The following is a 72,089-nucleotide window of genomic DNA, read 5'->3' on the forward strand; positions in this document are numbered from 1 at the left end:
TTGGATATTCAACAGAAAAGTACAAAGGCTCTTATGACAATGTACCCTGAAAACCACACTCCTGTTTCCTTGATCTTAGAAATGTGTGATAGGAGGTCTCTGCAGCAAGCATACAGGTTTCAAAACTGTGAAGAGTTCTATATAATCACAATGAGATATGAAGGTGCAGGGAGTGGAGAAAGTTGAAGGCATTGTCCTGATCTCTGTTGTTGGGTTGCATTTTCTGCAGGAGTATCTTTGTGTTCAAGACCACTGCATCCCTAAGGCTGATCCTGTTTTTTCTTTTTTTGTGGAAGAAACTGTTGTTTACAGAGGTTGAGTTCTTATTCATGTGCAGCTCTCGGGAGGGAATCAGGCCCCATACCAGGAAGTACTGAACATCTTGAGAAAGCTGCAGCTGCCTTTTGCAGACTCCAGAGGCACATAAAGTTCAGACTGTGTTTGTGTCTTCAATAAACTGAGCACTACCCAAACTGAAACAAACTTCAGAAGCTGTTGGGGATCCAGGATCATTATGGCAGATGTCTGAAAAAGAGAGATTATCATAAACTAACCTGTGTGTGTGCAATTCTGCACATCTTTGTGCAGATAGACAAACACACAGTTATTCACTGGAGCATGTGGCATTAGCTAATTGTGAAATAGAGCCAGGTGAATTCAATTTTAGTAGGGGACAAAAATGTATTCTCTATTCTACAGCAATTCCGTTGCTGATAGTGATGAATGGAGACCCCTTTAGATTAACTTGACAGTGGCATTATGGCTGCCCTATGGGTATTTTAAAAGACAATCTAACTATGAAAAAAAACAAGCAGTATTACTAAAATGCAGCAAAGTGCTTGGGTGGCTGAGCTTCTCACAATGAAAAAATAACAGTGTCTTAAGGAATCCAAGACATGCAGTTCTGCATCAAGAAAAGTTTCTTAATTTCCAGAGCACCACCCAAATTAATATAATTGCTAATAGAACTTATTGTAAGTCTCATCTTTTCTTATGATCTGGTAATTTTCCAATACTGCACCTTTAAAGTACAGAGGTACAATGTGATAATCCCAGTTGGATCTGAAATCTAATTATTGCAGTGAAGGAACACAAAATAAAACAAAAGCACCAAATTGCTAATCAGAGTGAACAAGAATGGTGCAACTTCAGGTTCACATCAACACAGGGACTCAAAGGGCTAGAAATGTGCTTATAGTGATGTCTGCTATGTAAACTACTTCTATACAGCACTTGTGAGCCTGCACCTAGAGTACTGGGTCCAGTTTTGGTCCCCACAAGTGAAAAAAGATGCAGACAGACAGGAGAGGGTCCACAGGAGGGCCATGAAGATGTTCAAAGGGCTGGACAACATGCGCTATGAGGAAAGACTGAAGGAATTAAGTCTTTTCTGCCTGAAGAAGAGAGGGCTCAGTGGGGAGCTTGTCACAGTACTCCACTTGTTTAAGAATGGCTACAAAGATGACAAAGGCTCTCTGTTCACAGCGGACCATGTGAAGAAGACAAATAGCAGTGGGTAAGAGCTGCACTGGGAAAGGCTTCATCTGAACATAAAAAAAGGTATTTTTTACAATGAAAACAGTCATTTACTAGAACCACTGGTCATGGCAGTCCCCATCACAGGGAAGTTTCCAAGATGTGATTGAACAGGGTGTTAGATAATCTTATCTAGGCTTCCTTTCCCAAAGAATGTTGGACTGGGTTATCTATCAAGGTCCTTTTCAACCTATGGTGTTTTTATGATTGATTCTATAAACACAAGGAAAGGACAGATCTGCTTCTTCTCTTTCTTTATTGTTTTTTCTTAACAGCAAATGATTCATAGCTTTCTACTAGAAGAAAGTAGTCTATTCCTTCAAAAGAATATGCATGGCAAACCCTTTCTGGCAGGAGTGAGGCTTACTCAGATATTTCAGATTTGACTGCAAGACCTATCTTTTTACTACCTGTTTGTATGACATCATGGTAGTCTACAGTTTATTCCCTGTGTGCTATGGATTATGTATACCTTGGATTACGTATCTGAAGGACAGGCTCAAAACTTATTCAGACTGCTCAGAGCTGCTTATTCCAAGGTTCTCAACTCTGCTTTGGAATTGCAGTTGTAGTTTGTCAGAGACATTATTTCTGCATCTGAATGAAGTGTTTATCTTTTTTTTTTTTTTAAATAAACTAATCCCAGAAATGAGCTGCTAAGTATTCAACTGATGAGAAGGTAAATAAGCAAGCTCCAATGTGAGTACCATGGCTCACTCCATTTAGTACATACTTTGGTGTCCAGGTTTGGCTCAAAGAAACATTTTTTCCTACCCTCTATTTTTGCATAATGGCTCTCAGGTGGCAGCAATTTCCAGGGAAGATAGGTTCTCCTTACACAAAATGGTTTAATGCTTCATAGCCCTCTGCTAAGAGAGAGAAACAATTTGATGCTTTGGTCTCTGTTTTAAAGATTGCGCACACGCTTGACTTTAACGGGGAAGATGCTGAAATGGTGTCGGGATGAGAGAATCTCCTGGACTGGTGTCTCGACTTTCCTCCCAGTCTCATGTGGAAACATACATACTTAAGGAGAAAGTTAAATGAGATTTTGGCATGTAAGATATTTTAATATCAAAAAAATTCTCAAAGCTCGTCTGCAGCTGAAGTCCAACCTTGGAAGTGTTTTCTTGCTGTTGCTTACTACTTGCTCATGAGCAGTGATTTTGATAGGCTTGGGCAGTTAGGTTCCCAGCAAATCCATACCTAAATTCCTTTTAAGTGCACATGCTAAATTTTCTTTTTGCTGTCAATGCATGGACACTCCTAAAGTGTATCTGCTGATTTAAAAAAAACATTGAGAAAAGCAAAAAAGCAAAGACATTTCTCTGATTTCCCCTGCTAGCTCAAGTTCATGAAGTCAAACAGAGGGTGCAAGCACAATTTTTATGTATGCCCTGTAGAAGAGAGGTGCTTTTTATATCTGGAGCCTTTCCTAGACTTATGTAATTTTAATTTTAAGATAAATTTCATAATAGATATTCTTTCTAGATATCTGCCCGGTGGTATTTAGAGAACATTCTGGTCTTTCTAAATAGACTGAAAATGACAATGAGGAAGTTACACAATACTTTGTCTTAATTACATAAACTGAGAGATCATTGTTGTAGTCAAAGGTAATAATAGAATTTGAAGTTTCCAGTTTTTACACATTTTTGGTCACTGTATGCAACATTACCTACTAGTTATCCTATGTTATTGACAAATGATAAAAAAAAGAGTTTAAACCATTATAACATGTTTATACTAAAATAAGTATAGAGTACATTATGAAAGGGAGAAGAAATATGTGGATATTTGCTAGAAAAATTACCATGTAGCCAGTTAATAGAAGATTATAGGGAAAACAATGAAAATTATACTTGCTAATTTGTACTGAGCTATTAGAGAAATAACTTTGGAGGATACTTAAGTGATTTTTTTAATGCAAAAAACAGTGAGGCAAGCAAATACATCACTTAATGCTCTTTGCTCATTTTAAATGAAAATACTTTGTTTTGCTTCTTTCCCCATACCTGGGCCACTTGCTCTCCATTTTTCCTCCTTTTTTTTTTTTTTTTCTGTTTCTTTATTTTGTTGGGAGTGTTTTGTTTTTAGGGTTTTTTTTACATTTGCATAGCTGCTCCACAGCACATGGATATTGCTTGAAGGAACTGCAGGCCATGAAGAGCCCATCCTGGACCATGAAGGACTACAGCACATGGGAAGGTCTCACACTGGAGTGGGAGAAAATTGTGTAGAGGAAGGAGCAGCAGAGAGAAGCTATTAGGCTGACTGCAGCCCCTCATTCCTCAATCCCTCTGTGCTACTTGGGAAAGAGGAGGTAGAGGTGTCGGAGATGAGGGAAACTAACCTGTGGAAGGGCAGGCTTTAGTTCTTGTCTGTTTTTTAGTTTTTGTCTGTTTCTCACCATCAACTATAAATTATTTGTCAATGAGTTAATGTTCCCCAGATTGAATCTGTTTTGTCCATGACAGTAACTTGCTAAGTGACTGCCCCATCGTCATCTTGACCCACCAGCTTTTCCATCTTATTTTCTCCCCCTGTCCTGTTGAGGAAAGGGAGTGAGAGAGCAGCTGGGTGTGCATCCGGCAGCCAGCCAAGGTCAAGACACCACAGATTCTTTCATTCTCTGGAGCTTGCAGAAAGACTTGAAATCCAACAGATTTTATCTAGTCAAATAATATACCATGTTTGGAATACTTGTGTCAATGTGAAACTTAACACGTTTCTCTCCTTCAGGTTGAAAGATAGGGTGTGTGGAAATATACTTAAAAATTAGCCTGCCATTTTCTTTAACATGTGTGAAGTCAGATTATATCTATAAACCACTGTCATATATATGCAGTTTCTTAAAAAGAAACATGTTAACATATGTGTATACATTCCTAAACATAATATTTTCTCCTAGTATTGGTAAGAGAAGGTATTTTAGCCCACAGAGCTCAGCTCCTGATGTGTACATGTCACTGAAGCAGAGTGTAAGACCAGTTGTAAGAATGTAAGGTTGCTGAAAGACAACCAAAAAAAATTATTTGAGTAAGAATGAAAAATACAGATTTAAGTAGGACAACAGTGAATAACTGACCTCTGGGTGAAATGATTCATAGGGAGAAAAAAGTATGCCTTTCAAAATACAGTGACAAAGTAATTGCTTCTGATAGTGTCATACTTTGGTCAAGGCAAAGACCACATATGTTCTTCTCCTTCCCAAAGAGTGATACGTAACAGAAAATGAGAAAACTCTCCTAATCCCGACACATCTGTATATGGACATGATTTTTCAAAATATTTAAGAGTAACATGCAAAAGTGGTGACTTTCTGTTGAGAAAAACTTGTCAGTGATCATGCTGCTGCCAGGATGACTTAGGCTTTGGACCCGTCTCTCTTTAATTTCACTTTCAAACTCTTCTGTTTGGAAGTATTAAATGGTCTGGATTCATTAGCCAAGGATGGCAGCTCCTTAGTCAGCTAACCAAACCATCCAAACACTTATTTGTTCATTTATTATTTATTTTACTGAGTGCATTGTGTAGCTCAGCTATTGAATGCACAGGTTTCAACACCATAAGTTCAAAGTGTCCGTTCTTTTCTGTGTGAGTGTCAGAGAGAATTATGTATCTGTTTGTTATTCAGAGGCTTCTCTGAGGATTAACAACTCTATATTGGCTCCAGTTCATGCTCCTCTGCAGCAATATTTCCTGTCCATTTGGCTTCAGAGGAATATTTTCTCTCACTGTTTTGGCCACCGTGCAATAGAGAAATATGCCCAGTTCTGCAGGCCAGATTCAGACACATAAAACTCTGCCCAACAGTATCTTTTTCCCCTGTAAAATATCACATAGAGAAAAGATGTTTCTAAGTAAATTCATCACCATCTAACACTGACTTGTAAAAATTTTAATATTATTTACATTTGGAAAACAATATACAATTTTGAATAGAAACACAAGAGTGACCAAATTTTTCTTATATAAAAGAAGTACCATAAATGAGGAAACTTTAGCTCTGAAGACTTAAATGCCTTTGTGGATAGTAACACCAGAAACAGATAGGTGCAATGATTATATAATTTTAAAAATACAGAGACAATTATATCTGACACTTTTTTGTTTGTTTGTTTTCCAGAAGTGATGGTTGTAAGGACCAAGCTCCTAAGGAAGCTCCTAAGGTAGGTGTCAAACATTCAGGGCCCAGCTATAAACACAAAGACAGCTAATACCTTAACAGAAGGAACTATTTTACCAAAGGTGAAGTAGACAGATAAGGTTTGCCTACTTACCTGACCTGTGTAAGCAAATGACCATTTAGGTGGAAAATATAGACAAACCCAAAAATATTTGTACATTTTGGTACCCCTGGGGTATTGCCATTGAAAATATATAGTCCAAATGATGAATTGAAAGGATAATTTTCAAGCTGAGAAAATGGAAAATATTAAAAGTTATCTTGTTCTTCTGAAAAGGCTTATCAATAGCACTGCAAATATTTTTAGGAAAGGGCATTCAGTATAACAAAATGAGTACATATGATGTTGCATGGCAAAATGTATGAAATGAGACTCAAGACATTGAATCTCAGATGTAAAGTATATATTCTTATGAGTTTTTGTGTGTATTTATGAGGAATGTTGTTATTCATATAAATTTACTGTTTAATAATCTAATATTTTCATTTATTGCCATGTCTGTGAGCGGCAGAGTAAGTTTCTCTTAGATAGATCCTGTTGCTGGTGATCACCTGGGCCATTGGTCTTGTGAAGTCTTGGAATCAATTCTCTTCAAGAAAATTAAAAATCATGATTTCTTAAACAGGTAAATGAATATGTCTATGCTATAAAGAGAATCTGGAGATGTACTAGTTTGAAAACAAACCAGTGGGAGGCACCAAGTCAGAATAACAATTTAATTGGGAAATTAAAATCAAGGCAGAAACCACTGGTTCAAACTGACAGTCAGGATACACCCTGACCCCCTGTCAGTCAGGGTGGCAGTAGCAGTCCCATAAGATGGTGGCTGCCGTCCTCCTGAAGTGGTGGGTGTGGTTCTGTCGAAGCAGTGATCCCACTGAAGGGTCTGCTCTTCCTCAGAAGGTCCAGTGGTGGCTGTGTAGCTCCTGTCCTCTGGGAATCCAGTGGAAAGGTGTCTGTGGTGTTCGTAATCTCAGATTATATCCAGGATGGAATGCTTGGTTCTTCCCTCTGGGTGGAGCATCTCACAATGGGATGATGAATCATGAGGCCAAGCTTTGATGGGCTCATTTACAGAAGATAGTCCGGAGGGAGGAGGCAAGGAAACACTGCCCCACCTGGTTTCAAGAGCTCATGAAGATGGTAATAGAATACACTGCAACCCAGGACAAGGGACAAAGGCTGAACCAAATATTCAGTTTCAGGTATTTGAACTTGCCCTTCATTCAGAAAAAGAATTTGGGATTGGTATAATATACTGCAAGGATTCCATGCTCACTGGTCTTTTCCACATAAGGAATTCCTAGATAAAGTAAATATTTAGGTTTTATTCTTTACACAATTTTATATTTACATTTGCTTTCCAATTGTCCTGTGTGATAGATGAAGGTGAGGTAACTCGATTTTTTTGCAAAGGAATGAAACAACTTGATAACATTATAAAGACTAAGTACTCCATTTCAGTGCTTTATAGACAAGTAGATAAACACATTAGAGTATTATTAGGGATATTAATTATTCTGGCACTTTGACACATAACACAGATCACCTTGTTCTTACATGTATTGATCAAAGTTTTCAGATCATTGCTTTATAGAAGTAATCATTAATTGCAAAGTTCTGTCATCTTTCCTTTCTTTATTTTATCTTATGTTTCTGTAATTATAAATACCCAAAGATAGTTACCATAACAAGATATATGCAAGGAATAAGATTTCACAAACCATTGAGATTAACTTGCCTTCTACAGACCTTTAGATATGACTAAAATCTAAAGCTAAAATCACCTTTAGATAGACTTGGATATGGGTAAGGGCATTTGAAGTAAATACTGTGGCTATTGTGTCTTCAGTGGATATTCTGCATTTCCTTAGAGGGATTTGAACATTAATGCTTCTAGCTTAGCTCTGCTAGAAATGAGAACCAAACATTTCTGCATCAGATTGTCTCTCTGCTTGTTAAGATCCAATTATCATGATTATTAGAGAGATGCCTCTTCCTGAATTAAGGTGCAAACAAGACCATATGCTGAAGTCAATAGTATAGATTTTATTTAGTAGTAAATGTGAGGTAGAGAGAGGTAAAAGGAAATAGGAAAGGAGTGGTAGGGGGCAGGTAGGAGAGAAAAAGAATGAGAGACAGATTAAGTAGAAAGATATCACCACCCGTGGGTCCAGATGGTTTCCCATTGGTCCTTTTCTTCTGGTCTTCTTGGTGGTGGGGGTCCCATAAAACTCAGAGTTCAGTGGGTTAATATATGTTCAGGTGTTTTGGGAATCCCCTCCTGGGGCAGGGGGGGAAGTTTTACACTGTCTTTTTGCAACACTGTGCAGTCCTCTGGTGGAAGGGCCTCAGGAACGGGCTGTGGGCTGTGGCCTCCCCCCGCTGGACCCGGCCAGAGCTGATTTCCAGCACAGCTGTGGACTTGGCTTTCCTGGTGGGCACATTCTTCTCCCCCAGCCTTGTTAACCTCTTCTTAGACCTGAGATAACTGGACAATAGTGCCACCTCTATCTTGTTTCAAGTTCCTCTCAGGTGGCTTAACTCCCAGTCCAAATGCCAAGAATCCAAGGGGCATATTGCAGAGGGTAGGCTTTGGTGGTTGCAGATGAGCAGTTGCTTCCTTGCACAGTTTGCTATAGAGGGCAAAGTCCTCTAGTGATCTCAACACTGTTTGAGGTAATCATGATCTTTAACTCTCTTACACTGTTACCAGCAAGCTACTAACTATTTAGTTATTAACTAATACAAATGTGATTTCTGAAAAGTAAAGAAGATGCTATGAAAAACTGAATTTGGATTTTGTGTTGATTAACTTAATTAAAAAGAAACACACAAAATAGTAGAAAATTAATCTTTTTATTTGGACACACAAAACTAAAAAGAAAATGGAAAGAACAATATAGATTATTGGTATTGATCTTCAAAGATCTGTCATGTTTACAACAAGAAAGGCAGAAGAATATTGAGGAAAGAACTCTAGACCTTACTAGACAGATGACTTCTTCGGTAAGAGAGTGGGAATAAATAGGAAGTCTATAAGGACTGTAAAAAGAGAGATCATCAACTCCATCAGGGAACAACTGTTAGATTTGAAAAGGTTGTTTTAACAAGTAAAACCTACTTCAGTGATATAAAGAGGAAAAGAACAGGGAAAACAAAAGTGGGGTCAATATACAGTGGGGATATGTTGGAGATTAAAAGTGAGCTGGGAACTGCCCTCAAATAAATAAGCATTTTTGTCCCGGTTCTCAGTAGAATATTGGTGTCTGGTAAAGTATGTCCTCTGGAGATCGTCTCCACCGACACAAAAGACTTTCTCTCCTCCACTAAGTAAGAAAAATGAGTTGCTTATAAGTAAGAGAAACACAGTTGCTTATTCAAATTTGTAACTATTTATGGCAACACATTAAGCTAATTTAAAATCAAGCAAATTTAGTTTAACCCATTGTTAATAGCCTGGGATTACAGTTGCTGTTGAGAATTCATATGTCCCCTGGTTCTTTTTTTGATAGTAAGAATCTCCAAATTCACCCCATTTCTTTTGAAAGGATTATTCCTCACTTCTAAATCAGTGAAAGTATTAATCAGGTTTTCCAACTGAATGAGTTTGAATTCCTTTGTTTCTTGGTCCCTTAAAAGTCAAGTTAAAAAAAGACTGAGCAGGCTGCTAAATGGGTGATTTGAAACTTTCTCTTTTCCTCTAGGGAGTGAAAAGATATATGGGAGGACAGATCCTTCTCTTTGTGCTCTGTATGTTCAGCAATATAAAAACAAAACCTCCTGAGAGCTGGAGCCTTCTCTCTCAAGCATACATCTCCTTTTGCAGAAGTTGTACTAACAGAGAACTTTAGTTATTTTTTCAAATTTTACAAGAGTCCTCAGAAAAAAAGAAGCCAAAACAAAACCAAAACAAATCAAACCCCAAAACAAACAAACAAACAAAAAACCCAAAAAAATCCAACCTAAAAAAACCTTAAAGGATCCTAACACAGAAAAGTGACTACAACACAGCAGATAATATGATAAACAAAGACACAAACTTCTTTACAGACAGTGTGCATGTATGCATACATTTTACATACTCTAAAGGCATCTGGATTTAAAAGATTACAGTGGATCTTTGCTGCATTTTTTCAGGTTTCTTTCGAAAGGGGCAGTTTGGGAAATAAGAAGTTGGATATGAAAATTGCCAATCTAATGTTGAAACAGAAGTAAAATAAAAAAAAATATGACTTTCTGAGTACTTTTTCAATGTTTAAGGAGGAATTATTCATCTTGCTTTCTACAGTGAGAAAAAAATTATGTACGAAATCACATGTCCAGGAAGAATCATTTTTTTTTCCTTTCCTCATTTATCAGTGGGGAAAAATGAACCACAGCATTTTTAGCCAACATTCAACAATAAGCAAAACATGAGCATAAATTCTGAAGGAAACCATAACTAAGGAGATGGAAGTAGTGAAAAATGGCATAAAACCAGGGAAAGTCTATTAGTGGTATATTTTACTACAAATTTTACAAAGAAATGGTAATCAATTTTAAGATAGGCTTTACTTGGTCTATGAAAGGAAATAAAAGGAGTTGCCTCTGAGTGCAGGTAGTTGCTCTCGATAACCAAGACTACCCTTTCCATTTCAATCTGTAAAAGACATGACATACTTCAGGTGGGGTTATTGAACCAACTATTCACCACAACCTCCCTTGGGGATTATTTCCCTTGCTTTACCCCAGCAGATCTTCAGTATTGTCTGTATCATTCAGAAGCTGGTGGAGAGAAGCTCAGTAAGGAAATGAAGAAATAAGGTCTGACACCAAGTGAGATCCCTGACTGAGTCAGGTAAACTATTGCCTTTCTTGGTCCATTTTAGGTTTGATAAAGACCCAGCTCCTCTCAGAGTTCACTTCTTCTGAACTGCTGAGTTCTTTGATGACAAACTGACTTTGGTGCAAGTAGAAGTCAATATTTTAAGGGCCGTACAAGAGCAATCCGAGTCTACAGGGCATTGTTTAGTGACATGTATACATGGGTTTATTGAGATGGTCAGACTTTCTAACACCTCATGTCCAAATCCCTGTAAATTCCACCTTGTCTTTACAGCTTTCTGAGCTACATTAAATTCACAGAACACTTTTAAGGTGAAAGCTTTCTAGTAAGACAGACAAATGTCATGACTCTCCTTGTAGAAACTACAGTTTATCCCAGTTTTCTCATACCAAATTTGTTCTAGAAGAGAACAATAGAAGACTCTCTTCTATTTACTGCTGGGCTTTTAAGCCCAAAAGTAAACACATTTTTATAGAGCTGTCTAGATGCAGTATTGTTTGTGAAAGTTCTTTGGAAACTAAGTACGTATTATTTTTGTAGTAGTAGCAGTAGTAGTAATAGTAATGATGATGATGACAAAAGGTATTATTAATGTTGTTGCTGGTTTTATGATTATGATTATTATTAACATTATTATTATGTTTGAGGGATAGGTTGGAAAAAAAGCACATCAAGCATATCCAGCATTCATCCAGGATTCATTTCTCTGCTTAGGAAAGAAGATAAATAGCTAGGTGACATACCATATTATGATATACCCTAGCGATGTGGTATTCCCCTAACAGAGAACAGAAAAGAAGAAAGTCAGGTAAAATCAACCCACAAAAAAGATGACATTTGCTGGTTAGTTTCTACTTTTCAGAAGGAAACAGTGAGGTTGGGAAGTGCCTGCACACCAGGGATGGGAAGAGGCTCAGACTTTTTATGTCCTCAAAGCCTTAGCTCCCACCTCAAGTTTTGACTCCAGTGTAATTCTTGTATTCCCTAGAATTTGAAGTTCTGCAGAAGTAGACTTGGATAAGTATCTGAGGCCTCATTCCCTACCAATCAGTGGAAAGCAGAGCTCTCTCCCTACTGCTCAATGGGGTGGGGAGAGAGGAGCTTCCCTTGACTGCCTCCATGGACAGGTCTTGCCCTGCTTCACTTCACTGCTGAGACAGAGACAGTGTCCATGGCTCCCTCTAAATTGCAATTCCTTCAGTTAAGTGATCATCTATTTTAAAAATAGAAAATATCACTAAGGATTCAGAGCTCCTGGTGTGGAGAAAAATGTGAAGACATAAACTCTGAGAGTTCAGTAAGCAATGCAAATTTTAAAAAGAAAAACAGCACTATTTTTAAATTTCATGGATTTTTGCGGGGGCAGGGCAATGGGGGAAGAGTGCAGAACTGAGAACAAGAAAGATTGATTTTGTATTTTTTAAAACAATCTGGGTTTGGCACTCCTCCACTGTGCTCTAGAAAACCAAGATGTATTCATGAAGCTTCCTATTGCATTTTGTGGCTTCTTATGTATAGGATGGAACTATAAAAGAAAAATTATTTTAACAGCCTGTGTAATGCAAAATAGAGGAACAGCTTTTTCCTCCTGTCTTGCTTGCAGAATCAGAGCCAGGTGAGTAGATTTTTCCCTTATGTATCTAGAAAAATTTCTCTAAAAGACAAGTCAAACCCATAATTTCAGCTGTTCCCTAATGTGCAGTTAATACTTATCTGATAAGGTTGTTTTTTTTCTAATGCTCTTAGTTTGTTTGAACACAGTATTTTGAGAGCCACAGACACTTTTCTCTTTGTTGACTCATTAGCACTAAAATGCCATTTTTAAAAGGCCTCTTACAAAAGCCCAAAAAACCAGAATTAGTTATCTGCAGACAGCAAAAGCAGATAATTAAGAGCGAATATAGATATGTCAAAGCACATATTTGGTGGCTATGATAGATCTTAAAGAAACAAATAGAAACATGGCTAGAGAGGAGGAAATTATTTTGGATAATAAAGAACAAAACTAAAACTGGCAATATCAAAAAATGTTAATTTTGCCTTTTTTTTTGTAGTATAAGAAGAAAATGGACAGAATTGTCTATTTGTATTTCTTATGAAAATTTCCTTAAGGTTTCTTTTAGTCTTTGCATTCCAAGAAACACTAAAAATAACCTGGAAAGCAATCAGACTTTAAAAACACAAACAAAATAGAGGAAGGAATTCAAGACTTTAGGACATCATCCTCTGTAATCCATGTAGGATTGCTGATCCCATGGTTTTCTTGATAAATAAAATAGGAAAAAAATAAATAAAGGTTTCTAATGCATCCGAAGTCCTGTGTGCAGCATGTTTCCAGCTGAGGCTGAATGCTGGACATATATATGATTGCAATGGAATGATTTTTATTTTGGTTATGCAATATCCTCCCTAAAACAATCCTACTTCTGATAATATTTTACATTTGTAAGTGTATTTTTGGAACATTTCTACCAGTCTAACAGATCTGACAATTCCAATCCTTTTAAGGCCAAGGCTTCTGGGGAAAGAAAATAAAAAAGAAGACTTCTAAGAAGATGTCAGAATCTTTTTCAGACACCTAATAGATTTACTGAGTCAAATGCAAACATTTTAGGAAAACAATGTGCCGTTTAGTGTCCTTGGTATATCACTATTCACTGTTCTGAAGGCACAGATTAATATAAAATCTGATCAGTTCTTCAGATAAGCTTTATAAAATAAACTGTTATTTGGAGAGCAAGTCTGAAATGACAGAATGAAATGAATTACTCTGTTTGTTACTTGTCTGTGTTTATACATTTCAGAAGACAGAGTAAAACAGAATATTACAATACATGCCATTTCTTAAAACAAAAAGGGTTGACTATTTCTTTTTCCATTCTTGTGTGGTTAAAGATAGGATAAAGAAGGATAGGAAAGTGACTTTTTGAAAAATACATATATTTAATGTAATGTGCAATGAATCTTGACAATATAATATACTGAACTTTAAAAAGCCCATGCAGTCGCTGGAGCTTTGAGAGCTTTGGATAACTCTATATAGTTATGACAGCATATATGAGTGAGTTTTAATTAAATCAGTAACAGCACTGCCATGGAATCAAAAAACCCAGAACTTTTAAGCCACAATTTTACCTGCAAGTATGATGACATTCAGCCCTCAGAAGGCAAAGAAAACAAGCATCCTCTCAACCCTAAACAAAACATATAATCACTCTAAAACTTTGGCTTTTTGGGATGAAAAAAGAAATACTTTTCTATTGCAATGTAGCTGTGCAAACATTTTCAAAAGTAGGATTTCTACAAGGTAACTTGCCTTTTACACTGAATAATTGATCTACCTGTCAAAGTACAGAAGCAGGTGTGACCTGTATGCCAAACTACTGGGAAATGCGGGTTCTGATTTTATACCTGCCCTATACCAGGTAAAATATCACAGGTGCAGTACATATGACCTAAAGGAATATTCACATGAACCAGTAACTGCACAGTACACAAGTGGTCATGAAAATATTATCCTGTGAAAGCATTCTGCTGGCACTTGCTCCTTTTAAATGAAAATATGGCACAGAATGGCCATTTTATCTCTTGAACTTCTAAAGTTTATAACAATGTAGTTCTCCTGGCTGACAGAGAAAGAAGCTGTGATCAGACACTCAGCAGCACAACCTGAGCCAATAGTATTAAACTTTCTTTGCAGTATTATCTTTCCAATAAAAAGGGACACTTTAGAAATTTAGGATATCCATTCCAGCTGAATGAAAACTTATGTCTCTGAAAAGTCTTTATGAGTTTTCTTTCCTGGGCTTCATAATAATCCATGAACACTGCACATTATAGGCTAAAAAATTCTCTTCCTGTTAAATTAACTAAAAAAATATAGGTCTTTGACCATGGACTTTATCTCAGAAACAGAAATAAGAAATAGAATTAGTTACTTCACTAAGTTCTATATAACGAAATTATATAAGTCTATTTGATTTAAGATTAATAGAAATTTTGAATTTAGAGAAAAAGCCCTCAAAGTTTCATCTCGTTTTGCTGCTATAGGACTATTTGTACAAAATAAATCCTGCAATAAAAAATTAATCTTTCACATGTGAAGTCTATTTGCAAAGATTATCTCTGTTCCTAGCAGAAGTGGTGATTTGTTTGTGCTCACAGTGTTTGTCAGAAAGCATATGTACATGAATATTTTAGAGACCAGCCTGCTCCAGAACATAACCCTGTTTTCCTCTTATTCCAGCCGGAAAACAATGTTGGCTTATAAACTATGATGTTATTGTATTTTTTCTTAAAGTAGAAAAATATTGTAAGAGAAATATTTTATTCTTTCTCAACTTTGCTGAAGGTAGTGGACTTCCTTCCTAGCCCTGTCAGAAAAAGAGAATTTGAGAACAAATTAGATGTTTTGGGGTTATTGTTTAACTAAAACTGTAATTCCTACACAAAACAAACAAACTGACCTGTTCTTTTGTGCTTAAGTTACCATAGCCAATGGTGATGTAAAATCCTACATCCATTAAAGTAAACCTGTATTTTTCCAGCAGCTTTGCACAGAGATCACTCTTACTGTTGCATTGTGTGAGGCAGATGGACTATTAGGTGTCAGAATTATGCTGTAATGAGGATGTCTTGCTTTCTAACTTAACTTCACAGTTACATTGCAGGAGAAATGTAGGATTTAGGCAAAGTGTTAGGACAATATGACAGTTTTAATCTAAATCTCAGAGTACAAGTGCCTTGAATACTTGAATTGTAGGAAACAGGCATTTCCGCTACAACACTTTATTTGTTGTTAGTGTGTCATGATAAATTTTATATCAAGCAATGATCACTCCCTGAGATCCGATCCACAAATGAGATGAGCTTTGAAGATGGATTGAACTCTGGCTTTAATGGTAACCAATTGTTAAGATCCCAAATTGTCTCATTATAAGATGTTTTCTCTCTTTTAATTAATTGTGATGGGCAACATTTAGAACCATAGAAACAGCATTGGATTCAATAAAAGAAGAATCCTGATGTCTCTCTTTTGAACAAAACACAGCACTTTGACAAAATCCACATAATATATTCTTGTAGTATTTTATAGTCTTAAACATTTTGTTAATGCAAAGCATGTCATCAACAGCAGAAAACAGTTACTTGTGTGGAAATACACGCAGTAAGCTAAATGAACTGTGTCTAGGTGTAGAGTTATTCATACATACTGACTAGACAAGGACCTAATGTTCTTGATGCTGGTTTGGACATTGATAGCTATTGTCACCCCAAAATGTGTTTGTGTTTAAGAAGGCATGCAGGTGTGTGATGATCTACTTGAAAACAGAAACAGGCTTTCAGCTCCAGCTCCAACCACATATTGTAATCCTTGTTCCTCATCCTTTGCTGTGCCACTTCCCTCCCCCTTCCTTTCTTTTTAAATGCAAAAACATATATTTTAATTTCTTCTCTTTTGCTTGAGGGTATAAAGAGATTTAGGGAAACACCATCTGCATGAAAACACCAGGAAACTACACCATAGTTTTCTTCCATCACTGTGGAGCAGATACTTGACTATCTCCCATGACAGTTTTCATTAGTGTTTCCAATGCTGTGTCCCTTTCCCTAGCTTCTGGAAAAATTCCTTGCAGCTAGCTGCAGTTGTGGTTATGATAGTACTGACCACATGGCTCCTGTTTCAGACAAGGATACATGACAAAATACTGTAGCCTTTGGCTTGTATGTTCAACTAGCTTAAGACTACCTTCTCAAGAAAACAAGGTCTTATTCAGATTAAGATTTTCAAATTAAGTCTTAAATATTTGCAACAGGGAGATTCTTTTGGGCAACCTATCCCAAATCTCAGTTGTTCTCCTTGTGAAGAACTTGTACACAAACTGAATTTACCCTGAAGAAAATTGTGCTTATTTTCTTTTCTCCTCTTGCCATGCATCCTCATGAAGAGTGTGTCTCCATTTTCTGTTTAACCTCCTTTTAGATATTGGAAAACTGATGTCCACCTGAAATGAAATTCAATTCATAACAAACTTGAATTCTTCAACCTTTCTTTATATATCAAGTTCTTAATCATCTCAGCACCTTGCTGGTCTTGTGCTGGACTCTCTCCAACCTGTCTCTTTTGAACTGGGGAGATCAAAACTGGACACAGTATTCCAGGTGTGGCCTAACAAGTGCCTATATGGTCAACAATAGGTATTTCTTCAGGAACAGGAGTAACTTAACAAGAATATACCTAGTAAAGCATACAGTGAGTAAAAGTTTAATGATCATGTGAGTGTGATTGTATACAGACATTTGTATGTCCACAGAATACACATATAAATGGGGTTATAGGTGACAGATTTGCACCTTGAAAATTTCAAATAGGTGTTTAACTGCTTCTATGCCTGCAGAAATTAGTATGAACATAATAAATATGCATCTAATGATGTAGTTACTGAATTCTTCCTTTTATGTCTTTCTTAATTTTTTTCTGTTTTTTTTCTTTTCTTTGCCTTTGGGACCCATCTTCCACAGCCTACACAATAGAGAAGGAGATCTTACCACAGAAAAATACCGAAAAACAACAGAATTGAATTTTCTCTTTTATACAGGAGCTGTAAAAAAAGACCTTTACTGCAGAAGGTTTGACATAATGATAATTTAAAGGAGCAGAGAAGTGAAATTCATGCTGTTTTAATTAGGGGTACCCTTTCCTAAACTGAACTACTTGATTTTCTTTTTAAATTGGGTAAAGAGAAAAAGAGGAAGCTGAAAAATTAACTCAGACTAAAATTTTTCTAGATATCTTTTGATCATAAAGTGGGCAGAGTGCTTTGTTGTTTTCTCTTCCTTACGAGATTGGCTGCCTTGCTAAATAGAGCTTTCTCTGTCCAAGCTGCAGCGAGAGGGTACTGTGCATGCTCCTATGGTCCTCTCTCCTATATTCACTGGTCTTCCAGCTGCTAGGACTGAGTTCTTAGCAATTTTTTTGTAAAACAGTCTCATCTTACCTAGTGAAAGACTACATCGATGATTTTCTCCTAATGACCTCCAAGAATTTCCTTCAGCCTTCCTGTTTGCAAAGCTGGTATGTTATGTTAAAAGCACCGTTGGTTATCCTGACATTAACAATTTTAGAAAGACATTTTTTACTCAGTGTTCTGGGTTGGATATTCACTTTTGCTTGCAGATCTGTAGAAGGCAGTGAGATTACACTGATGCCAGAGACCAATAAGTATTTCCGATTTGAGGAGTTCTCATATTTCTAGCAGATTAGTCTGCATATTTTGAAATTCAATCTGGAAAGCACTGTGTGGAAAACATGCAAGGGGGACTGCTACCTGCCTTGTAAATGAATAACTCTTATGAATTTAGGCAAGTACTGCAAGTTTTGCAGAACTCTATTACAGAATTTCCCGATAAAAGGGTACATTTGCTGAGTACCAAAGCTTTCTGCTTAAGAGGTCTCTCCTGTAATTTCCTCTATCTGTTACCTAAGTGAAAAGACAGAAAACAGAAAACAACATTCGCTGTTAGTTTATTGCTTTGGCTCAGGGATTCTCATATTAGTGTTAACTGCCACTGAGAACAGCAGGTGGTAATTTCCAATGGAAACGAGCAGCTACTAGACCAGACAACCCTCATTTACTTACACCCTGTGCAATGCTTCTTGGGAATATCGTAAACTGTGGCCTTTTTCCCATTTGTCCTTGTTTTAGCTGACATTGTCATTCATGACTATACTGTGAGTGTAAATGATGATCTAATGTCACTTCTATAATTACTTGGCACCCTGAATAAACTGTAATCCCCCTGGGTCAATAACTGCTCTCAGCTTGACATTCAATAAACAAGGTTTGGAGAATTGCTGTAGTTTCACCTTTTTTTTATTTTTTTTTTTTTTTATCCCTCCTGGTGCTTTCAGTGAATGCAATTCAGGAGTAGTTCAGGACTATTAAGAAAGGAAACAACAGCACGCAGTGTGAGACTGCTGAAGGAATGCCTCTGATTTTTAACTCTTAGTTACAAAGGCCTCTTACCTGTAGGGTCCGATTCATCTCCAATGCAATTTTTAAGAATGACTTCAGGGGGAGTGAGACCCCCCAGCCTGGGAGGCTGCTCTTTGTAGTGTCCTGAATACCAGTTTTAAGGGCACATATTACAGGTATTGTCACTATATTTGCTGTACCCCTCCTTTATGCTTCAAGATTTTTGCCAGAACTTGTTTGTTGCTGTAGCCTTGAATTTGGCTTCACATACTGCAATCCAGGTAGGTTCAACCAAGCCTTTCCATTAGAAAATAAATTGTCTCTGTTATGCACAAGGATGGCATCCAACAAGGACAAATCAAGCATTGTCACAACACTGTCTGTGTTGGTCTCTGCTGCCCTAACAAGTACCCAACAACTTCTGCTCCATTACTACTCAGGGTCTATTTCTGCCCAGACTGCCTAAAGGTCACAGTGATCATGAGTTTCATTCTCAGTTTTCCTATATCCTTCATCTTTTTCATTATGGAAACAATATCTTGTTTAGTTGTACATTATCATGTCCTAACTATGTGCATGTGCCATTGTTTAAGAAAAACAAACCCAACTTGTTCTCCTATTTCTGCCAAACCCAAGAAAGACTTTATTGGGTGGTAGAATTAATCCTAAGGCAATTGCAAACACAGCAGTCATTGCAAGAAATGATTAATATGCTAAGAATATGGTGAAGGTGAGAAGCAAATGATTAATAAACAGCAAAGATAAATAAATAGGCCAAACTTTCCATGAGGTGAGGGCTGAGAAAAGTAAATCTGGAACTGCTTCGAGGGCTTAACCTTTCAAGAGAGACTTGTATGACATAGAAGTTCAAAGTCACCCAGGCTTCTGATCTGTATGTCATGTTTTGAACAAAGAAGAGCAGCTGTAGGAATGTATATAAAGAAGGAGCGAAGGGAGAAAAACTGAAACAGTCCAGCCATTGTGTACAGAATTGAAAGAAATTGCAAAAAAGTGATCATAGGAAAGATGGTGGATTTGATGATGGATGGTGGATGATGCCAGAATTTCTTGCCAGAGAATTGCAAGGGCAGGTAGACTCTGAGGGCTCTTAAAAGAAACATTTCCTTTTTAAAATCTCTCCTATTTATATTTACTCTTTATTATTTTATTTAATATTTAGAGGTATGTTTTGCATACATCTCCAGAAAACTTTGGAGTCACTGTTAAATGTTGATACTGTAAACAGTAATAAGCCAGCTGCATCCCTGCCAGCAAAGCTGTGCCTCACCACTATGAACAAAAACACAAGAGCAAATTCATATTTGCCTAATTGAATAGCTGTGCTTTGATGACCAATCCTGTGCTTCCTCTAAAAAGAAATACATTAAGATAGTGTACTGGTCCCAGATAGACTGTTCATGAACATGCTGAGAAAGAGTTGAAAGTAACATAGTTGGCATAGAGGCAAGGGCAGGAAAAGAGGGCTGCTTTTCTGGCATGTGTTGCTAAGCAGCAGAAACATACCCAAGCCTTATATTACAGAGTCTGTTGGTCTATAGACAAATGTCCTGGGCACTTTTAGTAGATGCTCTCAGTATTTTTAGTAAAAATGCATGTAGATCTTTTTCCCAAGTTACTTTTCAATGCCAACATGCAGTGAAATCCACGGAGATCCTTTCTGTGTGCAATTAGGTAGCAGAGGGACAATAAAAAGTCTTAACACTCTCAGGAATAAAAAATTGCAGCCTTAACCACATTATATGTAATAAGTCCCTCAAATTGTTCCCTATAGCTTTAAACACCATTTCGTGTGGTTGGGAACTAAGATCGCCACATAGGAGAAAATCTCTGCAGCATCACAGCACTTAAAAAGTAAAAGGAAGAAGAATACTTTGATCTTCTACATATCAGTGAGAGAATCTTTATAGGGGACAAAGTATGGAGGGGAAATAGAAGTGTACATGGATTTCATCATTATTTTTTCCCCTTGAACAGTCATGTTACCTTTCTTGATCAGTTTCTTTGTCAGAAACCCTTCACTGCATTCAAAGACTGACTCAGATCAGGGAGTGCAAATGAAAACTGTGAGTGAGCAATGAGGAACAGAGAGGATCCAGCACTGGAGAGGAAACAGAAGGCCTGTGGCAGAAGGAGCAGAGCCTGTAGGAGGCAGAGGTGACAGTGCCCCTGGACACCATGAGTCTTCAAAATGGGGCATATAATTGCATAAATTGGCCCAAAATGCTATCACTTCCAACACACCACTAGCAGTATTCACTCTCTCTGCTGCCATGCAGGTTTTCTAGGACAGTAAACAATACAACCCATGTAACCCATGTCTTTAACAACACATGCTGGACATGTGGAGAACAAAATTAAGTATGGTAAATCCTCCAGGGCTAAAGCTTCCATAAGCCTAGGCATAAAACCCAGGGAGAATGTAGATTCCCTATCCCTGGAAACATTCAAAGTCAGGTTGGATGAAGCTCTGAGTAACCTGATCTAGATGCAGATGTCCCTGCTCAGTGCAAGGGGATTGGACTAACTGATCCTTAATTACCTTTGAAAGGTCCCTTCCAACCCAAACTATTCTGCAATTCTGTGATAAACAGCTTGCACTCTCCTCACACTGGTTTCATTTTTTTAATTCTAGGAAAATATTGTTCAATGTTTTTAAGAATTTTTAACTTATCAACATATCATTTTTAGCACCATGATAAATCCCTTTGTTGCTTTTCAAAGGTCTTCTCGTATGTTAATAAAACATTTTTTAAATATCTCTATTATTAGACTAATAGGTGGCATAGTTCTATATTTGTTTTTCATGGAATGATTGAGTTTAATTTCTTTTACTTTCCTTTTTTGCATGCAATAAGAACGTTAAGGATTCAAAATGCATGCAATGTGTAATGGTATGTGTTAAAGTATTATCCAGGGTTTTGTCTTAGAGAACTGTCAACAATACCACACATATGACTAGTATTTATCCTTCAGGCTGAACAAATAGAAATATTTTTCTTCATAGTACACCACTTAGTGATTTTTTTAAAGCATATCTTAGTCTAACAGCTTGACAGCTGACTGTAATAAATGCTTTTTTTAATGATCACTCCGTCTATGTCCAGCTGTCATCTCCCTGACAAGGCACCCCTCTAAAGACACTGAGGCAGGCAGAAATGCCAAGCATATTGCCCTTCCTGAGATCTGGGCTACCACAAGATCTTTCCCAAAGAAAGCTCTTTCTGCGCAGAAGCCACACTACAGATATACTGAGAACTGTTAGGGACTGTGGACTTAAAACACCCAAACACCTCAGGATCCAGAAAATGCTTTTTTTATTGGAAGCAAGCAAGTAGGAATATGAGCATAATAGTCAGATTTGCACCGTGCACATGTAGAGATATATAAGGTAGAAAGTGCAAGGTAGCAAAACTTGCTGGTGTAGATAAAGACCTAGGCAGTAGACACTGCCTACATGTAATTCTTTGGGACACCTGCAAAAGGAACAGGGGGTTTTGGAGTGGAGACAACGGTGTAAATATCCCTTCTGACAATGCATTTACATCTGATCTACAGCATTGTGTTAGAAGATGCAAAGCACTTCTCCCTGGACTTTTTCTCAGTTCAAGGAGGTTCAATGGGGTTCAGAGAAGCAGAGTCTAATTTCTTGTTTTGTCCCCATACCTAGTCCCTATAGTGTGATCATGACATGTTGCAGATCTGTGTCAGATATCACTGTTTTTAAAAAACTCTGGAATACCCTGGATGACTTTAACAATTAAAATTTTTAAAAATTACTTCTGAGAGTTTTACAATAGCTGTCATTAAGAGAAAGGAGAATGGATGACTGGACAACATCCTTTGAAAGTGAATAGTGAGACAGCTTGCTTCCTGCACTACACTGAAGGACCTGTGCTCCTTACTACCACAGGGTGCAATTTTGATGTGCTTAATCTCTAACTGTGCTAACTACCTTCCTTTCTCATTGTTTTTTTCTAGGAAGATTATTGCTTTCAGAACAACAAAAAATACCCCAAACCAAATCAATCCAAATCAAAAAATAAAACAAAAGCATTTATGCATGACTTTTTTTTTTCTCTAGTTGTGTGGCCATTTCACACCATCCTCTGATTCCTCCATCCTTCTTTGGCACAATCAACTATCTAGGAAAAAGGTTTCTAAGAGCCTGTGTTTCTTATTCCCTAGTGTGTAATCAAAGCTTGAAAAACCAGGGGTTGTGTTGCCAGCTGCATCACTCATTTCTTGCTGTATGCCTGAAACCAAGGCTGCTCCGAATGTCTGCAGTAAATGCTGGACTAGCAATGAGAAGAGGCAGAAAATTGAGGTGGGGAAGTGTCTGTCTGCAGTCATGAAATGGCAGAACTTTTCTGGTTTCACACAATTCACGCAGACACTGGTACCTGTATCGGAATTATGAAATACAGGGGACTGGATATTAAACATCTTTCCACTCGATTGAAAACTCAGACCTAAACCAGATCTGCTTGGCCCAAAATCTGTCATTATTTAGCAGTTATTTAATGATCTGTGTAAAGTGAATTGATAAATTAATTTAGTTTTAGGAGAAATGTGACTTGTTTGTTTAAAGATTTTTCTCTGGTTGTCTGAGAGGAGAGACCAAAGGCTGGGATAAACCAGGCTACATTTAATTTTTTTTTTTTTTAAAGCAATTGGAAACTGGAAAAATGTCCTTAATTTTTGGATATAAATTTCCAACTATTATGATCAATTGAAATTATTAGCACTTTATCTTATTTACCAGATTGTCTGATTTGGATACAAAATCTTCTTTGGAATATTGAAAATAAATGTATTACTTTCCATTGTTATCTTGGCCCATCATTTTCATAGATGGTTAGCTCTGGGTTACACATTGTTGTCTAACAAAAAAAAAAGAAATGCGGAGACAACCAGGAAGCTGAGTAGGGTGCCTGAGATTAGAGATTCTGAGAGTTTGGACAGGATTATATACAGGTCCCTTCCCTTCCCTTCCCTTCCCTTCCCTTCCCTTCCCTTCCCTTCCCTTCCCTTCCCTTCCCTTCCCTTCCCTTCCCTTCCCTTCCCTTCCCTTCCCTTCCCTTCCCTTCCCTTCCCTTCCCTTCCCTTCCCTTCCCTTCCCTTCCCTTCCCTTCCCTTCCCTTCCCTTCCCTTCCCTTCCCTTCCCTTCCCTTCCCTTCCCTTCCCTTCCCTTCCCTTCCCTTCCCTTCCCTTCCCTTCCCTTCCCTTTTTCTTTTTGATTTTATATTTTAAGTTGCAGAATATAAAAAGCTCATGTAACACCCTTGAGAAAAAGACAGTTCTCACTTGCCTTCTTTCACTGAATGTCTTGTGCCACTGGTTCTGTATCTGGGTACAAACATCCTGGTCATAGAGGCACTGACAGATCTCTGTTCAATGGGGAAACTGGTTCTGAAAATAAAATTCAAGGGGGAAGGCTTGTCTTTTCCTTGGTGTCAGTCAAGAAAAGTCACTTCATCTTTTCATTGTAACTTTTATTATATTTTTAAATTTAAGTCTTTGTCCACTTTCTCTTCCTTTTCTTCCCTACTTTTTATTGGAGGTAATGACCAATTTCTGCTCCAACATACAAAAAGCTTTGTACCTTTGATAAACAACAGATTTGTCAAAAGATTGTCATTGCTTTAATGATGTCCCTGTCTTGAGATGCTTCACTTCTGTTTTGCTTGTATAGAGAAAACTTATGCTATGTGCTTGGAAGCACAGTCCTTTTTACATTTCTATACCTAAGAGAGTTTAATGAAACACTTCCACTTTCAGTAATTTCGAGTTCCTCTGTTTAGACCATATGGAACCAGAATACTGTGTCTTTGCAGGAGCCTGTTGCTGATTCTGACTTGAGTACTATCCCTCCATTCTAGAGAGGCAAATACTACAATTTTCTTGCACCATATAATATCAGGTTGCTTATATGACTAAAACTCATATCTTTAAGAAAATAACACCACTGGATATACAGCCTTCTGTAGGAAGAACATCCACAGTTTTTGAAAAACACCAGGCCTTGACAGAGAATAAGTGCAGTTTTTGAGAACTTATGGCAAGTTTTTGTCAGAAAAAAACCCCAACTAAACCAAACCAAACAAGATAGCCACCTGCAATAGCACCATCTGCTGGTCCTCAAAATTTGATACAAATTGTCAGCTTCTGACTGAAAACTATACTGCTTATCATGGGCACAGTTTAAAAGCACTTACTTGTAGGAAACTGTCAGTATAAATGGAAAATTTTGCAGTAAAAAGAAGCTCATTCTAGTCCATAATGATTTTCTTTTTGTAGAGTGGCTAAGAGTTGGCAGGAGTTCTTGTTTCTTTTAATAGTAGTCTGTGATCTTTAAAATAGGAATGACTGCCTCCTGTTTGCATTTTACCTGAAATTAAGATTAAATGTAAAGAGTTTAGGGAATTGTGAGTGATGCATGAAATTTGTCTAGAAGGGCATCTGTACCATGTGACTTGTTTCAAAAGGTTTTTCTTAAAATGGTAGATACATATCATGAAAATAGAGATCAGTTCACATTTTGGTTTTAGTTTCCATTAATTAAATTAAAAATATATTTTCAAGACTGAGTAAAGAATGACAGAATCAGACTAACTGAGAATAAAGCATAACAGAGAAGAAAATTTTACAAATGGAAAGAAAAAGAATTAGGTGAAATCTTAATGTTACCAAACTTCATTATCAGCATCCTTTAAAACACTCAGAGAAGGATGTTGGGTTGTCTTCAGATCAATTGCATTGTTCCTCAAGTGCTGATAAAGTTAAATGAGGCTACCAAATGGAGAAGGTCTACATTTCAATAAGAAAAGATAGTATATAAAGAATTTGTAAAGCAAAATAGTTTGTAAATGCACCTTTGGTTAGCCAATATCAACCACTTCAGTCACCAAGCAGTCTTTCTTCAGGACTCCATTCACTACTTTGCAACAAAGAATCAAAAACTAATATTCAGTTAGCATTGGATCTTCTGCCAATACTCAGTGTTGTTTCTAGAATTTTCTTTTTTTTGAAATCTGACTAAAAAGAGTTTTTCCTGAAGACTTAAATAGTTCCGAGTTTGTGTTAGATCCCCAGAACAGTTTATTGTGTTGTTACTGAATTTTGGACTCCTACACAGAAGCAAATCAGAATGGACTTGAGTGATGTGTTTCAGACAATTATTCACCCGAAATAAGTCTGCAAAAATAGAGGGTTTCAGGAAGTCCCATGTCTGAAGCTGAATTATCCAACAAGATTTACACAAAATGAACAAAGCGTGGCAGAAATGGTGAAGGATTGTTTCAGAGCTTCTGAAGTATTTGTTTTTCACACACTACTAACAAAAGACAAGAAATTTAAGGATTAAATACATCAAATTAGTACCACTGATGACAACATGAACATGAAGTTCAACAAGGCTAAGTGCAAGGTCCTGAACCTGGGCCAGGACAATCCCAAACACAGATAGAGACCGGGGGGTGCCTGGATGTAGAGCAGCCCTGAAGAGAAGGACTTGGGTTGTTGGTTGATGAGAAGCTCAGCATGACCTGGCAATGTGCACTTGAAGCCAACTGTGACCCAGCTGCATCAAAAGAGGCACGGCCAACAAATCAAGGGAGGTGATTCTGCCTTTCTACTCTGCCCTCATGACACCTCACCTGGAGTGCTGTACCCAGTTCTGGGGCCCCCAACATTGAGCTGTGTAAGTGAGTCCAGAGGAGTCCACCAAGATGACCAGAGGGGGATTGAAGCACCTCTCCTGTGAAGACAGGCTGAGAGAGCTGAGGCTGTGAAGCATGGAGAAGGCTCTCTAGCCTTACAGCAGTGTTCCTGTACCTGAAAGGAGGCTATAAGAAAGATGGAGGGAGACATTTTACAAGGGCATACAGTGACAAGACAAAGTGAAATGTTTTTAATCTGAATGACAGTAGGTTTAGATTAGATCTTAGGAAGAAACTCATTACTGTGAGGATGGTGAGGCACTGGTACAGGCTGTACAGAGAAGCTGTGGATGTCCAATCCCTGGAAGTGCTTAAGGCAAAATTGGATGTGGCTTTGAGCAACCTGGTCTACTAGAAGGTGCACATTCCATGGCAGAGGATTTTGGAAATAGATCCCAGAATCATCAAGGTTGGAAGAGACCTTCTAGGACGTGTAGTACAACTGTGGACCCAGATCACCATAATTACCCCTAAACCATATCCCCAAGTGACACATTCAGTGTCTCTTGGACACTTCCAGAGATAGCAACTCCACCACCCCCCTGGGCAACTTATTCCAACCACTCTTTCAGTGAATTTTTTTTTCTAATATCCAATCTGATCTTGTTGTTTCACTTGAGACATGCCAGAAGAGATGATCATTAAGGTCCCTTTGAACCCAAACCTTTCTGTGATTCACAAAGGGTGTGGAAGTGACCTGCAGAAGGTCTCCAAGGAAACCAGAGACAGAACCAGAAACTGACCAGAAGCAACAAGCAGTGTCATACTCCACTTGCTATAAGTTAGGCTATAAAAAAGATCACTGCATTTCTTAAAGTTTTAAATATTTCTTTAATATGGTCTATAAGAAAAATTTGATTCTTATTCATAGATGTCAGACTTGTAAGAAAACCCTAGCAAAAATCATAGATATATACTGACCCATGTACCAACCAGGAACCAGATATTGTTCAAAAAAAGGTTTCCCTTTTTATTGAAAATTATTTGAATTCAGTTACCTATTTCTCAGAAATTAGGACACCCAAATACATGGAGATATTTTCCATGCTTGAAGGTCCTGTAATTTTTGACATCCTTTCATTTGATAGGAACCAGCCTTTATTTGCTATTAGAACATGTTGCATACTTCTAGCACTTCACTAAAATTTTTTAAAGACCAATAACCCAAGAGGAATGTTTCAGTGACCTTGCCAAAACAACTTGAAAATAATGTGTTCTATTAAAAAACATCATACTGGAATTACATCTTTTCCCAGAAGCATGCAGTTTTGTTCAAAATGTAAGTATTTTATTTTATCTTTGCCTTCCTTTTGAACATATTCAGGCAGAACTTTTAGTCAAAATGCAGGAAAGACAAGCTTGAGCACTCAGAATTTTCATCAAGAATGTAATTTGTGAGATACACGTTCAAGTTCATGATGTTACTATTAATCAAATATTTTTCTAGCCCAGACAAAACAGAAGGTCCTGTAAATATGCCCTGTTTCATTTACATCCTATTCTTAACCACTGAATAATAGAGCACTACATGGTCATTCAGAGTGGAACAGCTGCAGTAGTACGAGCTGAAGAGACAAGCTGAAGTCCGATTCTGTAGATAAGCAGGATGCTCAAGTGATTCAAGTAAATCTTTAACACCCCTCTTCTTCTTCATATTTCTTTCCAAAAAGACATAAGGAAAGTTCACTTAAATGGAAATCAGCATAAAGTCAGTGCTACAAAAAAGTATATTTTAGTACACAATTATTTTTTCCCTGCCATCTTGATTTTATGCAGTACTTAGAGTAAAATAGTACTCTCATAAACAGAGGGATGCACATGTAAATTTGGTAACACTTTTTGTTCAGTTTTCTCCATTTCCCTCAACATTTCAAAGAGATCTCTCTCTCCTTTCCTAAGTTGTCTACATGGAGTGGACCTATTGAGGTCCCTAGTCACTGAACACCAGAAATCCTCTCTGACTTTCTTGAAATTCTGAAGTGACCACTGTTTTAAAAAGAAAGATTAATTAAAACGAAGAGGTTAACATGTTTGTCCATGATTCATGCCAGGTAAGTTTTGTAGTATTTTTGTCATAAATGGACCATTTATAGAGAAAATTACTGAAATAAGTGATGATGCATGTAAGTGGAGATATTTGTGTATCACATCAGAAATATACACAGACAGAAATCTTAAGAGCTCTGGCATAATACACATGTAAATTTGCTGACACTTTTTGTTCAGTTTTCTCCATTTCTCTCAACTTTTAGAAAACACATTTCCTGGTCCTTGTAGCTCTTCTTGCAATGCAAAGCACCTTCAAGAAGAAAAAGATGAATAGCTATATGAAAATTACTCATGGCATAGCATATATTTTGGGATATGTTTAGACCAGCTTAGAATAAGCCTTGATAGTTTAAACCATTTAGCTATAACACAACATGCTATTTGCATTGTCAGACAAACAGAAAAGAATGTGTTAAACAACAGATTAGAAAACATTCTTTGGATATTTCTGTCCTACTCAAAAATAAGTCTTCCCATCAGTATAAAGAAACACTTTGCTCCTTTATTCAGTGACACTGTGTGGTTTATTTTTTGTGACAAACATTTCATTTTACGTAAACTAGTTACAACACTGCCTGTGAAAGAAATCAATCTCATCAGTGCAGAGGGGGCAATTTTTTCATCTCAAGTTTGACAGGAAAGGGTACTGCAAAATGAATTACTGGAGGAAAGATGTGAGGATTACTTCTAAGTACTTGCTGACATGTTCCTCCCAGATATCTTTTGGCACAGTTTCACTGGGAACTGACTCAAGCTTTACAGAAAAATGTGTTTACAGCGGACACATGGTTAGTATAATAGATTTTTTCAGAGCAACCTGAACCAAATCTATAGTATTGTTGGTCCTACAATATGCAGTAGTTTAGTCTGCCTGTGGGTGATTCATGAGTAGTGGGGTCAGGAGAGTATAGCACTTTCACAAATGAAGTTATTTAAATATGGGATTTTAATCCCTTTTTGTTTGATTGAAGTGAAAAAAGTTCAGGACTGTTGTTAGGTAGTTATGATGTTGAGATGAGGATGTGGGAGATAGCTACAAGTGCCAATAAGCAATTTTCAGGGTGAAAAAGAGAACTCTGGACTACAGGGGACTCCCAAAATTCCTACAATTCGTACTCTTCATGTGAACTTCATGCCACTCCCTATAATAGGACTATCTTTTTCTGCCCATGCTGCAGTTGAAGAATAGGGTCTTTGGTAATTCCCTTCTGCTATTTTGTACATGATTTCTTCCTCATTATATGGACTGCTTCTATGACTGTGATATAAGAGAGAAAAGCAGTTTCCTTCTTTCATATATGCATGTACATACATGTGCAAACGTACATATGTATTTCTTAGATGATTCATCAAAACCTCTGCATCCTATGTGTATGTGAAATGCTCTATTATAATTGATGAGGGCATTAGGGAAAGTCTTTAAGCTTTATATCATTTAATAGAAATTTTTATATGTTCCGTTTATATTGTTTTATCTAGTCTATTTCACTAACTCATGAGGGAGAGTTCTGTTGTTAAGGTTACTAACACAAAGCATGAGAGAGAAATACCCCTGAGTAAAAACCTTATTAACAGCTATTCAGTGAATTTAATTCTTTCTGGAATAGTGCCACCAATTACTTTTTGGCATGCTGACTTACACAACTTTTGCAGTATCTTATACCAACAGTTGCCATGAGTACACACCATTAAGAATTACCTTAATTGGCTGAGTATTTTGGAAGTTTCAGCCTGGCATGACCTGAGCTCACATGGACTACAGAAATGAGAAGGGAAAACAAAAAAGAAGTAAAGTTTGATGTCAAGGTACACACAGTCTGTCTACCCTTCCTGAACTGTGAAGATTTTGTTTTCCTTATTTCTCTGCCATATTCTAAGCCTAGAGATTCCCATTTACTATGGATAAAATTTAATTTCAAGGAAAACAGAAGGATAGTCATGGAATGTTCTTAATGTTCTTGTATTGAATGATCCAATGACCTGGTTTTGGCCAGGACAGAGTTAATTTTTTCACAGAAGCTGTGAACAGGAGGGGATGGGACCTCTGAATATCTAGATTGTTATTCTATACCACTTCAGGTCATCACTGAAGTGAGAAGAAGGGCGTGGTGGTGTAGGGAAAAATTGTTCATTGTTGCTGGGTCTGCAGTGAGCATTTTTGCATGGGAACTGTCTCTTTTTGTATACTTTTTTATTAATATTGTTACAGTTCATTTTCTTAACTCACTCCTCTTACCAGTAAATTGTTTCTTATCTCAGTCCATGACTATCACCTTTTTGTGCTTCCAGGTTTCAAGTCCATTCCCAAAGTGAGAAGGGGAAGGGGGAAGGGAGAGGGGGGGAGCAAATAAGTGGGATCTGATTTGGGATAGTCTCAGTGGGGCATGGAGCACTAAACTGGGGAGTGCCATTCCTAAACCACAACATGCAGCAAAAGCAACATGCATGTAGGACTGAGAGGCATTTTGTGGACTTTAGACATGAAGTACTCATTTCAGGTGGATAAGGATTTAATTGGACAGTTGCATCCAGAGGGTAGTGGTCAACGGCTCAGAATCCTGATGGATGCCAGTGATGAGTGGTGTCCTTCAGGAGTCTGTACTGAGACCAATGTTATTTATTATCTTAATTAATGACATAGATGAAGGAATCAAGTGCATCCTCAGCAAATTGCAGGTAACACCACGCTGAAGAGTGTGGTTGCCACACTTGAAGGGTGGTATACCATCCAGAGACACCTGGGCAAGCTCAAGTGGGCCCTTGGGAATCTCATAAGGTATAACAAGACCAAGAGAAAGTGCTGCACCTGATTTGGGGCAATGTCCGTATCAATCCAGGCTGGGGGATGAGAAGATCAAGAGTACATCTATGAGAGGAACTTGGGGGTGCTGGTGGATAAGAGGCTGGACATGAGCCAGTAATGTGTACTTGCAGCCCAAAAAGCTGATTGTATCCTGGGCTGAATCATAAGAAGCATGGCCAGCCATTTAAGGGACCCTCTTCCCCTCCACTCTGCCCCTCCACTCTGGCGAGACCCCTCCTGAAGTCCTGCATCCAGCTCTGGGGTCCCCAGCACAGGAACTGTTGGAATGAGTCTAAACTAAAAACACCCAGATGATTAGTGGGATAGAGCACCTCTTCTGTAAGGGATGGCTGATAGAATTGAGATTGTTCAGCCTGGAAAAGAGAAGGCTTTAGTGTGGCCTTAGCATTGCTTTCCAGTACCTGAAGGGAGCCTGAATGAAAGATGAAGAGGGGTTTTTTACAAGGCCATGTAGAGAGGGATTTAAACTAGAAGAGAGTAGGTTTAGATTAGATACAAGGAAGAAATCCTTTACTGTTAGGGTGGTGACATGCCAGAGAAGTTGTGGATGCCCAATCCCTGGAAGCATTCAAGGCCAGGTAGGATAGGCCCCTGAGCAGCCTGGTTTTGTGAAAGATTACCCTGCCTATGGCATGGGGATTGATATTAAATGATCCTTAAGGTCTTTTCCAACCCAAACCATTTCATGATTCTATGATTTTTTACATGAAGCACCCATGAATAGGTATTTTCATGACTGTTAGTTAAATTAAGACCATTTTCATCAGGAGGGGGCCGCTTCTGTAATAATTCTTAGTCCAGGCCAGAAGGGAAACTTTTGAGTCCAGTCATCTGCGTTTTTTTCCTGACAATAACCAATTTCACATAGGGAAAAAGCACTAATGTATGATTGTGGACTGATATGGAGGAAGCTTTTCTTGATTCTACATGTCTAATGACAGTTTATAGCTTTAATTTACATTGACTTTGCAGCTTTTCTATTTTAAGCATAGTTATTCTTGTTGTCCATGAATATATTAGGATGATTTGAATCCTGCTGAGCCTTGACCTAAAAGGTAAGTTGTGGAATAATCATCTCAAGCTAATGATGAATTGTGTATATATTTATTTCCTTTCTATTCATTTGAAAGGGGTTGTCTTTCAGTTCTATAAACTGTTACATCTAGTTATTACAGGAGATGATTTTATTTGCTGCCCCTCAATCATACATTATTTTGAACACTTCTGTACTTTCCTTTTCTTATCATCCTTTCTCTGATCTTATAAATTTTAAACTTTTTCTTTAAAGGCTGCTTTTCTGGGCTGAGTATATATATATATACAAGAATGTATAATGTACACATCCAGGAGTAGATGAAACATTGACCTCCATATGTCAGTTGCATAATATAAAAACAAGAAAATAACTCTAATTAAAGGCAGAACAATTTTCTTTCTCATTAAGATCACTGTCAATTACTTTTATAAAATGTCATAATTATTCTTAATGTCTCGTTTCTGAAAAAAATGTTTATGTAAATCTTAGGTCTAAGTGTGTCAAATGGTCATTGCAAACAGAAATATGAATCATAAATTCTCTCTCACTTTTCTTGATCAATTGTTTCTGAGGTAAATGGATTTCAACAATAAAAATTGTGTCTCTTGCTTTCCAATGTTAAATTTAACTATCTTCCATAGGTATGAAGGACATTAGAAAAACTAAGACTACGCAGTATTTCGTGAAAACATGCAATTGTTTATATCAATGGTCAGTAAATAGAAATGAGAAAAATCTGTGCCTTCTTCATGCTGGGTACCAGAGAGTGAAGTGAATGTTTCCAAGTAAATCAGATGCAGGTACACAATTCTTGCCCAATCTGTGTTTTCTTTATAAAGTTTTTGTGTATTACTTAAAATGTAGAATACTGTAGGTCTAAAAACCAATACACTCCTGAGCACTAAATGCAGAGTGAAAAACAATCCTTGCCCCAAAGTGCTCACAGACCGAAGGGACTCACAATTGGAATGATTTGATTAAGAAATTGAAGTAAAGATACTGAAGTACTAACAGAAAAAAAAAAAAAAAAGTCTCATTCAATCAGATGAAAGGAAAAGAATTTGAGAGAGGATCCACTGGGAAAAGAAATATACCACAAAACAATACTGTCTAGAAGAAATTTTAAATTCAGGCATGCATAGACTGCACCCACTGTTCTCACTGAGAGCTGTCTGCCTATGGAAGAGAGCAGAGTTCATCTTTAGCAGTTTAGGCATAGCTCCTAAGTGATGCTTTGTATGTTGTACAAAGCTTACATTATTCCTAGGTTGACAAAAATAGCAGACAAGATTCTCCCCTACCCTCCTTGGCTTTTTGCCATTATACCCATTACTGAAACAAATTGTCCGGTGCTCATTATAAGCATGAGGTCATGTCTTGTGAGGTAGTTTTGGGGCTAATTTCCTGAGTGAATCCGGAATGTATAGCTCACTTAAGACATGTTCCAAAATCTAGCAAAATCAGGAGGGCTGTGTAGTAAATGTTGGATTATGCCCTGTATCTCTTACCAGTTAAAAAGAAAGAGATGTGTTTTTTCAGCCCCATCATTAAAAGCAGTATCTAATGCTTTACCCATTGAGATGTTGCACATAGAGAATATAAGATAATACCAAAGGAGAATAGAAAATGCTTGCTAATTTTGTGATAGGGACAACAGTATTAATTTTTATTTTCTTTATGAGTCCCCCTATACTTGCTAACATTTAAAATAACGGAACATATTCATATTAAAGATAAATTAAAAATAAAGCCCTATTAAAATATCCATGCTCAGCAAATAATATGTTCTTTGCTTTCATTTTCAGCAAGAGGATAAGCTTTATATCCTATAGACAATACTAAAATAAACAGACATCATATATGTAAAATTTTATGTAACAGTGAATTCAGTAAAACAACTTGGTAATAGTCAGAAATTTACCTTATGTTCCTAAAAAGATGCAAATAATGGTAAATAAACTCAAAGAGGTGGTCTCAAAGTAGGCTATTAAAAAGGTTCTCAGAAAAACTTGGAAGATGATTATTTGAACTGAGAACCTGAGAACTGAGTCAGAAGCTCAAATGTAAGGAAATATTTGTATTTCAGTTCTGATGTTTTTTTATCTATGTTTGCACTGACAAAGATAAAGTTCTTAGTAGAAAAACATGGCTGGTTTGTTGAGCCTGTGTATTTTATATTTTCAAATGTCTCATCTACAAGACAGCAAATAAACAGTACATGACACCTACCTTCAGTGTAGATGTGAACCCAGCATTTTATGACAAGAACAAATTCAGCTGAAAACTCTGTCAAACTTTGGTCAAGACTAAAGCTGACTGATAGTTGCTTTTTATATAATATATAAAATATAAATATATTTTTAAGGGAAAAAAAAGGAAACTCAAAGGTGTACTTCACTTTAAATAGATAGAAATCATAACTTCTTTCTTTTTTTTTCCCCAAATTTTAAGTATCACAGAAAAGAATCTTAATTTAAAAGAGAGCAAATATTACAGTTATAATATTCAGGTTTGTATGTAGGTGCATCCATATACATATCCATGAATATTTATGCATGAATCTATAGAAATTTGTTCTCCTTCTCTTACTCACATCCAATATATGATAGTGAAATAAACAGCACTGTGCATAAATAAGAATGGGAACTTATGTAAGGCAGTGTGAATCACCACCTTGATGTAATATTTGACATATTGGACAAGCTGAAATGCACAAGAGTGCAGAGTCAAATTCTTCTTTTAGGAAGAAGGAGCTGTCATGTGAAAAGGAGACTTCCTCAACCATTAGTGTGCAGAGATTTCCTCGACCCTTAGTGTTTGATTGATCTGTCTGTCAGTGCTCCAGAACAGCTGAGACCCTTGTACCTGACCAGTCTGTCAGCACCCCTTTAGGAGAACCCTTCACTGAGCAATGCTGCTGGACTGGAGGGCACTTTGACTGACTTATTCAGGGACACACACAGCAGCAGGGAGGTCCTCAGCAGGTCTTCAAATTTTATGACCCCTCAGCAGCTCTTACACTTTATTCGAGAATGTCACTCATCACCAGCAAGTGCCAGCACCTGTGAAGGACTCACCAACACTTTACATCATAACAGTCTTTATTAATATATCATTGTGACAGGTTAAGGTTCAAGGATTGCTGGTGAGAGTATCTGACTGCAAAAACATATTCAAATGACTGTCTAAAATCCCCAGCAAAAGTACTCAGTATGCACAGAGTACAGTTCTTTCCCAATAGGCATCTCTATGGGGGAGATGGCAGGTTCAGCCTGTTGCCTGATCCCAGCAGTTATGATGGAGTCTTCTGTAACTTTTCCTCCATTCTTGACCTATTTTTATACTGTTTCTATATGTTTAGGTGGAGCTTGAGTGACTCTAGTCCTGCCTGCTGTTGTTACTGATGGGTGCAAAATTCTCGCAGTTTGCTTTTAAAGATACTGTTAAAAAAACATAGAGCACATGTCCAGTGAGGGGTGGTCACACCTTGGAGGTGGGCAACTTTGGGATGGATGTGTGTGTTAATATTACAATTAGGTTATAATGAACCAAGTTCATCTAAGGAGAGAGGTTCCATCACAGTTGTTGGCTCAGCAGCAGGACATCTTCTCCTCCCTCCGCTGGTTGACAGGTGCTTTTTGGTTTATCAGCTGCAAAGTACCATCAAGTTCCCCTCCCTGAAAGAATTTCCACAGTCTGGACATGACACAGCGTCTGCCCTCCGCTCCACCCTCCATTCTGTCCCCCTTAGCAGGTGCTTACTGTTGTATGGGGAATCATCATGGAGCACACCAACTGTGTTCCATCCAGGGAATAGCAGCTGCATTTTACCCTATAATTTCTGTACCGTTATAACTTCTGTTAGGATGTGAATATAACTTAGTTTTATCTGATTTTACCCCCAGTATCTTTCCACAAGGAGCACAATCTCATTTTAGGTCAAAATCCCTAGTCTACATGGAGAATTAAAGCTCTGCTCTTTCTGTGATTCTGTTTTGCGCTTGAACTCAAGGCAGAATTTATGAGAAAATGACAGAGTCCTTCAAATGTTCTGGCTTGCTTTTTAGTTTTCTATCCTTTGGCATTCTTCCTTAAACAACATAAGATTGAAAACACTCTCTCTTCCTATTAAAGAGATGAAAGGCTTTTTTTGGTGGTTTAAAAATAAAAATAAAATCAATTCTATATAGAAGTAAAAGGTAAAAAGTCTCTAACTTCAGAAGTCTTACTCCAACATTCTGCTGTAAATATTTGCTTATGAACTTTTGCAATGGCCAGTGGCATTTGAGTGAAGACCAAAATTGACTTCTGGTCTCTAAACCACTGTATTTGATTTAAGAATAGAGAATCTCAACTGCAAAGTCCTGTGAGATCTTCTAGACTGTCACATTGTGAATATAAACCTTACTGGGTACTTTCAATTTATAGTCAATCTTAGCCTCAAGTGCTGTCAAGTTGTGCTCATCAAAACCAAAATTGTGAAAGAAAGTGAAGTCACAGAGTCACAGAAGTGTTGGGGTTGGAAGGGACATCTGGTGATCATCTAGTCCAATCCCCTTGCTGTAGCAGATTGCCCTAGATCAGGTTGCATGTTCATATCCAGGCAGGTTTTGAATATCTCTAGAGAAGAAGACACCTCAGCCTATCTGGAAACCTGTTTCAGTGTTCTATCTCCTTTGGAGTAAATAAGTTCTTCTTCATATTCAACTGGAACTTCCCGTATTTCAGTTTGTACCTGTTGCCTCTTATCATGCACCTTATCGTGCCTCTTATCGAGCACCACTGAAAAGAGCTTGTCCTCATTCTCCTGCCACCTGACCTGAAGATATTTGCATGTGTTCGTGAGGTTTCCACTCTGTCTTCTCTGGGCTAAACAGGCTGAACTCCCTCAGCTTTTCCAGCAGATTGGCCCCCAGCCTGTCTTGGTCCAAGCCCCTGCATTTGCCTTTGTTGCATTTCACTAGGTTCCTCTCCACCCAGCCCTCTGGCCTGTCCAGGTCTCACAGAACGTCAGTACAACCTGCTGGTGTGTCAGATACTTCTTCCAGTCTTTTATTATCAGCAGACTTGCTGAGGAGGCCCTTTGTCCCTTCATCCAGGTCATTGATAAATAAGTTAAACAAGACTGGACCCAGTGCTGTCTCCTGGCAAGCAGCGCTAACTAAAGGGTTCCAACCAGGCCCTGTGCAACTGATCACAGCCCTCTGAGCTCTGCCATTCAGCCAGTTCTCAATCCTCCTCACTATTCACTCAATCAGCTCACACTTCTCTAGGTTATTCTTGAGGTTGTTATGGCAGGAAATGTTAAAAGCCTTGCTGAAGACCAAATAGACCACATCCACCATTCTTCCCTCATCTAGCCAGTCATTCCATCGTAGAAGACCATCAGATTGGTCAAGAAAAGTTTTCCTTTAGAAAATCCATGCTGACTAATCCCAATAACCTTCTTGTCTTCCATGTGCTTAGAGATGACATCTAGCATGAGCTGTTTCATCACCTTTCCAGGGATGGAGGTGAGGATGACTGGTCTGGAGTTCCCTGGGTCCTCCTTCTTGCCTGTTTGAAGACTAGATTGACACTGGCTTTCCTCCAATCCTCAGGTACCTCTCCTGCTCTCCATGACCTTTCAAAGATGATGAGGAGTGGCTTAGCAATAATTCAGTTAAAATATTATCCTTTCTCTTCTTCAAAACAGCTATGCTCATGTAGTCTGTCTCATAGAAAAAATGAAATATAATTAATGGATGAGAATACCCCACAATGAAAAAATGAAATATAATTAATGGATGAGAATACCCCAGAATATTGGACTATAGTGTTGATATCCCTCACACAAATGTGACTCCTTAGAATAAAGGTATTAATATAGCATAGTTCTAATGCAAAAAATATATTCTACAAAGAAAATCTTGTGGAAAATTTGTGTGAACCAGAGTTTAAAAGTGAAATAGAGAATCAGCATGCAACTTTAATGAAACCTTTCTTGTCTTGCTGCCTCCATTATCTGTAGCAGTAATCATATGAAAACTATAGTATCTTCTTATGCTGTATTATCCATTTTTCAAAGTAATGATTTGTGGTCCTTTGTGTAATTTTCATTGTGAATGTGCAAGTCCTCAAAGACTTCTGCTCTGTTCATTTGTAGCTGTGATTCTTTCCATTCTAGGCAAACTGCATTGATAGTCTCCAATATCTAAAACTTAGATTCTTCTCTTTTTTGGAAGGTTTTGAGTTGGTGGTGGGTTGGGGTTTTTTTGCTCTGTATGTTCTTTGTTAGTACATTGTCCCACAGTCAACCTGAAAATGTACCATCCATTCATTGTTACCTCTCATATGGTGTCCCTCAGGGGTTGGTCCTGGGTCTGATACTGTTCAACATCCTGTTGGTGACATGGACAGTGGGATTGAGGGCACCCTCAGCAAATTCACTGATAACACTGAACTGTGTGGTGCAGTCGACATGCTGGGGGGAAGGGATGGCATCCAGAGGGACTGGACAGGCTGGAGACCTGGCCCTGTCCAAACCTCCTGAGGTCCAACAAAGCAAGGTCCTACACCTGGGTTGAGAAAAGTCTCCACTTTTCTTTTCTGTGGAGAAAGACGGGGCTGGTGGCTGATGAAGAACTCAACATGAGCCGGCAGTGTGGGCTCACAGCCCAGAAAGCCAAGGGAATCCTGGGCCTCTTCCAAAGCAGTGAGGCCAGCAGGTCAAAGATAATTCTCCCCCTCTACGCTGTTCATCTGAGACCCCACCTGGAGTATCCAGGCTGCATCCACTTCTGGGGTCCTCAGCATGAAAAGGACATGGAACTGTTGGAGCAAGTCCAGAGAAGGGCCACAAACTTGATAAGAGGCCTGGAGCACCTCCCCTATGAAGACAAGCAAAGTTGGGTCTGTTCAGCCTGGAGAAGAGAAGGTTGTGTGGACACCCCTCCAAAAGGGACCTACCCGGAAGCCCAAGAAGGACTCTTTGTCAGGAACAGTAGTAACAGGACAAGGAGTAATGGGTGCAAACTGAAAGGAAATTTAGGTCCAATATTACGGAGAAATTCTTGGCTGTGAGGGTGGTGAGTCACTGGGACAGGTTGCCCAGGAGGTTGTGAATCCTCCAAGCCTGGCAGTATTCAAGGCCAGGTTGGACAAGTCCTTGAGCAACCTGGTCTGGTGGGAGCTGTCCCTGCCCATGGCAAGAGGGGTTGGGATGAGACGATCTTCAAGGTCCCTTCCAACCCTTTATTTTCTATGATTCTATAATTCATATGATTCATTCTTATGAATTATTTATGATGCAATAATGGATTATGTTTATAACAAGGTTACAAAGCATTGTTCTGTTATTACTGCAAAGGCCATGATAAGCACATTTTGTTAAAAGTACAGAAAATAAAAGCAAATTTTAAATTTTTAATACCATGATTTGCATCTATTTAAAAACAGATTAAATGAGAAATGGATTTTATCTGAAATTTTTATCAATTATCTGGAATCTTAATGAGATCCTGGAACTGAGATTAAGTTAATATACATAAAGGTCTTGTCTAAAGTTTACAGGAAAAAATGTGAATCTTACTATTGCCAGGAGAGGCTGCCTTGAGAATAAATGTTGATGATCATCTAATATAAATAATTCCAAACAAAGTAGAAAAGACCAGGGATTGCTATTGCTTTGCACCTACAATCCGCCACAGTACTTCTCCCTCAGCTCACCAAAAACCCACGAAGCTGATAGATGCATTTTCTTTAACTTAATAATGTCCTTGTTAGGACAAGTTAATGATTCTCTTCTGAACTCGAATACACATGCCAGGGTGATCTATTTGTGCAGTACTCTTGAAATTCTCCATGATACATGAGTAACATTTAAACTTCTTGTGTGAAAAGAGAAGATTCCCAATACCACCCTTAGTATCCAGAATGCATTCCAGATAAAGTCTGCTTCACTGTGTCTACCCAAATATAATAGAAAAATGATGTCTTTTTTTAGAAAAAATTTCATGTGAATCTATCTAAGTTCAATAAATTTCAAGGAGTGGGAGGTCAGAACTATCAGTAACAATACTAAAAATGCTTAAATGATTTAATAGCAACAGTCATAACCAGCAGCAATCTTCTGTAGTCTTAGGTTTCAGTCACAATGTTAAAAGCAGCACTAGAAATTACTCTTCAAGCTTGAAAGGGAAATTGTTACACCTTTTCTGTGAAGAAACTAAAGAACAGTTTATGCTGCTATATATAATTGTTTATGATTAATTAAAAGAGTAATAGTCTCCTGCTTTTCTAGGAAACAGCTGGTATCCAAAAAGTAAAATTTTTTCTTTATATTATATAACACCACTGTGTACCATCTAATACAAATATAGATATATTTTCAAAGTTTCCAAGCTTCTTTAAAATTCACTTGCAGATTCAATCATCAACCTTCCTAGGCAAAAATCATGTTTCTGATGAGAATTTTTAAAGACTAAGCTCTTTTTAATTTAAAACTACTATCTAACGTACTCTCAATGTTTAGGGAGAGTTATCATTTCAGACAATGGTTTTTATTTTGAATAATTCAGTCACGGCTTATTGGTAGGTGACTTCAAGTGAACATGTAAAGTCTAGATACTCAGCTGTGTGTGCATGTATAGGACGTATTCATTAGAAACAAATTTTACAAAATTGAAGTATGTTCAAATATATACTTGATCCTTAAAAAATCATTTACAACATTAAACCCTTTCTTTTTCTCTCCATAGAGAAATCCACATTTTCTCATTCATACTTAGTGCCATAATTCTGATATCTAGGAGTAGTAACGGTCAGAAAATTATTTTCAAATTAATTTTCAGAATAATTCAGAAGGATAATTTTTGCTTTGCAATTGTTTGTTTGTGTACATTTTGACATGCCAAGAAATATATTAGATCAGAAAGAGAAATAGGAAATTTATTGCTATTTAAGATGATTTCATTATTCTTTTCTTTTTATAGGTTAGATTTGAAGAGACTTGGAAGTAACACTAAGACAATATTTCACAGTGGAAATTAAAGAACAAGTTAAAGTTCTCTGGAGATAAACCCATATTTGCATATCTAATTATTGGCATAATGACACTATGGACTCTCCAATGAAAGGGTAGGTGAGACTGCTGAGGTTAGCTTTAAACTATGCTCTGATCATCTCTGCAAGTTTCATCTGAATATGCAGTATTAATCCTGCTATTCAGACAAAAATAAGCAATCTACAGTCGCTGCAGAAATATACATAGTATATATTACCTGTGAGATGCACTAAAGTTCCTTGAAATTATTTGCTTTCCATTGGATTTGAGTCGATGTACAATACTCTTTTAAGTACAATAAGAAATCCCTGTATTTTAATTTTTCTCATCATATACTAGTTATTATTTCTATCAGTACTTTAATATTAAGTAGGCTGGATCCATTCTATTTGTGACTGACTTTCATTTGATTGATGAGGATTTTGATAGATCTTTTAGACTAAAAAGAAAGACAAAGACTAACTCATTCCCAAATTAATACAAGAGAGAAGAAATATCCATCACAAAGTTATGGGATTCATTGTCAGAAAAATATTTTTCTAATCTCTGATATAAGCCTTTCTTATATTCTGAAGGAAGAGGGTTTTATCCTTTCTAAAATTCTCTTTTCCAGTCTGGATCTCACACCATTGAAGTCATAGGAAACCCATTCAATCCAACTAGTGCAGGGTCAAACACTTAATCCTACTATTACAAGTTTGTATATTCTTTTTATCTGTAAATGTTAAATCCTGTTTTCAACCCTGATAAGCTCTTGGCCTTGGTGATACCTTCAGGCAATTAGTTCCCAAAGCTGCTGGTGTGAGAAGGTTTTTTCTTTTATCAGTCGTAAAGTTGCTGCATGTCAATTTTCCTGGATGTCTAGTACTGTGAGAGAAGGTGGACACATCTCTTTTAAGTTTTCCATTTCCAAGTTTTTCAGTCCTGTTTCTTAAGTAAACGGTTCAACCCTTTTCAGTTGTAGGGAGGCAGAATTAGGAGTGTCTTTCTGCTGAAAGTAATGCTGAGTGAGTTTGTTCTTGGTTTAATAGAACATTAGCTATCAGGACTTCTACTTCCACATTCTGATCTAGTATTACAGCTTTCTTTGATGTTATGTCTAATTTGATTTTAAAATAAGTGCAAATTTAACTATTTTGGGAAAGATATTAAATGATTGTGACATATTGGAAATGTTTTCCACCAGCTAAGCTTCCTAAAATACATGTGAAAGAAATTATCTCAAAAAAACAATTCAGAGTATAGAAGCAGACAAATAAATCAGAAGGAATTTTGGACATATTTATACATTTAATGTATTTTAATTACACTGGCACTTTCATTTTTCGGTAATTGCACCTTAATTGCATATATTTTTCTAAATTAAAAAAGTAGTTAAAATGGCATAGTACTAGATGAAATAATTTCAGGAATTTACTGCAGCTGTTTTAAACAATCCATGTGTGGAATAATTTCATAGTCTTATTATATAAGGCATTTAAATATTGCACTTGAGCAATTCTGCCGGCAATCAACAACAACCCTATAATACTGTTTTTTAGTCATCAAAGAAAACAAAGCTGAAACCTGTGAACTAAAGAAGCCTATTCCTTTTGCTTTCTGGAAGGCCTCTTGAGGCTCTGAAGTTTTGAAAATTGTTTAACTTAGGTGCCACCTTTTCAGTTTCAGAGACTGTTGTGGTTTAACCCCAGTCAACACCTAAGCTCCTTGCAGCTGTTAACTCACACTCTCCTGGTGGGATGGGGGAGAGAGTCAGAAGGGTAAAAGTGAGAAAACTCATGGGTTGAGAAAAAGATAGTTTAGTAGGGAAAGCAAAAGCCACACACACAAAGCAAAACAAGGAATTAATTCACTGCTTCCCAGGGCCAGGCACATGTTCAGCCATACCCAAGAAAGCAGGGCTCCACCACACATAATAGTGACTTGGGAAGAGAAACACCATGGCTTCGAACATTCCCCCCTTCCTTATTCTTTCCCAGTTTTATGTGCTGAATGTGACACTATATGGTCTGGAATATGCCTTTGTCAGCAGGGATCAGCTGTCTCAGCTGTGTCTCCTCCCAACTTCCAATGCACCCCATACTTCCTTGACAGCAGGGCAGTGTGAGGTGCAGAAAAGGCTTTGGCTCTGTGCAAGCACTGCTCAGCTATAACTAAAACATCCCTGTGTTATTGGCACTATTTTCAGCACAACTCCAAACACAGCCCCATACCAGCTACTAGGAAGAATTTTTTTTCTAACTGAAACTAGTTCAGAGACTAACTCAAGGAATTTTCCTTACAGATATGGCTCTTACTGTTTATTACCTTCTGATACATTTTCATATAGTGCCTGTCTGAATATTAAGGCCTTGAAACCAAAATTTATGCCAGATTCCTGTATGTGGATGGTGCTATGGATTGTCTTATGAGAAACACCTTACAACACATTATTTCTTGAAAATATTGGACTTTACTTGAATACCAGTCGTGTGTAATGCGTGTCATGCTTGACAGTGACCACAGTCAGTTTGTGGAATCTGAGATCACATTTCAGTTTACAAGATTTGAGCCTTTGAGTTGTACATAATTGCAATTATCTAGCAGGCTGCTAAGACTGCAGCAATTAATATGGCAATTAATATCATTTTAGTGGCCAAGCACCACATTGAAGGTGAAGACTCATTTTGTACAAGGCATTAACATATTCTACATATATCCTTGAAGGATTTTTATTGAATTTAAAACTAAAGGCAAATATGGCCGTGACAGACAATCTGAAAAAGGCTGAAACCAGCAAATAGCATCTGTTGTTGTATGTCTATGGATTTCATTATACCTTAAATGTTTATGCTAAATCTTTTAGTTAATTCCTTGGGAGTTCTGTTTAAAAGCAAGAAATTTCATTGTGGCTCTTTATGTTGGATTTTTACTTTTTTTTGCTGTCTTGCACTTTGCTTTTAATAGTCCAGGGTGTGTTTAATAGTATGTAGGCTATTTCCTCTGCTCCTGCACATATTATTTATACAGATTCAGTATTGGTGAACCAATAAACTGTTTATAGGCCATTGCTAATGAGAAGCAATTATTTGTAATTTTAGATTTTGAGATGTTTATAGAGACATTGTAACAAAGTTTATGAAACTTTTAAGTTTCTCACAACCTAGTGATGTGCACCATTAGTGACTGGCACAATGGTACTGAAAACAAAAAGCAGACAATTACAGCTGGATGAAGTATGAAAACTAGAAAGTGAACAGAGAAGCATCCTTGACTCAATACATACAACAGTGAAATGAATTTGCCATCTTTGTTCTGTTTCTGCCCATGTAAAACTCTCTCTTGGCTTTAATAATGGAAACAGATGGTAGGGCATAGAGCAAATGTTCCAAATACTTACATTATCAAATATGAGTTATCTATACCTTCCCCTTTCCAAGCATAAACATAAAAAAGTAATGTGCAGTTTACTCTAGCTTAATATACAATAAATAATAACAGCAATACCATTTAGAACTTTTATAGGACTTTTCATCTGGAAATCTCAAAGCAGCTTACACAAGGGAGATAGCAGAGTATCTCTGGCATCAATGAGCCTTTCAAACTCACATATCATCCATTTGATGAGTGCAAAGAACACAAAGTCTGAGTAATACACTCCTCCCATAGGCAAAGTTACAGCTAAATCTTGCATTAGTGGTATGTTTGAGTTTATTTTAGCAACAGTCAAAAGGAGGTAGAATTGCAGCACTAAAGCTATAAAGATATGTGAAGGCCTAAAGCTTAGTATCCAAACTTCCATCAAAAAGCAGAAACCGAATTCTAGGCCACTAAAGTCTGTGTCACAATGCTTTGATATCAGTCACAGAGGTATCTCCTCTTCACCAGGGAATGAGAAGGGCACTAGGACTCAAATTCGACCAGTTCTGATTCTATGGTGTAAAAGAATCAGGCAAGGAGTAAGTCTCCCAAATTATCACAGATCTTAGCAGATAATCTGTTTTTATGTGGACAGTCAAAGAAAAAAGAAAAAAGCTCAAAAAATCAGCAGATTTTTTTTTTTTTTTTGCATTGCTAAATCTTAACAAAAACCCACATTTACAGCAAAATTATATTATTCCAATTTTTGGGGGGGGGGGAGATTGTTGTTAAAAAGAGCAATCCTCATCTCTACAATTCTCCTTTTTCTCCATTTTTTCTTTCTTTATCTAATTACTCAGCCTTTTGGACTCAAATAACTGGAAAGGGTGAATTTAAAGGGGAAATGTAGGAAGAAAAGACAGGAAACTCATACTATTTTGTACTTTTTTCCCTATTATTTGTTTAAAATATCTGAAAATCAAAATTTTTCACTCTTCTATGTAAAGTTCTTCAGAAATAAGGTCATATAGGCCACACAGGGTACCTAGTGTATTGTAGATGTCAGGAAGGACAAATAATAATTTGATATTTCTGACATAAATACTTTTTGAACTTTGCATTCCTTGTGTTTCTACCTCATGTAATTTTATGCTCCATTTGATACCTATGTAATTGTGTGATAACAGGAAACATTCAGGAAAGATCACCTGCAATTTCCCTGTTGTTTCTTTAAAAAGCAAAGGCAAAAAAACAAAGCTACATTCTTGCAATTTTTGGTACATTTTTCTATAATTTTCAGTTGATCTCTCTTTTGAAATACTGCTAGACAGACAGCAGGTTTTTATATCACTGATTCTTTGATCTCCTACATTTAATTGGGGACACCAACAAGATCTTTCACGTTTAGAGGCCAGAAATGAGTGAAAAGCAATGTTTCGTGTAAAGACTGACAAATTGTCTTTTCTTCTTTTTCTTCCCACCCCTTTTTTTTTCTCTTTGTTGTCTTAAAACTGTCAACTTCTGTCTCAGAGAGTTTAAAAAGTGAGATTAATATGAAAAGCAGAACTGTCATTCCTACAGTAGAGTGACTAGCCTGAATATCTGCTGCTTTTCCTGATGAAAGCTGTGAGATGTAGACAGACAGTGCTAGTCTGTCTCTGCACTGAACTCACTCCACCTAACGTAAAAGTATTTCATTGTTATGGTAAAATGAAATTAATACCTATTTCACAATTCTACCTCCATGTAAAATGAAATGCATTTTAAGAAAATCTAGTGCTAGAAAGGCAAGGCTCTGTACACCAAAGATTTCCAAAGAGCCAGTGCAATGGAAAGGAAGGCTTTTCCTGTGCTAATCCCTGTAGACAAGTCTGTACCTCAACATCCTTCTTTGTGTTTCAGTTAAAAATGAAATCAGAAGAAGCCTTCTGACATGGAAAAAAAAAAAGCATTTATATTAAATTCCACCTGATAAAATAAGAAAGATATTAACAAACCTTTTAGGATTAGATTGGTCTTGTATCCTTCAGACTTTTACAAATGCATAAGAGAAATTAAGATTGTGTATATGAAACTTAAATGAATAATCCTTATGTGCAGCAGAGGGAACCTTGTCACATACAGACGTTATGGTGAAACCTCCCCATCCCAGGATAAAAGGTATAGTTGCCTCTTGATTGTGACCTTTTTTTCACTTGTGCAACAGTTCTCAGCATTTTGAGAGAGATTTTAAAAGATTTCTGAAGTGAATGTCATATCTTTAAACTGAGTCACTGGTTGACTAGGTAAGTTGCAATATTTATTTCCATTTGAGCTTCAGATACTGCTGTGCAGTCATTTTGGCTGCACTGGATTGCTCTTCCAGCATGTAAGCACAAATTACAGAATTCATTTTAAAGAATATCTTTTTAAAACAAGTTAAAAGAACAACAGAAAAAGGATCTGTAATCTATAGCTCCTTTGGTATGAACTGTAATTGAACAAGCAAGATGACCACATTCTGTTTGAACAGATTTAACTATCGAAGCTAAGTAGTGTTGATTAAGCAATTGTTCCTGCTAAAGCAAAAGGCTTCGGCGGCTAAATGGGCTATTTGAAAATTGACCTTTTTTATCATCAAATCTGATTGATGGCTTCTCTTTTCAACTTACCTATTGCTAATAGGCTTCTTTGTGTCTGTCTATTCAGAAAGATTGCATCTTTAAAGCTGGTTAATTTAAAAGGCCACCTTATCAAACATTTTGTTATTGACTAAAATTTGTGGTCAGCCAATTATACTTAATTTATGTGGCTGCCTACCTGTTGTCCTGTGATTGCCCATAAACTTTTTTTCTGAAACATCTGACTGCTTTTAGAAGTGTGGCAATAATTAAATATACACAATCTTGAATATCTTTGCTCCTACCTTAGATCATATTGATTTCAGGCCATAGCAAGCTGGTGGGATTTGATTTATTTTCAAATGCAATGGGTGAAATTCTAGACTGAATAAAGTTAAAAAAAACCAAATGGATGTAATTCATTGAGGCCAAATGTTCACTTGCAAATTCAATTTCTAGTAAGAAAACAGGCAAACCACCACTTACAGCTGTTTGATCTAGCATCAATGAAGTCAACTAGAAAAACTATCACTGACTTCAAAACAGGCATGAATTAGTTCCAAAAGGATTTCTTTTAACTAGCTGAAGATTCCCCAGCTTTTCAATTTCACTTCAGGCAGAATGAATGCTAAATAAATGACTTAAGAAAAAAATAATTGTCACCTCTCTCTGTGTTTGTTTGCTTTTGTTTTGTGGCTGGTTGGAGCTCACTGGACGAATAGGAAAATTAGTTATTTCATGTTACCATGCCCACACTGCAAGCTTTCTCTAACATAAGTGATTCATGTGCAGTAGATTGTCAGAAGTGAAAATTGTCTTCCATTTCAGACTTAAAATGAAAAGCAATTGGGAAACATAATAACCTGTTCAGTTCCTCTTTCTAAGGTTGCAAACCAGACCTGGAAATACTGAGATGAAAATGAAGCATGGCTGTTACATTACTGGCATGCAAAGGTCATCACCTTGTATATGACAGTGGTTTGTCATTATTTAGGACAAAAATAGGAGACAAGGAAAACATTTTGTGAGTGTATTGCAAATGAAAGGGTTGACCATGATGGATGAATGACAAAGAAATCTTAGTTTATATTTGTTTAAAGCTTTTCATAGATACAAGTTCTTAGAGGAAGGAGATGGCTGGCTGGCTTCCTGCATATAACAGTACACAGAAACTTCTGGCACTTCATCTCAGCTTGTCTGTAGCAGTGTAGTAACGCTAAGTTTCAACAGCGTATTTGCAGGCAAAAGGTGAGAGAGAGTCGGATGTGCTTCACCCATTGCTAAGGCAAGCATGGAAATAAACTGTCTGAGAAGGCACTGCAGCACTGCATAACAAATTAGCATGAGGTGTGAAGTAATGTAGAACTTCATCTGCAATCTAAATATGCATATTTAATCACCTGAGATTCATTTTTTTTTCTGTGTTTGATAACAGAACTGAAATCCGATTTCTTTGAATAACTACTTTGAGAACCTTCCAAAACCCTGGAAGGAGTTCAGCAGGCTTTGGGGAACACAGTCCTGCTTGTTCAATCATGGAAGAAGGCACAGATGCCAGAAGTATTCCCCCTAGTATACGCTACCTACATTCTTCCTAAAGCACAGATGATTTATCACCTTGAATGAAATTAGAAGTATTCAATGTATTTTTATGTTCTCAAATCAAGAATAAAAGCTATAGCATGTAATAAATTACAATATTAAATTTCCTTATTTCCTATGAGTTTTTCATTGTTAAGAAGATTAACTTCTTCTTCTTTTTCTTATTATTATTATGCAACCAACTAAAATTTGGGAAAAAACACAAGCATGATCTCCTTGGACAAATCTTTCTTGACTAGTGAATATATCTGGTGCAAATTTACTACAAATTTTATTGTAGATACAAAATTTGGAAAGTTGTCAACATCATTAGGCCTTATAGTCAGTTCAAGGAAAGACTGAAAACTGCAAAGGCTCACCTCCCAGCCCCCTCAGTTGACATTGCAACAGAAGTCCCCCAATTTTAACAGTCTGTGTGTGTGTCTTGACCATTCTTCTAAAAAGAGCACATGCAAAATAAATCAACATGGCTGAAAATTTATTCTTACTAGTCACTGTATTTCTACACAAAAGTAATTGTCAAAATATTTTTATGTACCTTCATGAGAAAAGATTTTCATTTTAAAATGGTTTGTGCCATTTACTAGTTCGTAATACCACTGCACTGGTCAAACTCTTAATTACTTCTGGAGGAAAACCAAATAATTCTAAATTAATTAATCAAGAATTAGCTGTTGACCACAATTCTCATTCTAATGTTAAAAAAAAGAGGCAAATTCAGCAATCAAAATTAATAAACAATACATCTTGTAGAAAGAGTTTGCTTATGCTTCTAAACAGCAATGGAAAAATGGATTTGAGAAATCCAAATTTTCTATAAGATTGAGATTATAAGAGAAAAGAAATCCCATTTTTTACTTCTGGATTGATATGACCATTACGTAGTTTACAGGATGAATTTAAAAGCACTTTTCTCAATTACTACCTTCATGGCACAATTTGTAATTATAAGTAAAGGTTAAAAAGTTTTAGCTGCTGTTAGTGACTGCTGCCAAGAAACACTATCCAACAATTTCAACAATTTAGAGGGCAGAAAAAGTGTGCAAAGAGAAGAAGTGTATTATAGCATTTTGTCACAGAAATTGGACAGTGAGAGAAAACTCTGACAGGACACATCAGTAACTGAAGAGAAATTGATAACGGAGATAATTGAGAGTAAAGAAGAGATCGCATAAAAAATTCTTTTTCTATTTGCAGTGCTTAAATTAATAAATAAATAGATAAATATGCACCAAACCCTGAAAGAATAACATAATTTTCTCTGAACACTTATAGAATAAAATCTTTTCATATGATTTCTTTCTTCTTCAAAGAAACATGACTGAAAAAATTATTCCATTTAGTGAGCTTTCTCAAACTGACACAACCAAAAAACCATTTCACTAACACTTGAGCTAAAAAGAGAGCTCTAAAGAACTTCAAACAATGATACAAGTAAACTTCCATTATATCTTATTTTAGATGCTGCAGGTTTTGTTGATGAAACTGCTTATTGTCTTCATCTCAAAAGAAAACTTTATATAACCTGAGAATAGTTCTGGGAAAATAAACCCCAACCCTATATTGCCTGATGAGCCTGCCTGTTGTTCTAAGTTTGGCAAAATGGACACCTCCTGCATAAATTTTGAATTGACTTTCAAAGACTAGGAACAAAAAGAGATTTTCTATTTCTGCTTGTGTTTAGTTTGTTTGAACATTTTTTCTCCCCTACTCAATAGATTTATATTGTATTGCAAGGATAGGTGCAATAATGAAAAAGACAACCTAAAAAAAAGGCTGAAGCCAAGCAGGCCAGACCGGGCATACCGCCAGTCTGATCCAGCAGGAAAGCTCTTACGCTTCAGGGAATCAGAGCTCTTGGTGTGGTCAGGCTTTTGAGTTCTCACATTAAATAACACCTATTATTAGATCAGAAATCCTTTCTGGAGTGTGGTTGTTGGTTTTTTGCATATGTAGTTTACACCATGTCTTCTTACATGGTTCTGAAGTGTTAAACATGATGCAACACTCACTTTTTGGTGGCAGAATCCAGATGTAATTAGTGAAAATAAAGTTGTATTTTTGAGCCTTTTTGCTGTAAAACATAATAAATAAAAACCCACATTTTTTTTTCTGAGTCCCTCTGGCCAGTGTGCTGATGCAGCATGTTTAATGCAGCAAACACAAATCACTGAATATATTAAGTACAAAGAATGAACCTGCGAGCCATCTCAAAGGCTGTATCTTGATGACCTTTTACAAGACTCTTAGAAAGAAAATTCCTTATCAGCTGTTACTTGATTGGTAATTTATGTCTCAAACAGCAGGCCATGACACAGTCATTATTCTAGATACTTTGTAGGTAGAGTAGTTTCAGTTATTGTTGCTAATATGTACATAAATATATATGCACCCATACATTTACATAATTATTCATAATAATGCAAATGCATTGATACAACGATAGCTGACTAGAAAGAAATGATTCAGAGCTGTTGAAATTTACGTGCTTTTTTTAGACTTCCTGATATTTGAGAGAAATATGGATAAGTAAATTTTTCTCTTTGTTTCGTCCTAATGTCTGCAACACACACCAGCTGACCAAGGACTGAGCTCTCAGTTGGCATGATCAGTAGAGATCTGAATTTAGGTCCTTCAGCCCTTATTATACTAATTGATGGATCGCGATACCAAGAATTCTTCACCTTTTTACCAGAAAGACTCTCAAGGACTTGAGAAAAGTTCATCAAAACAAACACCTGAACTTCCCACTCATAGTGTGCTAACATTTCATATTTATTTTCACATTTAACCTTTCATATTCCATATTTAGCATAGTGGGGGTACAATTGCAGGAATAAATTTGAAAATAACTAATCACATACATACATAAAAATTTGGACCTAATGTACCATCTGAATGTGCTTCCAACAAAAAGCTGATATGGCTTGGGGACATCTTATAAGAAGATCTAGCTCTCTGAAGATAAGCAGTAATTAAACCAGAAGATATGGGTTTCATGAGGAAAGCAGTGAGACATATCATGATCTGAATGATGCAGGAGATCTTAGTGAATTGTCTGCTTTCATTGTATGGTGCATTGTATTACATGATCATATGAATTAGAATGTATCCTTCAAATATTTCTGTAGTAGAAAAGTCTGGCGTAATGGAATAATAATAATGCAAGTTGCATACTACCATGGAGCAAAACTATCACAAAGCTTAATTGCACATTTGATTTGGTGTTACTACCATCTTTATGAGCTCAGGTGCAAAAAGTAACAATGATTTTGTCATAGTGATGTTCACTACACATGTTTTCGCCTCTTGCTTGTCACACCTGGATCGCATTAGTTCTCTCTGCTGGAGCTATTGGCATGTTTAATAGCTGCATGACACACGAGCTAAAGACTTCACATCAATGTTTCTCACTGCCTTGCTCTGCTTGGTTAGCAGTCTTTTCTGCTGGGTTAAGTCTGAGTCCTTTTCTGCTTCTGATGAGTGTGATTGTTTATTGCATTATATTAAATTCCCTGGGGATGGCTGGGTAGCAAATAGACAAGCTATAAGCTGGAGCCATAGGATTGTTGTCAACACTGCAGTAAGCTAGTGCTTTATCATCAGAAACCAAAGAGTACTTAAATGATACTGGCTCTAGTTATGGTCATAATTTATTGGCCTCAAATGACTACTTACTGTATGGTGCCCTGCCTTTCCTTCTCTGAATTTCTGTTTTGCTGTAGTTGGCATTATAAAATCTCAGTTCTCTTGGACAAAATCGTTATCTCTGTAATATAAGATGAGGCAAGAAAGGATATGCAGCAGAGAGGTGGGGAGGCTAATAATACATTGTGACATTGTGGAGGTTTATGTAAGGCCTTTGGGAAAAACTCCAACCTCCTTGGTCAATGCTGAATGAATTTGCCCATCTTTCCTGACATCTCTTCCCTCTTAACGTTTTTCTAAAAGGTTTTAGTTAAACAAGCCATGTTATTGCATCTGCATTTCAGTTCTACACTTTGAAAGACACTACATGGCTTTCCTAAGCATTCCTAAAATTGGTTAAGAATTTATTCTTTTGACAAAGATCACACTGTCTTAATTTCATTTTCTTTCTCCATTTTTTTTTGGTCTGTGAAAACTCAGCAATATTTACAGGTTTAGAATTTTCTTTCCCTAGAAAGTCAATTCTGTCTTAAAAAATAAATTCCTTCCTAAAAATCATTATATTTTCTCAAAAATTAACTGTACTTTGGGCTTAAGTCAATGCCTAGGGATTAAATAAGCAGAAAGATCCTTTGATAGGCACTATGAACATGATATGAACTACATACTTCTGCCTCCAAAAACATTAGCTTTTAAAAGTAAAGGTGGGATAATGTTGTCACAAATGTGCTTTGTTTCTGCTGCATTGTTTTCAGTTGCTTTGCCTTGGTCTGCTCTTGACAATATATACAGGCATCAAAATATTGCATCGATGACACTCTCCAAATGTCAACTATATGAATGAGTGAGATCAAGGGAAATCTTGGTACTTCACCTGTCATTGTTGCCTTCACAGCCTTTCAAGGGAAGCAAGGCGACATAATAAAAATAGTGTGATGAAACCCACCTCCATTTAAATTAATGCAGCTTGGAGTTTAGCATAGAAACAGCTTGGTTTTAAAGTCCATTAGAGAAGGTCTGGGTAGCTTGTTCAGGCTTGTTAATGATTTACTTATAAATTCTATATTCTTAAGTTGTCTTACCATATTGACCATGAAGCAGGCTGTTGATAGGCATCTTTACTACTGGATTCCCAGAGAACTTTGGTGGAATAAGTTATCCCATTCCCTCTGAGAGCATTCTTTGTGTCACAGCTGAACTGAGACCCATATTCCACAAGTCATACTGTATGAGGACCTGTATGGGGAGATCTCAGCTTCAGGGTGTCTGTTCTCATGCACCCAGTGGGGAAAACTGTGCTAAATTCACCCACATATCTATGTCTACCTTACTACTTACCTTGGTTCTCCTTTTAGCTTATCGTGTCATGTGAACAAAGTAATCATGTTACTCTCACGTTGATTAGTTTCTCACATCTATTCATATTTTGTTATTGCATTTCTCAGCACAGGAAATTACCTCTTTTGGCCCTGTTTGCTTCTACTGACCCTTACTGTCCCTTACAGTCAACAGCTGTCAAATAGAAAGGGAAAGAGAAAAATATTTTTGGCTTGATTTAGTTTTCTAAGTAATGGTCTTTAGTTGTTTCTCATCCAGTTACTTTTATTCCCACACTTGTGTACAGCTTTGGTTACTGCAGCTACCATTTTACTTTAGAATAGAGGTGACCATCCATTAGTTGGTCCCATAATTACATACTATTATGTACTCTTCATCAGGGATTGGGATTGCCTATCATTTTTTTTTTCTTTATTTTCCATAAAAAGTCTTTCCTGGAATTAGGTTTTGGATTTCCAGTTTCCTGAAGGGGGAATCAAGACCCTTTGCAATTTGACACAACATCATATTTTCCAGGGTGCGCAGATACATAACATACATATATTCCATATATGTCTCTGAAAATAAATTTGATACATGTTTCCATTTACCAGGAATTTTGAAGGGATTACTGTAGGTAAAGAAAAATAGTGCTTAAATATGCCTGAAGGCTGCAAGATCAAGCTCTTAGTTTTAATATTCTATTTTGCATATTTAGAATAAATCACATGGTTGATCAATTTTACCATTTTTCAAGATTTCTATGGAAATAGAATGCTTAAAATTTTACATGACATTCTAGCCTTCCCACAGTCAATAGCAGTATTCCATTAATGGTGGCAGGGAGAGATTCTAGTCATACTTACAGTTAAAGGCTTTCTGTCAGGTAATTTCTACTATTTTTCTCAGATCTCTGGCAGAATTCTGTCAGAAGAATGCTAAAGTAGTGTACTAAGAATCTAAAAATGGTCTCTAGCAGTGTCACAGATTTAGTGTGTGAGATTAGAAAGGGCACATAAGTTTTACATTCTTGGATTTTTTTCCTCAAATATAAAGTCTCACTTGATTCTAATAGTTGATGTTAATGGGACATCATTGTTCCTTTATATTTTGCATTCCCTGGAAGAGAAGCTCCTTCTTTCTATGTGGAATTAGTAGAGTGTTTTTTTAATACCAATAAACAGTGAAATCCCATTGGCTTTTTCAAGAATCAAAAGAAAGTTTATATTTTCTTGCTTAGATAATTCTATAGAATTATCTGAGGAAAAGTCTGTTTTCCTATCACCCACAGTGTTCCAAGAAGAACAAAAAATAATATTTCTACAGCTGCAGCCATTGCAAATATTTCATTAAGGATTACTGGAAATAATACACAATTGATAACTGCAAACCTATTTAAAACACTCTTTTTTGTCACTTTCTCCCAAGCAAGCACACTGTTCTAAGAGCTTAAAAACTGACTGTTTGAGGGTCTTATGTTCTGTTATTGTGGCTGTTGCACTTTAAATGAACCAATCAGACTAAGGATTTAAAACTTAAATTTCTGAAGTTCCAACCTAAGACAAACTAAAACTATTGCACTTTCTCAGCCAAATACCCCCACACTAACTGATTCTTTATTTACGTCAGTATGTTTTCTTAAAAAAACTTTTTCTTAGATGAATATTCAATCTTTGAGGAAAAACCCAAATAAGCAAAAGACAAAAGACAAAAAGAAGGCATTTGATACCATAAAGAATATTAACCAACTACATTCGTTTAGAATATTATCAAAGAGCTTTGCTGTTCAACTAATGTAAATTTGTGTGCAAAAACCCCAGTAACCCTCTGCAGAACCTGGGCTTTATGACAATAAACCTCATATATAAGAAGCTCAAATATTGTTCTCATGACAACATTTTAATTTGCATAACCAGATGAACCTGATAAATCATGGATCTTTCTAGAAGAAAGAAAGGGTAGAACAGATGTTCTTGGAAAGACCAGCTACCAAAGACGCAATGTCATTATTCATTAATATAAGATAAAAAGATAAAATGCAGAATTTTTCATCTTCTGAAAAAATTGTCAAGACTACATCATATTTGAAGAAATATGAAGTAATTGTCAAGGTAGCTTCAGTATAAATGAAGAAGACCAGAATATTCCCACTTCTAGGACTTCATTAATTTTGTTCTTCAGCCTTCCTCACCCAGTTGGTTGCCTGACAGCTTGCCTACTAAAACATCTCTTTAAAAGTTTTGCAGTTTTATAGAGCATAGACTACATTATCTGCTAAACTCCATCTAGAAAGTTGTAGAGTACCATATGAAGGCATTGCAAGGAGGTTCACAGAATGGGTAAGAGGACCTCAGTGGATCACAACTGCTGGAAATCCATCCATTTCAAAGCCAAAGCATGCCTGATTATTCCTAATTGGTCTTTCATCTTTCAGTGACCTTAACTAGGCAAACATTTCTAATAAGTTCAGCATGGGTCTAGGCTTACTGGAGGCAAAGACAGAAAAAAAGGAAAGCATTCCTGCCTCACCAGCTGTTTCCTGCCTCCTGAGCTAGCCAAGATAAATCTTAAATTTTACATATACAATTTCTAGTGAAAATAGCTTTTGATTTTCTGCACATTTTCAGCATCTGTCCAACATATGCAGATTTCTTTGGAATCTAGGAGACTGAGGAGGGAAATAACAGCAAGAAAATTTGTGCCAGCCTTTTCTTGCAGCAGTTCTAGAGCTCAAGTCCAGGATATATATTCTGGTGTGTTCTGCTTGGGGGCTGGTGATTACATGTCCAAGATGAAAAGCTCCTCTGCATTATGAACCTTTTAGTTACAAATGAGCATTTCTTGAAGCGTATTAAACTTGACACATTAACTCCTGGATGAATTGCTTACAAAGGGAGCTGCTTAAGACTATTAAGATATATACAGTGAAATCCTAGGTGCTAAGTAGAGTTAACATTATTCCAAAGTGTATTTCTTTTTAAAGTGTCTGGTTTAGCTTAAGTTTCTCTCTTTAATCATGCATAGTGCCCCAGGCTGCCAAAAAGGCAGCCATCAGCATTGCTTAGTGAAGGCAGCTTAGTGCCGTCAGCCATCTTATCTCCCCTGCTGCATGGGCGATAGCTTTTATCTGTGAGTATAAACATTAAAATGGAACTATAATCCCACCTTAGTCCTACAGAAGATTTCCAGCTGTTCCTCCGATATGGAGAAACTCCTCCCGTTACAGAAAGGAATGTCCGTCTCTGTGCTTCTTTGTGCATATGTATGTTTGGACAGTGAAAATCATGATGAGCAGGAATTTGGACAAAGAAATTGTACTGTAGGAACTTTTTGGAAAAAGCTAGCTAAGACAAGGAGACAGTTTTGTATAACAATCTCAATCTAACATACAGAATGCAATTTCAAATATCTAAATATAATGTGAAACCATGACCACAATACACCATTCTACTTTAATTTCAGGGCATTTCCTGTACAGCATGTCAGACCATCAGTTTAATTATGAAAATAAAACACAGAAAAGGCACTAGCATATGATATCCTAAACATAAGTTTGTTCCAGCATTATTTATGAAACAGAAAGAAAACAAATTTAATTAATCTCTTAAGATGATTTTACCATTCCTGCCCCGGAACTGAAAGTTCTTTCATTCTCAGTCATTGGTTGAATGCAATAATGTTTTCCAAAGCTTGCTAAGCATGCAAATCTAAAAAATAACACTTTTTTCTAAAATCAGTAAAAACATTCAGGATTGTTTAGAGTTATATTGTCTCATCATTCCGTGAATATATTACTCTGTCCTCTTCTCACTGTCCCTGCCTGCAGCAACATCATTATTAGATCCTTTGTGCTATAGCACAACCGTTTGGAGCAACTTCCCTGCAACTTTTTTACTGCAATAACTCTTCTATTTTTCCTGACCATAAATTATTAATTTCTTACTCTTAGTTGCTTTCCTTTTCTGTTAATGTTGTATAAAACTTAACTTTGGGAATACAAGGAATGTTCCTGGTTGAGCTGGGGTTGACAGAAAAGAAGAAAAGATGGATGGTATTGGGATGTCCTTCTTTTGCTTTTATATTGTTTCCTCAAAATGGAGTGTGAATCAGACCAGGGAATATAGAGTGTGAAGATCTCATCCATCAAGACAGAAAATTCCCATTTTCCCAGTTGACCACTGACTTCCATTGAAACTTTTGAAAGACTCCTACTTCATTCTTAATTAAACCCCAAACAGGATGAAAAAGGTGGTTATAGTTAAGTTAAAGTGCGTAAGTAATTGTCTTAATGTCAACTCACATGCTTGGAGTTCTTCCCTAAACGTTTATAGGAGTCCTTAACATATTTCTATTGGGTTATCAAAGCCATACAAAGGGTTTTGATTCCCAATTATCATTAGAAATTAATTGAAACAGGGTATTGAAATCCCTTATGTACAGTTCTGAATATGCAACTCATATAATGTGGATAAGCAGAAATTAATAGGAAATGTCTGCCCCCAATGCACTAAAGCCTTGGTCTTGGCTTTCAGTTATATTGAAAATAAAGTAATTGTATTTTTTTAAGATTCTAACAATTCTCTTAGAATGCTATTCCCTAGCATTAAAATTACAATGAAAAACTCAGCAACAAATTATAGAAATTTTAACTGTCACATCTTAAAATCTCAAATGCATATTTATATAGCAGATGGAGATAGTTACAACAAGGATAACCTCTGCTAATTTCAAAATACAGAACCACATTTCTACTAAAAATGTACACAGAAAGGCATTATTATGTTTAATAGAATCTCTATGCTTTTTCTTCCTTCTCACTTAATGCCTTTCAAGGAGCTTTGATTGTAGCTGTTTTAAAGCCTCTGTAGAAGCATTTGACATTCTTATCCTGGGATTTGATCCAGGAATGTGTCCTCAAATCAAGACAAGTCTTACAAGACTGGTATTATTACTGTCCTCCCTCACTAAAATCAATAGTTTATATCAGCTAGATTAGAACAGACTAGATATATAAACTGTTCCTCGTGTCATAGCTAACTGCACAAAAGTAAATGCATTAAACTAAATAAATTGAACAAAAGCCTTGACCATTTCCATTTGGAATATACTCTCTTGATGAAAAAAAAAAAAAACAAACCAAAGCCCAACCCACTCTATTTTCACTGAACACTTTATATATATGATCACAAAACCAGAATTACCCAAATTATTCTAGTTCCTATTAAAATCAGAAGAAAAAAATCCCTTTCTCATTCTGTAGACCTGGATCAAGCCCTTTACAAGCAGCTCCAGTAGAAACAGTGGAATTGCTTCCAACAGAATTTGGCCAGAACTTTTAATAATTATTCTGATATCATCTGAATTAAAAAAAAAAAAAAAAGGTGGAATTAAAAAAAAAGGTTCTATTTTTGATGAAGCTCAGGTTTTTTTCTAATGTAAATTTTTATCTTGTGATGATTAAAATGGAACAAATTGTTAAAATAGTTCCCAACTTCCTAGTCATACTGAATGAGGGGGAAATTTTACACTGAAGAGATAATTGGCATATTTAGCTAATCTTTTATTAATGGAACACAATTGTAACATACATCTTGTCTCAGAAAAGTCAGCATGGAAATTTTTATGTCATTATGCTGTGGCTCCACTTTTTAATAATTCTCTGTAGATTCAGTTTTTTGCAACAAAAATGAGATTTTTCATTTTTATGTGTGCTGTATACTCCGCAGTTCTATTCAGTGAAGAAAGAGCAGGTTCCTTTCAGTATTAAATCTTTATGCAATGTAGTTCTATTGTGGGAACTATGCAAAACTTAGTTATACATTTTAATCTAAAGAAAAATAATCATATTAATTGCACTTTATACTTTTGAGTCTAGCATTTTATACAAAATCATGTTTTATGGAATGTGTAAACAATACTTTCTCAATCACAAGATGTCACCTGATTAACAAGAGGTTTGTGACATCTCAAAAAATTATACAGAAAGGTATCAATTATAACTCTCCAGTACATTCATGTGAAAAGTTTGACTCCTAATTTTGCAATCAGCATAAAAGAGATTTCTCCAAGAGTACAGAAATTCAGGCTATAAATTAATGATAGCTATATACTTAACAAATTGTCACTAGACATAAAGAATAGGCACGAATTCCTTATTAATGGAAGGACAAATAAAAAATTCCTCACCTACCAAAGTTTAAAGAGGGTAAGAGTGTGTAATGTTCTCAAGTGTCCATTCCAATGGTTTAGGAGGATTGCAAAAACTGAAAGGGAAATAGTGTTAACAGAATCCATTCCATATTTAAAATGTAGCCACCTAGGACAGAATTTGGTGAATCTTGTTAGTGCTACATGAATACTCACACTAGAAAGATATGATCAATAACATCAATACCATTGACCTTTGCACTGATTTTTTACTATCTGGATTGTAGTACTCACATTAATTGGAGATCAAATTCTCCAAATCTTTGACCACCCAGAAAGGACACATCATCTAGGAACAACAAATATAATGATGTCGGAGAATGGTTAGAGGATCAGGGACATGGATCATTGATAAAAGGTACAAATCAATAACAGAACTGTACAAGCAAAAGCCTGCACAAGAAAATACCTCCATGAGAAAATGCTTGTGTGAGAAACAGGCCTGAGAACCAAAAGGGAGTTTTTAGGAGGTACAGTCCTGTGCTGATAAGATGTACTGACCATGAGAAGGGAGGAAGATCTTTGATCTCTCAAGTCAAAACATAAATAATAGAAGCTTGCCAAATGTAGTCTTTTATCTAACCCAATTATGTAGAAGTAAGAATGCGCTTTTGTAAGTTTAAACCAGTTAAAGAACTGATAAGCATGCACACTTACACTATATAAGTGCCTCTGTATTGCCAATAAACGAAGCTTGCTTTATCAATCACATTGATTGTCTGCATGTCTTCCCCCGCTGAAAGTCAGCATAATGGTAGATAACATTGGTCCTAATAATAAGGTATTATGTAAATGAAATTAAGTTTTTAGAATCACAGGATGGTTAAGATGAGAGGACACCTCCTGAGGTCATCTAGTCCAAACCTCTACTCAAAGCAAAGTCATGATATTGCTGTTGTATTTGTGCAGTAGCACAAATGCTGACTAGAGGGAAAGGATCACCTCCCCATGGCCTGTTTGCTACCATGCTGCTCATGCAGCCCAGGATGTGGACAGCCTTATTTTCTGCAAGTCACTTTGCTGACTCCTCTTCAGTTTACTGTTGACCATCCCCCTTCAGTTTTCCTCTGCAAAGCTGTTTCCTAATCACTCAATCCTCATCTTGTACTGTTGTGCGGGATTATTCTACCCTAGCTATATGAAATGGGATTTGCCTCATTCATTCCCATGAAGTCCCCATCAGCCCATCTTTCTAAGCTTTTCTAGATCACAGTGGCAGCCTTGCCCTCCAACATAATGACCATGAGCCACAATTCCATTTCATGTCATATTCCATGTCATTAATAATGTCATTCAACAGTTTTGATGCAAGGGTCAGTCCCTAAAGACTATCACTAAGTGAGCAGCTGCCAGAGATCCTTCCAAATTTCTATTCACTTTGTAGTCGTCTTATCCTGTCTCTATCTCATCGATTTGCCTATAATGACACCATGGTAGATGGGGTCAGGAGCCTTGCTGAAGTCAAGGAAAACAACGTCTGCTCTCTTTGTTCACAGAGTTGGCCTTTTCATCATGATTTAGCATGAGAATATTTGTCCTTGGTAAATTCATGAGAGCTGTTCCTGATCATTGTCTTGTTATCCATGAATTTGTAAATGGCTTCTGTTGGATTTGCTCCATCACGTTGTCAAGGACCAAGAAGGTGAGGCTGGCTAGTTTGCAGTTCCCTAGTTCCTCCCTCTTGCTTTCTTGAAGATGACGGTGATGTTTGGCTTTTCAAACACCAGCCAGTTCCCTGGATGCATTTCCACCGCAGCCCATTAATTTCTGTATGTCTAGATAACTCAAGTGCTCCCTAATGTATCTTTCTCTACTGTGGTTACTGTTTCACTTGCAAAGACTGCAAGCAGTACAAGGAGCTGAATCATAGCAGACTCTACCAGTTTAAAAAAAAAGAAAATTTAAAAGGCAAAGAGTACCTTGGCCTTTTCTGTGTCCTGTATCAACAGGTTCCTTACCCTACTGAATAGTGAATTCACCTTTTTCTTAGTCTTTTTGCTGCTGCTATATGTACAGTACTCAATATCCACTGAAAGTAAGGGGTAAGAAGAAATAATTTTGTGTTTGTTTTATTTTTCTTCACAAGATAGAGGGGAAAACATGTTGCAACCAACTCTGTGATCAGAAACTAGAGATGAGGGAGACCTATACAAAAAATTATATTTTTCTAGACTGCTGATGTTAAAATACTAGCAAATAGTCCATCAGCTTATTTTTCACTAACCTGAAGTCTACATTCAACAAAAATATTACTTATTGAATATCTATAAATTTAAAAATTACAAAAGACATCACCATGGGTGACATGCATTTTCTGTGAAGCATTCTAAACTCTTTACTTTTCTTGGGCAATCGAAAATATTTCTAGAGCAGCACAAACAGATTTAAATTGAGCTACAACTGTTCCCCACTTCCTCCCTCTTCTTTTGTAGCAGCTCCAGCATTCACTTGGCCTACCAATGAATCAATTCAACTTACTGAGCTTGCAGGAATCTATTCTATTTCTTTTTTGGGTTAGTTTTCTGCTGAGTTGGCAAGTGAACTGACACATCAGAGAGCCAAGATAAGCAAATGTGCCAGAGCAAAGGGTGCACTGACATTTAGATTTACTTAATCTCTCATGAAGCTTCACCCTGAACTAGTATCCAAAATATAGTGCTCAACTAGATATTTGAAATTCTATATTTGTCTACACATTTTGTTTATTCTTTCTATTTATTATTACATTAGCAGCTAAAAGTGAGTTAGAATTGCCTGTGAGTTATTGTTCAAGTACAGGGTAAGAAAAAGTCATCATCAAATGGCCAGAGCAAAGTAAAACCAGAGAAACAAAAGAACAGAATCTTCTCCAAACAGTGTCGGTATCTTAACTTAAAGCAGAGCTGAGGTCTTCTTAATTCAATTTTAATGCCTGTCTGCTAGAGAGAAAACAGGATTATGAGTGCATTTCCCGCTCAGAAAAAGTTTGCTCCCTGCATATGAATATTGGTCTTGTTCTTCTCCCTGGCTGGGAAGTATCTTCTAAATACTGATGAGGTTTGACAGTCCTCCATAAAGCCAATAGCAAAACTAGTAATTCACTTCCAGCTCCAATTTATTTTATTAAAATAATATCTACTGAAGCTTGGAGTGCAAACAGGGAGATAGGTCTCCCTGTGCATGACCATCCGCGCAAGGCAAAGATAAAAGCCAAGGAATAACAAAAGACCCATCATTTTGTAGACATGATTCAACTTACAGAGGTTTCTGGTGAAAATGTTTATTTCATCACATACAGTAAATATGAGATCTTTCTAGTTTTTTTGGTTTTTTTCTTTCCATTAGCCTTATTTGTTCAAAAAATTACTAAACTTAAGGAAATGCTGTTTGTTTTTTTTTTTTAAATCCTGGCTACAAAAAACCCCTGTATCTAGAGAAGAACACATTAGCAAAGCTACACGTAGTTAATTTTAATGCTGGAACAATATTTTACTATGTCTCCTGGAGGAACGATAACCAAAAGCATTGAAATCCACGACAATACTCTTCATGTGGCAAGATGTTGGATGTGCCGGGGCTGCCCGGGCCGGGCCCAGGCGGTGCCAGCGGCTGCAGCGGCCCCAGCGCAGGGCACGGCTGAGCCCCTCAGCCACGGGCGGGCGGGCGAGAGCCCCGGGGAAAGCCTGGCCAAGGGAGGGCAAAACGCTGCCCGGCAGCCAGGGCTGAGCGGGGGAACCGTGCGGGAAACAGCCCTGCGAGCCTGAGGGGACAGCGGGAGCGGGGACGGAGGCGGGAGAGACCCGGCAGGGATGGCCCTGCGGCCCCTGTTATGAAATGGTGAAAGTTAGTTATTAAATAAATTGACACTATGGAACATTTAAGTTCTCCAACAGATGCTATAACCTAATAGATTTTGCTCATTCTTTGAAAGGTTGAAGATGGCTGGAGAAACAGAAATAATAAATGACATTAGAAATTTAGAATTCCTATTTTGTGTTTGCTTTACTATTCAAAACTGAATGTAATCAGCTATAAAGTCAACAGGACATAAACTCATTTTTAATTTATTGATTGATAGGAATATGTTAAAGTATATACTCAAGAGATTAAGCCTATACTTGAGAGCTTAAACCTTCGCTGCTGAATTACAACTCTTTTGGGATGTTATGGCAGTAGTAGCATCATTGATCTTTGACAGGGATACACACAGTTTAATTAATGTCTCAGAGGAGCAGGAAAAGGTTTTCAAGCTCAAGTGCTTTTTTAGCACTTTCCCTAATTATTTACATCTGAAATGGAAGTACATTGTATTATATAAATTCTCTGAGATGTACATCTATAAAGAAGATGTCCAATCTAACCATTAAAAGCATTAAAAGTAGTTCTTTCTAACAATACCACTGTGATTTTCCAAATCAGCTCGTTAATGATCTTGAACAAAGTGGAGCTACATCAGTGATGCAAGAGAAATACCATATCCTCTTACAAACTTCTAAAGTCTTTTGCAGAAGTATGCCCCTGGGCTAACAAGCCAAAGGCAGAATGTACATTAGTTTTAAAGTGGCTTAGGTTTCAGCTAGAAATCATTGTTATATATAGGAAAGTTCCATCTGAAAAAGGAAGATTTTTCTTTTGAAGTTTGTGTTCTTGTGAGGAAGGAAATTTGGTCTGGATGGCTTTTTTGGGGAAAGAAACATAGGAACAAGTGCTAGAGAGTGTAGAATCATAGTTGTTGACTGAAGCTTATTTGAGCATTACAGTAATACAGTGATAAATAGATAGCAAATACTATCTGAACTTTAAAATTGAGGTCAGATGTCTTTCTCAAGCATACGTTCTAATACCACAGGTTATTTGTTATGGTGCAGGAATTAGGAAATACAGCTTTTGAGGCTGAACAATGTCCAAAATCTATGAGAGTATGAGCTTTGGAGCTGAACCTTGCCTACCAAAGCATTTGTTCTCCTGCATATAAAAATGAAGCTCTTTTATGTAAGAGACTTGACATATCAGAATAAAGTGCATCAGCCTGCTTTCGAAAATATTATGTATCAGATCCATTGTGAGAAAATTACCCTTTATGTATCTGGATGTATTGCATACAGGTTTTGCAAAAACTTCTCTACGCTTCTTTACGGTGATATAGGCTGTTGTATAAAAGATACTGTGCTATTTCCTCTCTACAGCACTGAATTTTAATGTGTACTTGATAAGATTTGAGATGCAATGATGCTTAACACTTTTGTACTTTACAATTGTTGCTCCTGAATTTGTACTTGCATATTTTATTAGTTACTGGTTTTGTTGTTGTTTGGTACTTGCAAGGTGCTAGTGACAGTTTATGCTGTATTTTATTACACAGATAGACAGTACAGTTTAGTACAATATAGTGCAATTAGAACTACTCAAAAAATCTACTTAGCCTTCATATTGTAAAATCACAAGTGGTCTAAATATACAACGTGCCCTTTTCATGTAGACATTCTGTAGGAATGTGCATAAACAGGGCTTTTATTTTATTCTTTCTTTCTGTAAAGAGGGAGTAAACTGAAATGACAAGATAAATCCTGTGTGAATATTCCCTTTGGGACTTTCAAGAAACATAAAAAGAAACCTGATTAATTTCTGGTCCAGAGCATAAAGAGTGATAGAAGTTAGAGAAGAAGGACTGGAGAAATCTAAACAAGTAGAATTGAAAAGATTCAAGCAGAGCTCTGTTTGGAGTTTTATTTTGCAAAAGATTTTTTTTTTTGTCCCTCATCAGAAGACAATGGTTCCATAAGAGTCAAAATTTCCTGTGAAGATATTTCAGGGACATATATTAAAAACATGTATGTTCTTTGGGATTAGGATAAAACTACTTGGTTTTTGGAATCTGTTCCTTTCTCAGTCCTTACTTATAGCTAAAGGATCAGAACATGTGATTTTATATTCTGATGACTGCAAAAGTAACTTGTTCACCTGGGATGGGAGAAAATACTTAACAATGGTGATTACTTGATTAGTTTGAAGAGATAGCTATAAGGCTGAACAAGCCAGGTCCATAAGAATAAATCACCAGGTGGCTAAAATACTTATAGGGAAATAACCAAGCCTGAGTCTCCCACCTCCTAACTCAAGACCCTCCTTAACAGGATTTTTGGTATTTTCACTTAATCTATAAATTAATTAATCTCTAAAATCTACAAAATCCCACTCTTGAAGAACTGGCAAGGCATTCTGGGCTTGAAAATATACAAAAGCACAGGAGACATTTTCAACCCAGCTTTAAGGACCCAGATAACAGGAAAAAGAACTCATATAGCAGTGGACTTGAATCCTTGATAGTACCATCACATAAGTCCTAACAAACATTCAAAGTCACAATGCTTGTCATTATCAACAATTTTTGCACTGGTAGTCTGAAGATGCAACTGAAGCTTTACTTTCTTTTTCTAAATTTATCTGAAACTTTTCAAAACAGATTTTTAAATGTTATTGTAATTTCCTGGTTATGAACAGATCAAAAATATAAGATGATCACAGTTTTCAAACACTTTATTTTCAGATTTTTGCTCTTGTTCTCAGGAAATAAAGAAAATTGAGTGTAACATGACTGTATCAGTTTTCAACCCTTTCTCAAACACAAATTTATGTGAAATAAATATTGTTTGAATTTTAGTTTGTCTGTGTTTTACTAATTCCTGAAGGCTCATTCATGAGCTCCACCAAACGGAGTCCTTACTATAAGTGTTTCTCATAATTTTAGAAGAAGAAATTACAGAGAATATTATTTACAGTGCATTTTACATAAAAGTGTTAATGGCCTTTTCAATCTGTCTTTAACCTAGAGCTATAAATACAGGCTAACTTGAGAAGCTGTCACTTTTTCTGTAGTTACATTGGCATAACTATGTCAGCAGGGCTTCAGAGCAGGCAGTGTGTACACTAGCAGAGGGAATTTCTCCCTCAGTAGTTTTGCTACCTCCATGCAAAATATGCTATAATCTGGCAAGCCTATTCTGCTAGAAAAGCTGCCTTTACATGAGAATGATTTCAGATGGAGTTTGGTTTTCTCACATTATACACTGACAAAACTAGGTGGCAAAACTTGTGGATCAAACTTAGGTATTTGTCCTTGCTTTGTTGGTCCATTTCCATCTCTGTACCATGTTCCTGTCAGCCAACCCTACCTAGCCAATCTCAGTACAAGGAGCTTATTTTAAAGTCAATAGAGAAGAATAGAAAAAAAAAAAGATCCCTAGGCATGGTTAGGCCTTAAGATAGCTGAATGCTATGAATTTTCTTATTTGTATTTCCAGCCAAGTGGTTTCTCTTCTTCCCATACATTAAGCCATGTATATTGGTGTTTCCAGATATACTTCCTAAACAGTATGTCATGAAAATAGTATTCCCCCATAACATTAATTCCTAAACCATTAAAGGCAACAATTCATGTGAGGGGAAAAAAAAAAAAAAGAGCAAGAAATCATCTCTTCGCATTTCTTGCAGCACAAAGTTCTGTATCAACAGTAAAATCAAAACACAGCATAATTGGTGAATTAATGTGATCCTTAGCTGGATTACAAGAGCACTGAAACTCTGAAATACAGCCTTTGCTGTATTTTCTTGACAGCGGTATAAAGAGGAACAGGATTTCACCTGAAACAATAATGAAAATCTTCATACCTTTCAAGAGCCCCTCTGTCTTTATACATCTATATATATTTTAAATATAAAATGAAATTTAGCTAGGTAGTTTATGTAGTAGACTGATACTGTGTGATTTCCTGTGCTTATTGCAACGTTCCAGCTGCAGCATTTTTGTTGATGTACCCATATTTCCAAGCAGCTAGCTCTCTGGTATAACACTTCTCAGAATGGCTTCTGCACAAAGTCTGAGAAGTTTGGGCAGCTCCAACCTCAAGTGTCTCTCAACTATCTTGTAATTTGTCTTTGATACGTTATTGGAGCTCTCTCATTTCATGGTATTAAGACATTTCCTCAGGCACAGGATGCCTTTTTTCCAGACTTGTTCCTTTGAGATCTGGGCAGCAAATTTGGGTTTAATCCATTTCCATTTTCATTGCAGTTTTACTGGAAGCAGCTCTTACCCCTTCTTTAACAGTTTGCTGGCTGTCAGGCAGCCTGAGGGACCCACCATATGACATCCGTCCTGGGTTCTAAATATACACCTGCACAACGTGTTTTCTTGGGGCAAGAGTAGAGCAAAGGGACTTTTGCTTCCTTTTGCACAAATGTATTTTCATCTCTTGACTGAAAAACTTTTATTTATTCCCTGTAGTTATACTTTGCAACTTTTCATCTTTTGAGTAGAAGGGTTAATTCTACTTTTAGTACAGTCTGAAAATGTAGTACAACTTCACTGCCTGCTTTACTAGACATAAACAGCAACACTAAAAAATGCAAATGTGTTGCCCCTTAAATCTCATTTATACAGAACATCTAGGCAAATTTCAGTTAAGAGAATGAGAGAACCCATGGACATATCCCATGAGGCTTGACCTAACTATCGTATTATTAGAAGTAGGCCCAGAAAAGATGTGTGTAAAATGACAACATTTTTGCAGAACAGAAGATAACAGTAAGATTAAGCATGATAGTGTACATGTCAGCCATAAATATAAAAATGTCAAAAAGTGAAAGAAAATTCTCTAGCATGATAGAGACAAAAAAGATGGTAACAATACAGAAACCTGTTATTACATTTTTAGTCTCCTGGACTGTATGACAGACTGATGGGTCATAGTAATGGAATCATGGAATCAAAAGTGAAGGCTAGAGAACAACTGTTCACCAAAAAAAAAAAAAAAAAAAAAAAAAAAAAGTACGTGTCAGAGAAAAGATAATTCTGAATAGCTGTGATGCACATTATTTCTTGTAAAGTTGAACAGTGAGTTTATATTTATTTTACTGGTAGGAGGTTGTCTCAGTCTTTAAAGACACTCAAGTCCATACAGCGCAAAAAATACACAATATTTAAAGAGGGGGGAAAATTTACTCAATGCCTTAATGAAAAAAGCAGTAGGCATCTCAAATTAGCTAACTATATACTACCTTATCAAAAATGTTCTTTAATGCTGTTAAGGGGAAAATGCATACTTATAAGGTACTGATACTAGATATTGGAGATGGAAATGACCAAAATTATTAATCAGAACATTCTGTTCTTCATCCCTGTAGTTTCAGTTGTGACATGCAGACAAAATGTAATTTATGCATTCAGAATATTTTTTTAGACTTTGTCTTCCATGTAAAAACATGTTAGAACACTTATTATTACAACCGAGAATTTGTTTCCTCAGATAACAGTGAATAGTAATTTGACTCCTGTAAACTCATTTTTGGCAAGTATTTCCATAACCAATTTCTAAAGATTGTATATCAGCAGTAAAACTCTCAAAAATGCTGCCAATATCTGCTATTTATAAGATTTTAGGGGGGAAGGATTAATATAACTAACTAGAAATCTCCTTTACGTTGTTCCTCTTGTTTACAAAGACTGTAATCCAGTCAGTGAACAACAGCAATAACAAACAACATGTGGCTTAGATGATACCGTAAGAGCACTCAAAGATAAAGGTGAGGAAAATAATTGTGAACTGCTTGAAAAAGATATATTAAGTTGTAGTATAGGCCCTGATCATTGTTCTATTTTCAGGACCAGGCTGAGATATTTACATAGCATAAGTGGTGTCAGAGATCTCTAAAAGTAGCTCAGAGCATTTATTCCTGCTTAAGCTCTGAGCACCTCCATCCACACTGCTTATTTTCTAGTAGAAATCCACTGTGATTTCTGAGATTCTGAAGGCACAGAGCAGGTATTACCCTCCCTTTGAAAGCTGATGAAGAGCATATTAAATAATGTAAACAGCAACAAGGAAACAAAAAATAAGTCCAGCACACACAAGTCTATCTAGCTGGTATTTAAAATGGCTAAAATACAAATAACATCATCCCCTCCTCAAAAAAAAAAAAAAAAACAAACAAACCAAAAAAACCCAAAAAAAAAAAAAAACAAAAAAACAAAAACCAAAATATCCATAAAAGAACTAAAAGGATTGTTTTAGTCTACAAACAGGTCTAATAGAATGGACAAATTAGCCAGTGTAAACAGCAGTTACTGCATTGGGTGATTCAAAGTGAACTTAAAGATTCACTGTTCTGCAGGTGTTTTACATTGGAGGAATGGTATGGAAAATCATTTGATGGGGAATAAATGTTTAAACACAGAAAATATTTTCACATATGCTTAGAAGTTCTGCTAAGTCATATCCAAGAAAAACCAGTTTCACTGATCAACGTGCTTTCAAGAATATTGAGGAATTCTCTTCTATTAGTACCCGTTTCACTAAAGAGTATGTGATTTGTAGAAGATTTGAAGCCTTTAACTTCCTCTAGAAGATCAAGTGGGCAATAAAAAACAGAAGCATCAGTTATCTGTAGTTATTTTTAAAATGGAGCTCAACACAGAAATGAGTGAAAGTAAAGATGCATGTTGATGAAGTATTTCAGGCCTAGAATCAGATTTCAGGATGAACAAATGAAAAGAGTAGAGCTCAGAGCAGCTGGAGTCACATTTCTAATTTGGATTTGTGAACCTAGATGGCTGGGCTGAGACTGTGGTCTGGAATTTTTCCACAGTTCATCTTTTCATTTGGGCTGACTGCTAGCAGAAATAGGAGTGCTACAATTGGCTAAATTAATTGCCATTTTCTTGTTTGCCAATACTGTTAGCTTTAATAATCTAGTCTATTTTCAAGACCTACCAACAGTATATTCATGTACTTTTTTTCTCTTTACATCAGTCCAAGACTTTCAGTCAATTTGCCCTACCGTACGTCACATACGTAGCTACACTATTTATTGATTCCTCACTTCCACCCACAAATGGCCTATAAAACCTCTCAAAACAAAGTGTATGATTTACAAGGCAATCTCAGCAAGAAACAGCAAATGGTCTCATACATTCCAATGCCCCTGTAAGATCAAGTGAATACTCTGGGCAAAATATAAGTTGTTCTGTACAAGTCTAAAGTGTGCTTCAAGCACTTTTTTATGTGTAGAGATGATGAGGTGACTCAGATGTAAAATATTTATTGTCAGGGACCAAGACCAGTCGTAATGGGTAATGAGTGTTTCTTATTTCCTTGTAAAAATAATGCGAGGGAAAGGTGTGATTGTGAAGCCGAGCTTAGTCTCAAGTAGGGTCCGTTTCCTGCAAAATTCATTGTGCTCCAGATTCAAGGTGCCCAGGTTACATGGAAAAACACAGTCCACTGCATGTGGCATGGAATAGAAATGTTTAAATGGTGCCATTTCAAGCAGTGATTCAGTCCCTATACATTTTGAGATAGATTAGTGGAGTTACTAATGGAGTTGGAATGAAATATAAGAGACAAAAGTATTAACTTTCTGTTGAGACCATGAATAGGTGGCAATAAAGAGTATGAAGTGAGAAATCTTCAGGAACCTGACAGTAGTACTCCTAAGGAAAATTTTGCACTGTGATACTTTTTTTGGCCTCATAGTATTACTTTCAAGGTCAGCCTATGGCTTCATATGAAAATTGGGAAAAATTATATTAAAAACTATGTACAATTTTTGCTTATTGTCAAAATTTATGCTATCACATCTTTTTCTATAAAAAGAGGAAAAATAAGTGAGGCTTACTGAATTGTATTCAATATGCAGTATGTCCTGCATAGTCACATCGAATGCCACATTAGGCATTTGAGTCTTATAAGAAAATGTCCTGGTGATCAGGTATTTAGAATTTTAAAGAGTAGAAGCCTGATCTAAAGTTCTTAAATGTATGTTTAGATATCTAATAAAAGCCTTGTGCTGGTTTTGGCTGGGTTAATGTTCTTCATAGTAGTTAGCATGGGGCTATGTTATGTGCTGGAAACAGTGTTGATAAATAAAGATATTTTAGTTAGTGCTGAGCAGGGCTTGTGCAGAGCCGAGGCCTTTTCTGCTCCTCACACTGCCCCACCAGTGAGGAGGCTGAGGGTGTACAAGGAGTTGGAGAAGACGCAGCTGGAACAGCTGACCCCAAAGAGATATTCCAGACCACCGGGTGTCATGCTCAGCATATAAAGCTGAGAAAGATGGAGGAAGGAGATGTTGTTCATTGTGATGGCGCTTGCCTTCTCCAGTCACCGTTAGGCATGATG

General features: G+C 36.8%; 1 long non-coding RNA gene across 1 annotated transcript; it reads left to right on the top strand.

The window, feature by feature from the left end:
• The first annotated feature begins 37,651 nt into the window (after positions 1-37,651).
• Positions 37,652-48,759, top strand: LOC138105799 (uncharacterized). The gene is made up of 4 exons (XR_011148697.1): positions 37,652-37,778; positions 41,151-41,295; positions 46,661-46,720; positions 48,596-48,759. It is a non-coding gene; the product is annotated as an uncharacterized lncRNA (long non-coding RNA).
• The last annotated feature ends 23,330 nt before the right edge of the window (positions 48,760-72,089 follow it).

Source organism: Aphelocoma coerulescens, chromosome 2 (assembly GCF_041296385.1).
Source record: "Aphelocoma coerulescens isolate FSJ_1873_10779 chromosome 2, UR_Acoe_1.0, whole genome shotgun sequence".
NCBI lineage: Eukaryota > Metazoa > Chordata > Aves > Passeriformes > Corvidae > Aphelocoma > Aphelocoma coerulescens.